The sequence below is a fragment of the Dipteris shenzhenensis genome, chromosome 19 (assembly GCF_047967505.1).
Source record: "Dipteris shenzhenensis isolate YYH24624 ecotype China chromosome 19, Dip_SZ_1.0, whole genome shotgun sequence".
NCBI lineage: Eukaryota > Viridiplantae > Streptophyta > Polypodiopsida > Gleicheniales > Dipteridaceae > Dipteris > Dipteris shenzhenensis.
Window position 1 is genome coordinate 46,484,311 of NC_141614.1, and position 72,089 is coordinate 46,556,399.

Here is a 72,089-nt window from a genome sequence, read left to right on the forward strand (position 1 = left end):
CCTTGGATTTTAGCTTCCCAATCCACGTCCTTGATTGCTTCAAATCTTGCTATTAGTTTTTTTTTTTTTTTGGGCAGATCTTGCTATTAGTTTCAATTCCTCTCAAAACACCTTGGCAATCTTCTAGTACTTGCTAAAGAAGTTTCCATCTTTATCCTGAATTATGTCCCCCATCTCTCACTTGTATTCCTTGGGTGGAAAAAAAAAATCTTGCTATTAGTTTCGATTCCTCTCAAAACATTATTAGTTTTGATTCCTCTCAATCACCTTGGCAATCTTCTAGTACTTGCTCAAAAGGTTTCCATCTTTATCTTGACTCATGTTGACCATACCTCTCTTCCCCTGAGAAAAAAAAAAGTGATGGGTGATTGCAATTAGTAAGCCAATTTCACTTGCTCCTTAACTTAGCCTCCTTTGCCTTTTCCACTTCCCAAATTTTCAAACTTTCCTCCACTTCCACAATCAATATACCCATACTAGAATCCTCATGATCTTCCTACAAACACATATAGAGACATTGCCATACAGATGGCAACCTAGCAATTTCCTTGCTTCTTTTATATCGAGATCCTCATCCCATTTAATTGAAAATCTGGCAATGGCATAGTTGTGCACGATCCACCAACCCTTCATAGGCCGCCCCACAAAGTAGCCTACCTTATCACACAACTTATGATCTTGCGGATATCTAGTATTGAATTATATATCTTTCGGATTCTCATCTTTGCCAAAGCTTCAACCCATAGGTGAGGGATCAAAATATGTAGAGGTAAAAAGTACCTATTTCACAAGGGCTATCATATGCCATCCTTCAACCAATGCATAAACTCAATAAGTGCTACTAGCCATAAATCCCTTCCCACCCCTTATTCCATTTCTTTTATTATTCCATGTAAATCCTTGTAGGGCTTTTAGATCAATACCCAAGCAATTAATGGGCTCTAAAGCATCCATCAATCAGGCCATTCCTCCATCCAACTAAACATTGATCCTTCCTTCCATATCCAGTATGCTCTTTTTGGGCAAAGATTTGTGAATTTGGTAGAATTTTGGCACCCTTTAGGATTTTTGGGCAAAATAATGGCTCTAAAATTTAAATATATTGCCACATATTTGACCAAACTGTGATTTTATACCTATTTTTTACAAAGTGTCACAAAAAATTGTGCTAGACTGCATTATACCAGGCATAAGCATATGGAAAATAGTTTGGAGAAAGCATCGGACACATGGGTATGCTGACTTTATAAAATGCCCAGTAAAAGGAAAAGGAGAATAGCAGTAGTAGATTTGAAACAAATAGAACCAATCAAAGGGGTTGTATGATTGCATTACAAGTGGATAGGGAAGCCTTGAAGTTCACTTTGATGACAACATATGCCTCTAACGCTAAGGCAGAAGGGGTTGCATTATGCTTCAAGATTAAGCAAAGGTCTACAAGAGACTTGGAACATGACTAGAAGTGTGGATGATAGGTCCCATGGAAGGAAGGACATGGACAATGCTTTTTTTTTTCAAGGCCCCCTTTTGGAAAAGAGTCAAACATTTAGTGACAACTCGTATATATTTTGGAGGAAGTATCATGATGGTTACCTCTCCAACTAACAATTCATCTGGCATTTGCTCCAACATCAATTTTATATACCCATTTTGGAAAAAATAGAAATAAAAAAAGACACATTTTTCTTTTCAGTGCTACAACTACTCATGATCCATGGAACTTTAAAAAATCAATCCACCCTTAGAAGAACTCTCCTCCTGAAAGAGTCTGCTACACCAAGGCTTCATAACAATATCTAATAAAGTGGGAATGATTATCTTTCACCATTGATCTACCATAGCTCCAAATTTATTGAGAGTCTGGTATACACTATGTTGGTATCACCATTGATTCGTCACATCACCTCCCTTGGTTCTTAGGCACATATTTCTCCTTTATCACTTTCCATGTCTTCTATCATCCTTTTCTTGTGGTTAGCTTCTAGCGATTATTCATCTTCCTCTAGCCTTCTAGACACATCGAATAGAGGAGCCCCCTCAACTTGGATTGAGTGCATACTCTTGTCCTTTTGGACTTTATCCAAGCCCACTGTCTCGTTCCTATTGGAGATGCTTCTATTTTGCATTTAAATCCACATCAAATAAGGCTTGCCCCTTCTTATCCACAAGGTTCTTCCTATCCTCAAGATTCTCTAGATAGATAGTTCGATTGCTGCTAGCAATCTGCTTGACTTGATAGAGTCCCTCTTAGATCCCTTACATTCATCAATATTTGGACCTTCTGCTTAACTGTTGTCCTTAGATTGATCTATCCTTGTTGATATTACCCTAACTCAAATTTTGCCTTCCAACTAGTTGTTGTCATTGGGCCTTTTCCTTAGGCTGATCTTCCCTTGCTTGCTCTTTTCACTTTCTAATCATGCATTGGGCCCTCATTTGACACCACCTTTAGATCAAGTTCCATCTTAGGCTTCAACAAATCTCGTGCCTTTATTTCCATAATTAAACTTTTGATCACCACCATCCGATACTTGCAGGCTCAGTGGACTTTTTAACAGATACGAGCCAAATGACCATTTTCTTTGCATATGTAATAGGTATCAAGAAATGGACCGAATCCTAATGGATTGGGTGTGCATCAAATGTTGGAAAGATTGATATCAACATCTCTTGGGCTCTATCCTAGGGGAACCATACTCGTTTGACCTTTTCAGGGACTCTTGCCTTCAAAAGTCTCCCCAACAAACAAGCAAAGGGCATCATCCAACCAAGAGGGAAAAGTTGGCAAATTGGGAAAGACCACCCATATTAGTAGGCACATTGAAGTTAGAAGGGAATACCAACACAGCCACCTTGTGAATATAAATGGCCTACTCACTAGCAATGTTATGAACAACCACCCAAAAATCCTTTACCTTGAATTATTGGCCCCCTATTCGTCAACAGTGAGATCACACTCAAGCCATGAGTCCTTTCCAAGAAGGCAACCTCCTTATGAAAATCAAATAAACCCCACTTTTGGCTAGCTTCTCAAGTTGGAGCTTGACTTTATTCATAGGCATTTTACGCACCATAGAGGGCTTCTTTCCTATTGAAGCTACCCTATGCTCATCAGTGACTTGGGTTTGAATAGCAATCTCTACCTACAACAATTAGAATGTTGAAAATCCCATTGCAAATAATTGAGAAACCTTATTAATATATGACACAAGCCACCTCCTCAAGCAAGTCCTCTCTTTCACCCTCTCCTTACCAACTTCTGGGATGCACCCTTGGTTCTCCTTCATCTCTGCCACCTAAACTCTTCTTCTTTCATTTTCTTCATCTCCTTGCTATGATTTTGATCTTCATCTACATGCTACAAACATATGTATGTACCTCTTACATGGGCACGTGTGCAGGCAATCACAATAGATAATGCTGACCCTTGATGCTTAGTCGAGTCCCATGAACAAAAGAAGAAAGTGATTAAGAATGAGGACTTGGAAATAAATTAATCTCTTTAATTAAACTCATTTCGTCTCATTCTCCATTTAGTTCATTTGACAAAAGTTAAAACTTGACATGGAGGGCACTTCAAAAAGTAATGAAAGGAATCAAGTGCTTGTACACGTTTTCCATGGCTTTGAAGCAATTGTTTTATATTTGTATTAAGATAGTCCAGGTCACATGCACAATAAAAATTGGACATGGCTTCATCATGACAAAAGGAAAAACTTATCTTCTAGAGTGACAACTAAAAATTCGTGTTGCACCCTGATCATGAGGAACTTTAAAGTTGCATGAACATACTTGACCTTGCAAGGACTATGCATCTCTAAATAAGGACTATGCATCATGGAATTGGGTTTCATACTAGAGTAAGGATGAATATAGGTATGCACTAAATAGTGGACATGTTAGGGTTTGGAGAATGGTAAACCTAGTGTGCTTGCAAAGGCCTATTGTTGTGATATGGTAGGTGATAGGTGATGTGAGCCAATTTCATAAGGTATTCAATGCTTGCTTGTTCTCAATTGTCATGCTCATTGGAGAGGGCATATTCAAGGATTAGATGCATTAAGGAGGTTGAGTATTTCTTGAACCCAACATTCGATGCTTGGTAATGATGATAAGCTATGTGTCCCATGACCTCATGGAACACTCATTAAACTCATGTAAGGTTGTAAGGCTAACCATAGGAGCATCCAAACCCTCCTAAGCATGAAGGTGGGCCTTGGATCTCCAACTGCTTAGGAAAGATCAACCCTATACATGACCATTTGAGCGATCCTCTCTCTTCATTGAATACTATCAACTTTCAACTTAGAAATTTGGCTCTTTTGCCCTTTCTTACCATGATCTACTCTCGTTCCGCCCATTGAATTGTAGCCATTGCTTAAGGGTTAGTAAGCAAAATCGGGGTGTTAAAAGCGGAGCAGGGGCAGCTCAGGCGGTTCAAAGCACTGCCCACCCTTGGGGAATCTGCCGTCGCAGTTGGCTATGTGTGTGTGTGTACCAACAAAAAAAAATAATACAAAAAAGAATACAGACACTCCATCGCTTTGAATACGGGGCTCCGATTTAAGCTCAGTCATCCGATCAAAGCATTTCTTGAGACAAAATGTGGGCAGCACTAACTGGAGATGACTTTCCCCTAGGGTTTAAATGGGCGGTGGTGAGCCATTTTCGACTATGTCCCACCATAGCCATCATAGTCGGTCATGAGTCATAACTGATAGATGTGGTTCTATCTTCTTCTTCTTCTTATATTTAAAATATAAATTGCAGAGCAACACAGATTACATTTGTTTCCATGAAGAAGCTTGCTCGAGCTCTGGCTATGGCGGACCTCCATTTCCTGCCCTAATCTCTGTCCTTCCTCTTCTCTTCCCACGATCCTGTCTCCCTCGTTCCTTTTTCATCGCTTCCCTTCAAAATTTCGGTCGCGGATCTCTTTGGCTTCATCGCCAGCCCCTGCATCGTTTGAATAAATGCGCTTTGGCGTCCCAGCACCTTCTTCGTCCAATCCAACTCTCAACTCAATCAGGTGCGGCATTCGTTCTTTTGCATTGCGACATGGCTATTTCAGGGACGCTGGCTTTTCAACCAGTCGAGCAGGAAGACCATGACTTTTTCGAGCAACTCGCAAACGACCTTGGGAATGGCGACGATGTCTCGGGACTGGGTTGCTTGGAGAGGATCAATCGCAATTATTTGCAGGAAGGGATAAATTCCGAGGACGTAACTGTTGGCGGCGGAGGATTGGTTCGTACTAATTCGACGATCATGGGAGGCAATGTGGACAACGATTTTGGTGCTGACGATTTCTGGCTAGGGGACGCTATAAGCGAATCCGCCGCTGCAGGGTTATTGGCAGGGACTAATGAGCGGAGGCCAGAGCAAAATTCAGGAGAGATGCTCAATGAGGATGCCCCATGTGTTGTATCTGGACGACTTGGTGATGATAATGCTGCAATGTCTGCACCCAAGGATTCTCATATCACGGAAAACCTTGATGGAAGGGAAAGGTCGACCGTGGCGGAAGTTCAGTTTTCGAACTCATTGTTTAATACTCCGCTGGCCTCTTTGGAGGCAAATTTCGAAGGAGCGCAAAACAAAGTCACACAGCAAGTTCTTAATTTGCCCCTTCGTGAAGGGAACTTTACTTCTGAAATTGATGAACTTGACTCCTGTAATAATGCTAGCCAAAATGTTGCTGCTGAAGCTCTCACCCAAAGCTCGGTTCGATTCGAAGCCTTGTCCTTGGATCCCGCAGAATTTACGGACTCTTCAAACGTTACTAAAGTACAGGAATCAGCAAACGTTAAGCAGTTGCAATGGAGCAGCCTCAATGACGTTTTCTCATATGAAGAACAAGAGGGCGCATTTGGATCTTACTCGGATCTTTCTGCTGGGACAGGGGCGATGCCTAATCCTGGATCCGAAGATGGATACGGGTATCAACTTGACTCGTCAAGTACTTTGGCCTCTTCCTGCAGTCCACAGCCCGAGTGGGCTGTTGAGACTGGTACACATGCAAATTCAGTCAGTCCTGCAAGCGTTGGCTATCAGATGGCCCAGGAGGTGGGTGTTGCTGCATATTCCGCTCAACAAGGGTTGCATGGTCAGGTGAATCGCAATCACACCAGTTCTGCAGAGACCGATGAGTGTGTATTGCAGCCCTCTGGTTCTGGGTCTCATATTTTTGTATCAAGAGGAGGTCAGCTCAATGAAGATTTTTCATCGACCAACGATGAAGCTCGACATCAGGTCGGCCTGCAGCAGCTTTGGGAGAACATGCACCCTGGTTGGTATTATTGTTATGCAAGCAATGAATGGAAGCGAATAGAGGGTTTTGATTCTGGGACAGGAGTTGCTGTAGTGGAGGACCAGGCGTCTCTGAGCAGAGTTGGCTTACGTCATTTTCCCTCTAGCAAGACTGAGGTCATATCTTTTCAGATGGAGCCAACGAACCAGAATAATCAGTTTCTTAGCAATGCTACAAGCTTTGCACACACATCGATCTTGCACGATGCAAAAGGACACGTTCCTCTATCCACAGAAGAAGCAGTAGGATCCATGAAAGAATCGGAAGCGTATAAGAGTGATGTGCGTATTTCAGGACCTCAACGCCAACTGTACTGGGAAGACCAGTATCCTGGCTGGTATTTTGACTATCAAGCTCAAGAATGGCGGCAGATCGATAACAATAGTCAGTCATTGCAGACTGTAGGCTCACAGGTTGCAGATTCTGGTGATTTGAGTCATGGCAATACTCCTCCCTTTTCTATGCCACTGAGTAGTTCGACAGAAAAAGGTCAGGCTGAATACAGCAATGAAATGGATCAGCATATCTATTCTTCAGAAATAACTCCTAGTTTGTGTACCCCTGGTGGTGATTTGACTACCTTATCTCGGGGCATGTCTTTCAATTATTGGGCAGGGTCTGATGTGGATCTTACTTCATCTCAGCAGTCTGGTAGTATTACTGAACATATGAAAGGGACTTTTGAGGGAAGGAACACTGGGCATGAGATTGGGAACAGGTTGCAATGCTTTGACAAGGGTGCTTATAACCACATTGAGCAACCTCAGGCACACTACATGCCTGTAGATAAAACAACAGTTGTTGAAAATGAGGCTTCATTCTACTTCCCTCATGTACAGCAATATCCTCAAGCACAAAATCCTGCTAGGACAGTCACAGAAGCTTTGCGGTCTTCTGCAGGACGCCCACCACATGCCTTGGTAGCTTTTGTATTTGGTGGGAAGCTTGCGACAATGAAGGTGAGAGACGTGCTCTGCCATAATTTGTATGATTCTCCTAGAACACTAATGCCTCCTATGGCTAAAGGGATCAGGAGCTCATTGGAAAAATTTTGGACAAACACTCGACTGGTAGAATTAAGAGAATGGAGGTGTTTTACTATTTTATAGATAGAATTGTGGTTTTATGGGCCTGAGTCCATGTTTGCTTGATGCAACCACCTCAGAAGGTAAGGATGTTGTGGCTTTACACCACATGTGCATTCATGCAAGCTTGCTTACGTAGCTATTTATCTTATGATTGCTAGCTGATGCAGGAAACATCTACTGTACAATGCGGAACACTTGTCTTATGATAGCTAGCTAATGCAGGAAACATCTACTGTACAATGCGGAACACTTGGACCAGTTGTTCTTGATGACCTGAATCAGCTAGTTGGAAGTGCCAACAGTGGCCGAAATGATGGAATTCTATATTTCTCTGCACTCAATCGTCAAGGACTAGCTGGTCCTCTGGTAGGAGGCAGTGTTACATCTAAAGAGCTGTCAAAGTGGATTGATGAGCGTGTTGAAAAATGCGAGCTGGAAGATCCATATTACCCAAATGCACAAGTGCTTCGCATACTTTGGAGCGTGCTGAAGATTGCTTGCCTGCACTATGGCAAGCTACGGTCTGTGGTTGGTTCTGGTAGCATTAAATCACAGGTAATCCACTTATTTTGCTAGGAAAAGATTCTTCTACTGAAAGAGTTCAGAGAGCAAATAAAAGTGAAATAAGGTGCTGAGTTTTCCAGAAGGCCATGCATGTTTGTACAATGAGTAGATGCGACTTCTGGCAACTGAGATACTAAGCTTAACTCTCTGCCCTTCACCTCTAGAGTGCCGACAGAAACTCAGTATGAAGACTTTGTATAAATGGATGCTCAAGTATGTGTGGGTGTGTGGATTTGTATGTGTGAGAGCATATGTTTACACTATGGTCTCCACCCACTGTTGGGCACTGATGATGTCAGTGGGGATGTCACAGTAGCTAGTCCCTACTATGCGTAATGGAGTTTATGGTTTTCAACCTTATGAGTGACTATCATGAGATTGAAACTGCACTATTTTGTGCTTTTAGAGGACAAGTTTGGTCATATTCCTGGATTCATCTAGATATTGTCATTCCACGGTGCTACCTTCACTGCTTCCTCAAAGGACGCAAAAATACCTTGGCTACCTTGTTGGAAAACAAACCTATACTGCTCTCCAGCATAGCACAACACAGCTAATATATATATATATATAAACCAATGTTCTTGCAATCACCAACTGAGAACATCAGACATCTAGTGCAGATAGAGAACTCAGATGTACAGGCCAAAAGATCTCATAAGTAGATGTAGAAATAAGTACAAAGGGAGCTCCAAAAGTTTACCAACACCTGCAGCAAACTCTGCTGAGGTAGCGTACTACCAAGTCTTGTTTGCTGCACCCTTTTCTCAGGATCTCCTCCAAACTGTCGTGTGCCACTTCTCAGGCTTCAGTACCTGCTCAAGGGCGCCATCCTGCTCACTATGCTCTTGGGCTTCACCTTGGTGGTCATGTGCACCCTAGAGAGCTCCACAATTGCCGGCTGAACTATTGAATTCCCCCCAAGGGGCCCCTTTTTAAACGAAGTCATTATAGTATAGAACATTGTCTAAGCATTTGCATAGATGCTCGTTTGAGAGAGATTAAACTGAGATCATATAGTCTTCACAAGTAGTTGTAGCTTGAATGAAGAGAATGTGGACTACTTTTTGATTAGCCTTCTCCTTTAGTGCTAGCCTTAGTCATGGCTGAGGTTGCTCTTTCAATTCCGGAGTGCTGACAGAAACTCAGTACGAAGACGTTTGTATAAATGGATGCCCAAGTATGTGTTGGTGTGTGGATTTGTATGTGTGAGAGTATATGTTATATAATCTACACCCACCGTTGGGTGCTGATGACGTCAATGGGGATGTCATAGTAGCTAGTCACTGTTAAGTGTGATGGAGTTTGGTTTTCAACCTTATGAGTGATTATCATGAGTTGAAACTGCACTATGCGATGTGTTTTTAGACGATTCATCTAGATATATATAGTATAGAAGATACTATCTAGAAGACTGTATTTCTGTGAAGTTTTCGTCCAAGTTGCGGCCTGCTGGTATTGCGATACTTCTTTCTATCTTAAATGGTGCGTTGCCCTATTAGCTAGATTTAGATTTAGATGCTCGTTTGGGAGAGACTAAAATGAAATCGTTTAGACTTCACAAGCAGTTGTAGCTTGAATGAAGAGATTTGGACTACTTTTTGATTAGCCTTCTCCTTTAGTGCTAGCCTTCGTCATGGCTGAGTTTGCCCTTCACCTCCGGAGTGCCGATAGAAACTCAGTACGAAGACTTTGTATAAATGGATGCTCAAGTATGTGTGGGTGTGTGGATTTGTATGTGTGAGAGCATACTTTTATAATATGGTCTACACCCACTATTGGGTGTTGATGACGTTAGTGGGGACGTCATAGTAGCTAGTCCTTGCTATGCGTGATGGAGTTTATGGCTTTCAATCTTATGAGTGACTATCGTGAGATTGAAACTGCACTATGTTGTGTTTTTAGAGATGAGTTTGGGAATGTTCCTGGATTCATCTAGGTATATGCTTCTACCGTATTAGCGGACATGCAAATTTCACCTTGTGAAGTTTTCGTCCAAGTTGCGGCCTGCTGGTATTGCGATAATTCTTTCTATCTTAAACGGTGCGTTGCCTTGCCCTATCAGCTAGATTTAGATTTAGATGCTCGTTTGGGAGAGACTAAAATGAAATCGTTTAGACTTCACAAGCAGTTGTAGCTTGAACGAAGAGATTTGGACTACTTTTTGATTAGCCTTCTCCTTTAGTGCTAGCCTTCGTCATGGCTGAGTTTGCCCTTCACCTCCGGAGTGCCGATAGAAACTCAGTACGAAGACTTTGTATAAATGGATGCTCAAGTATGTGTGGGTGTGTGGATTTGTATGTGTGAGAGCATACTTTTATACTATGGTCTACACCCACTGTTGGGCGCTGATGACGTCGGTGGGGATGTCATAGTAGCTAGTCCCTGCTATGCGTGATGGAGTTTATGGTTTCCAATCTTATGAGTTAGAACAACAAAAATTCTAAATTTGTATGATTGGACTTATTCTAGTCTTACAAAGGTATATATATATATATTCAATCTTATGAGTGACTATCATGAGATTGAAACTACACTATGTTGTGTTTTTAGAGGATGAGTTTGAGAATGTTCCTGGATTCATCTAGGTATATGCTTCTGCCGTATTAGCAGACATGCAAATTTCACCTTGTGAAGTTTTCGTCTAAGTTGCGGCCTGCTGGTATTGCGATAATTCTTTCTATCTTAAATGGTGCGTTGCCCTATTAGCTAGATTTAGATTTAGATGCTCGTTTGGGAGAGACTAAAATGAAATCATTTAGACTTCACAAGCAGTTGTAGCTTGAATGAAGAGATTTGGACTACTTTTTGATTAGCCTTCTCCTTTAGTGCTAGCCTTCGTCATGGCTGAGTTTGCCCTTCACCTCCGGAGTGCCGATAGAAACTCAGTACTAAGACTTTGTATAAATGGATGCTCAAGTATGTGTGGGTGTGTGGATTTGTATGTGTGAGAGCATACTTTTATACTATGGTCTACACCCACTGTTGGGTGCTGATGACGTCAGTGGGGATGTCATAGTAGCTAGTCCTTGCTATGCGTGATGGAGTTTATGGTTTTCAATCTTATGAGTGACTATCGTGAGATTGAAACTGCACTATGTTGTATTTTTAGAGGATGAGTTTGGGAATGTTCCTGGATTCATCTAGGTATATGTATTTCTGAAAGGAAGTTTTAATGGCCTGGAATGAATAAGGATGTGCGAGTCTAGTCATGGCTAGGTAGGTTGCTTGACAGAAGCCCTCAGTTTTGTTGTTCTTATAGTTTACCCAAGAGATTTGGAATCTTTTGAAACCCAAATGGCAGCTTATGTTTTGGGTACAAATGAGAACATAAGGATAGCTTTACTTACTAAGTTTCGTTTTCTATTTTACTTTGAAATGACATTTGTTTTCCACTTTTGTACTCTAATCTAAAGTGAAAGGATATGTCACTAACTGTTTCACCAATATTTAGGCGGACGATGGGCCTGAAGTTGCCCTAGGAAGATTGTTCACTGCTGCCAAAAGTTCAAGCCATGGTCAGGAAATTTTTACTTCTGCAGATGCCTTGCAATTAGTGCCCACAGAACATCAATTACAGGTGCTTTGCATATTGAACTCTCTGTTGCTCTAACTATAGCTTACCTGGACTGGACAGTTTTGTTACAATTCCACTAAAATGCATGTTTTTTTGTTAGGGAACAGCACTTGAAATGAAAAGAAGTCTGATTGTTGGGAATAGAAATGAAGCTCTCCAGCTTGCACTACAGCGGCAATTGTGGGGCCCTGCTTTGGTCCTTGCATCGCAGCTTGGTGAGAAGGTAACTGATAGTTGTGCCTTGGCTGTTATCTAAACTGAGCATGCAGAAGATATTGACCACTCAACTTGCTCTATTTTGTGTTGCAGGTTTATGCAGATACAGTGTCCCAAATGGCTCAACAACAGTTCCTTCCTGGTTCTCCATTGCGAACACTGTTTCTATTATTTGCTGGGCAGGCCACAGAGCTTTTTAGTACTCAGTATTTGCCAGTGTCAGGAGGAGCTCAAGGTCCATATTTAATGGGATCACAAGATATTGCAAAGGTATTGAACTTCACAACCAATAAATCGGGGAGAAAGCTCTCTCTCTCTCTCTCTCTCTCTTGCGTGCGCGTGCACACACGATATCACAAAGCTATTGAACTTGTTATCCAGAGGTATATCACAGCCAATAAACTGGGGAGAAATCTCTCTCTCTCTCTCTCTCTCTCTCTCTCTCTCTCTCTGCCCCCCCCCCTCTCTCTCCTGCAAGCACACATAACACACACACACTTTTTTTATAGTGGAAATACACAACACAACTCACACACACACACGCACACATTTTTTTTTTTGGGGGGGGGGTGAAATCCATGTATATTTATATTAGAAAGAACGGTCCCTAGAGGGGGAACATGTAATTATAGCATCAGAAAATCTCATTGTAAGACAAGTATGCAGGATAGTCTATCTGACAAGCAGACAGGGAATCATAAAATGATTGACCTGGTGACATCCGGAAGAAAGGAAACTTGGAGATGGTGGGATTGCTAAAGACCACGATTTCTATCTTTCCACAGAGTCCCCAAGAACGTGTTGGGCAGCCCCTTTGCCTTCAACATGCAGTGTCCCATCAATGACTGTTCGGTTCCAACGTTCTACAATAGTATTTTGTTGAGGTGTATGGGAACAGTAAGTTGCCATGCTAATTGCAATACTTGTTAAATTCCTTTGACATGAACTCTCCTTCTCGATCGGTGCGAAACTTTTTGACCTTCTTTTCTCTTTCATTTTCTACAAGCTTGTGCCACAATTTAAACTTTTCAAGAGCTTGAGCCTTATCCCGAAGCAATAGTAGACATCTTACCACAGAGATATGCATGTACCAGCTCTAGAGGGGCCTTTGCTCGATTTTTGGTCTCATGTGGAAATGGCTTCTTGGCTTTCTTGCCCATCAAACAAGCTTCACATGGCTCCCACTTATTTGTGAGCATAGGCAAATGTGCAACCATCTCTTTCTTATGCATTTCCTTTAGCACAACATAGCCTATGTGGCCAAACCGCTTATGTCAAAGCCTACCTGTCTCCAAATCTAAAGTGATTGAAAGTGTAGTGAGCTCGTACTAGTTGTTTTTTCTAGAACCTGTGCCCACAACATTGCCGTTTGCATCTAATATCTAGGCTTTAGATTTTCTGAAGCGAACTTCAAGATCTTGATCACTTATTTCAGCAACAGAAAGTAGAATTCTTTTGATTTGTGGAATAAAAAGTACATTATACAGCTTCTTAGACTTTGGGAATGATGCAAAATGTGCAGTCCAAGCGACCGGTACCATCTCACTTGCGGCAGCCAATAGCAAGTCTAAGAAGTTGTCTAATGTACTTTTTGTTCCACAAATCAAAAGAAATCTACTTTCTGTTGCTGAAATAACTGATGAAGATCTTGAAGTTCGCTTCAGAAAATCTAAAGCCTAGATATTAGATGCAAACGGCAATGTTGTGGGCACATGTTCTAGAAAAATGAGGATAAAGGCCAGTAGACTGTAGGGGGCTAGGGGATATCTGGAGCATGGGTTTGTGCAGCAGCCTGATCAGTTTTGGAGCAGTGGCTGCATATAGGGGAACACCCAGAACAGCCGTGATGGACAGGAGCTGTCTATATGGACAGCATGGATTGGCCAATGGCAGGGCCTATTTATAGCCCTGGCAGTAGGTGTGGCAGTCTGCAAAAAACAGGCGGGTTTCACAGACTGGGATTAGGACAGATCTGATCGGTGGAACAGACTGTTCCAGTCGGATATAGCAAGCAGGTCCAGTTGGCTGTTCCAGGGGAGTTTCCAGCCTATATAAAGCCCCTCAGTTCTCAACATTCAATAGAACATTCACTGAAGCCTTCTTGCTGGCAGCGTGGACTGGAGTTAGTGTGGAGTCATCTTTTGGAGAGTTCTCAGCACTGCGATCACTTGGATTGCTGTTTTCTGCCCAGCCCCTTTGCTGGAAGCCTTGTGCTGTTTTGTGAGCTGGTTTGCCACATTAGTGGATGAATAAAGTCCTGAGTTAACTCTTTTCTTCCCATCTATCTGTTGTCTATTTTCTGCAGTGAGAGTATAAAGAGTTGACCTCGTTTCTCAGCAAACCTTGGATATGAATCATACTCCCCTTCAGAAAAATAGCTACTGTTCCTCAAGCTGTTTTAAACGCCTCGTTTTCTAAAACTTAAGCACCTTTTCTTATATTTGATTTTTCCCTTTACTTTTATTCCTCCTCATTTTTCTGTATTCCCAAAGAAAATGGATGCCTTTCTTTCTAAAATTTAACCTTGTTTTCTCCTTTTCCTCCCTTGTGTTTGTCCTTTACTGCTATTCCTCCTGAGTCCTCATTTTCTGCATTTCCAACCCCTCACCTTCATAGTTCTCCATCTTGCCTTTCCTTTTGTCCATGTAACTGACGTTCCTCCCTTCCTTTTTGTTTCATTTTAAGCTTCCTTTACGCTGCTGGACATGAACCTGAATATTCTTCTGTAATCCTTATTTGGAGTTTCAGTTTTGTGATTCTTGCACTTGGCAGCATGATCTATCTTAAGATTGGTCTATGTATGTATGTATCTCCCTTCTAAAATTGAGGTGAAGCCTGTGTGGTCACTCTTGAACCTACTAATGTCCTGTGGTATAGAATATGATCTATGGACTGTTGATTCAGAAGCTCACCTGGTACTCGTATTGTAAGGACATGTAGAAACTCTCGTTCCATTCAGCTAAAAGGGATATTACTGTTCATAAGTATTAACATTATTAACATTACTAGATACTCTTGCATTGTGTAAGATGCATTTGTCTTCATGCCTGGCATCTCACATTTTTATGTGCATACCGATTTCATATTCACATCTGCAACAGATTGCTATCCAACAAAACACTACTGTCACCCTATGGTCCATATGTTTGCTAGCTAGATTTTCGCTTCAACTCTGGGATTCTGGAAACTTAGGATCTCTTGTGAGTTGTTTCAATTCAAGCAAGGCTTAAATCTTTGAGGTTAGAATGTGTATTGACTGTTGATGTGGTTTAAGCAGGATAGTGCTGGAGGTATGCTTGGAGACTGGCTTGAGAATCTCTCTATCATTGCTGCAAACCCAACCAAAGGTGATGAGCAAGTCATAACACACCTTGGGGACTCCTTATGGAAGGACCGAGGCGAGGTTTGATGCTAGACACTTTTTTGATAGCCCATTCATATCATTATCATATGAAAATAATGTACTTTTTATTGATGTACATTTAATGTCTCGGGCTGATGCTGATAATTGTTTGCAGGTTGCTGGAGCTCATACATGCTACCTAATTGCTGAGGCTAGCTTTGAGTTTTTTTCAGAAAATGCTAGATTGTGTCTTGTTGGTGCAGATCATTTCAAGCACCAGAGGACTTTTGCCACTCCTCAAGCAATACAGGTAAGGATCACATGTAGATTCTGTCTAAATCAATCTGGGTAAGGAGTAAACTTTGTGAACAGACTTCTTGACTATAACTACCATAAGGATTGCTTCCAAAGTTTGAGCCTTCTGTCATTTGATTTTTACTTCATGATGCTGAGTTAGATTCTCAGCAGGCAACCCAGGAAGAAAGTATACAGCCTTTTGTTTCGGCTGTAAAGATGCTAGCCCCTTTGCTGGAAAGGTAGCCCTCGTTGGGCAAGTTTTCCCACACCTGTGGACGTTAAAATACTCTGTATTTTGGCACTTCTTCTCTGCTCTAATTTCAAGATTTTAGGCTTCTTGTTCATTCAACATTCTGAGAGTTTACAGAAAACATGCAAAGGCAATTAATTTATATACACATACATATTACAATCAAAATAAAGAAACGCAAAAAATGATAAAAGTACCTCAATAAGGGATAGTGTATCAGAGTCATCTGATCCCAACGTTGAAAAATTTGTTGCTATCTACACCTCAAGCTTGGATCTCTCAATGGAATTTTCAAGAGGCTTGTAGTTTCATCACCTTGATGAGAAGCGTTCTACAATTTCATTCCAAGATCTTTATCGCTCGTCGCTCACTACAAATTTCAAGTGTAGGCATTTCTTGCCGAAATTCTATGCTCCGTATGTACCCTCATTCACCCACTCCACTCAGAGTTGACAAAGCGCCAAATAACAACTTTCCAATATCTCAACGTGATGGGAAGATTGCTGAACTGTGCCACGGCTCAGCCATGGATGAGGCAAGGCTGGTGTATGTCACAAGGACATATGCTAAATCCATTTTCTTTCAATGCAATGAGAGCTATAGTCTTGTGATTCGTTGTATAAGGGCAAAGACTGCGAACCAATGCAATGATCCAAAGCTCTAGAAATTGATCGCTTATAATAACGATTTACGGCAGACCTGTGGAATTGTGACTGCAAGAATTTTGTTTGCATAGACTGCGAATGAGGGCTGTAGCATTGGGTAGCAGACACGTGACTGAGGCCACTCAACAACACACATAAGGTGGTATGTGATTTGTAAAAGCTCTCGGTAGTTCATTTTTTTCAGCTAGAACAGAGGACTGTACTCCCATGAAAAATTCCCGCAATGAGCTCTTATTTGAGACCCCTTAAGTATCGTCCTCATTGCATTTGCTAATTCGATAACATTTCATGACCACTGGAACAGGAGGACTGTACTCCCATGAAAAATCTTTGCAATGAGCTCTTATTTGAGACCCCTTAAGTATCGTCCTCATTGCATTTGCTAATTTGATAACATTTCATGACCTGCTTGGAGGATTCATCAGACGAATACATAGAGATTGATCGCGATTCCTTGAGTTCTAAACCGCTTAAACTATCAGCTATTGTAGAACTCCAGCAAGGTAGCTAACGTAGCTCACCTATCTCACGCAATGCATTGACAAGACGAAACAAATATTTGTGGTTGGATCCACAGGGCCTGAAAGCCTTTGCTATTTGCCTGCATGCAACAAAGGGTGATGTCACCTATGATATGCAATTTTTATTCCTACGGTCCTTTAGATCATCAAAAGGAAAGGCTGAGCAAACCTTATGTGGCCAGATCTTGTGGCAAGCTCGAGAGGAGCTGTGACGATGTACTACTTGTTTTTGAGCTTGTTTGGTGTAAACAGTGTTGCTTCCAAGAGCTTGTAGTAACCTTGAAGACAGAGGATTGGAGAGAGCACATACGAGCTTTTTAACATTTTTTAAAGCGAAGTCAAAGCTTTTTTAGCCACCTTGTAATAAGAGCTGTTTTAGCCACTCATAATAAAAATAGCATGACACATGGCATGACACGTGGTTGAACTAGAGCTCAAATTTTCACTTGATGGCACAATGCTGCCTGCTTATAACATAGGGATGCAACTCAGAATGCAGATGTGGATGCCAGGAATTATGAGTAGTTCCATGAATATGCCACAGATGCAGGGAATGGGACCTAGAATGGTCAATCCAGCTATGGGAGTTGACAGTAATGCATAGAGGCTTGGCCAGATAATGCCACCCCCTTATTTGTAGCCACATATTTATGACAACATTGGACCCAAGGGCAAATTGAAAGACTACAAAGAGGGTGGGGCTGCTGTTAAATTTGAGACAATCAATGGGACACAGGACATGCTGAAAGCATTGACTTTTGTGCAACAATTTGATGCTGCCTATGCTAGTGGGAACTTCATGGAGTCATCAAAGGTCAGGAGGGCAACCACATTTCTCAAGGGCAAAGCATTTAAATGGTGGACCAATTTGCTCTTGCAGGATAAAGCCCCTACCACTTGGGTTGAGTTCAAGAAAGTCTTCTCATCTGCTTGGCTCACCACCACTTTTGAAGTAGTTGAAAGATATGTAGTGTGGCTGTAAATGACGTGGATGCTAAGTTAGTTACAGTTTACTGTCACTGAAGGCCGGTTTCAGGAGGTGCCCAGTGCAATAGCTTTTTGCCACCTCCTACAATGATTCAGTAGGGTATTCGAGGCTGATCCCCCAAACCAAGGTTTTAGTACCCGCTAACCTTAGGAGGGACCTCAAAGGGATCATCAAAGAGGTGTTAGGGAGGGTTATCTTACCTCCTGAGCTGGTTATAGAGGAGTTGAATATGGTGGCTTGCCACACCGGCATCTATGCGGGACTCATGGGACAGGCTAATGCACCTCACACTTGGGAAGCCTACCACTCTAAGTCCTGGAAGCACGTATTCGCAGTGGGGGGATGATATTCCAAAGCCCTTGCTAAAAACTTTACTTTATTCGGGTCTAAACGGAGCTAGCTTAATGAGGGAAGGTGCTCTACCGTCTAAACTTAAAGCCGTATGTGGCCAACTATCTGGATCTGCCTTTTAGGATTACATGAGTTGGGTGAAACAACACCCTATTTTGTGAGAGTTATCTCTTTTCTAGAGTGTGATGGGTAAGAGAGATAAGATATATGGGCCTACTCGAAAGAGCCCCTATTATGGCAAAGAGGAGGAGGCCTCCCTCTCGGGTAATCGAAGGAGTCGATACCTTGAGGGCCTGCTCACCTCTAGGGCGCTAGCCTCCCATGTGCTTGTCCTCCGCATGGCTATAGTTGAAAAGCTATTAATCAATCTATCTAGGATACTTCTTAGCCTAGAGAATGACGGGCTGCTTTTCCTCACCCTTGCGTCTACCAGGGAAGACACCCTGAGTAGCCTTAATTCCTTCTTGACCGCCCACCACAGCCAAGGGACTTCCTTGGGGTTGATATCTACCCCATCGGGCACATGGCCTCTCTCCCACTTAGGGGGGTGGGGTCTATGGGACTCGGACATCCGAGACCCTGTGCTGTACCATTTGGAACTGTAATTGTACCTTATGGTCAGAACCAGGGAACTTCTTGGAATCTTATATATGTCGTGACATAGTCTTCTATACAGAGACACATCAGAGTCCAGAGCGTCCTCTACCAGTGCCAACGGATATACTTGGGAGCTGGGCTGAAACCCCTAGCCAAGTTGGGGGGTTAGCTCAACAAGGGGTTGCAGGAGAAATGGCCAGTAAAGAATGGCCCAAACTCTCTTCCCCCTCCAGTCTCAAAAACTCCATCAACTACAATAGCTTCTTCCAGCAGGGCAAAATATGCCACTGTTGATCTCGAACACTCTCTCCTTCTTTATTACATTTGACTCGCAAGATTTAAGACTCAAGAACCTACGACAATCCTACAAGCTGAGGAACTAAGCTATGGATAGCTGAGCAACTTACAAGAGCTCAAATGAAGGATAAAGAAATGGAGTTAGCCAAAGTTAAGGCTGCCAGAAAGGATGGAAAATGGGCAGTGTACCGCAGAGGAATAGCACTCATTAAGGAATTCAAATCAAAACCAAAAGACTCTTAGTCTTCAAATGATGTACGACCAATTATATATAGGTTAGGATAGAATTTAGGTACTCTAAATAATCCTTGGAAGTTGCCATGTGCCCTCCCTAAGCTATTGTATTGGATGGTTTTTAATTGTCCCATAGACCTTTGGTCTTCCGTGGATGTTAATAGTCTCTCTCTCTCTCTCTCTCTCTCTCTCTCTCTCTCTCTCTCTCTCTTTCTGTGGATCCGAGTGTCCAAAGGTGGTGGTTGCCAAGTGTTTTGGCTGCCATGTGGCGTTTTTGCCACTCATCAAGGCTACCACGTGGTGGGTGGTTAATTCTACTTTGATTGTGATCCCATTTTCACCCAAGCACTTTGTGTCAAGTACTTTCATTGAAACTAATTTTGGTTGGCCTTTTACCATGTAGCTTTTATGGTCCTATGCAGTGTGTCATCTTGTCTTGTATCGTCATATCCCACATCCAAGATGCTGTAGTCGTTCTCTGTTAAGTAGTCGTCGGGTTGATTTGCTGTCTATGCATTTGGTTGGTTCTGTTTATGGTATCTTATGTGGGGTGTGGGTTTTTCCCAAGTGGCGTACTTTTTGTGACTTCTGGTACTTTATCTGAACAATAAGGAAATCTTTGCATACATATTTTGCAATCAAACTTAGTTTAGAGCACAAAACAAAAACAATTACAAGCAAGTTGATGCATGTTGAGAAGATGACATCCTCTATGATGAATCTCTTTTGGGACTGACAGAACTCCTTAACAATAGGAACTCCTCAAGGGAAAAAGAATGATTCCAAGCGATGGTGAGCATCATCATACCCGAAAACACAAGCCATTTTTAATACTGCTTGTTGAGTCTAGGTGCCATGCTTGGCATTCCTATAGGACTATGATGTAGTGTAGGTCAGTCCCGTACGTGGCAAACAGTATGACAATATGTGTGGAGTATACCAGCACCGCTGGAAACTTCCTGAACAGATTACTGGGTATGGCAGTCCAAAACAGTTGACTGCATGGTGTTGGAATGTCACATAACATCTCTATTGAGAATGTATGTCTCATGTACTTTTGAGTTATGAATATAATAGAGTAACTAGAATAGCTGGTCTAGTTTGATTGATAGCATTTTCCTGTGTCCACTCAAAATTAAAATGTCAATGCTGGGCGTGTCCTTAGAGCCTAGGTCAGAGAGAACAAGAGAGAATTAAGGAAGAGAGGGGGGTCGGAGTGGGGGCAGATCTACCCAAAGGCTTTTTGAAATGTTCCTAATAAACATCTGCTTGCAATTGCATTTGTGTATTTTTGGAATTATCCTGCATGTGTGAATTTTCTTGCAATTGCATTTGTTTATTTGTGGAATTACCCTGCATATGTGAAGGTGGTGAGACTTTCAGGGGTTTTACTGCCTTGACCTTTGGGATTCAAATTGACTCTCCGCACATATGCTAAGCCTTATGTTATTCTCTTCTTTTGATAACTTTTGTTTTCAAATTTAGTTTGTCTTATAAAATGCAATAATCTACAAATCGTTTTTTTCTTTCCAAAGCAGCACTCCATAGCTTTGTATTTTTGGAATTATCCTGCATGTGTGAATTTTCTTGCAAGTTGCAATTGCATTGTTTTACCCTGCATATGTGAAGGTGGTGAGACTTTCAGGGGTGTTACTGCCTTGACCTTTGGGATTCAAATTGACTCTCCGCACATATGCTGAGCCTTATGTTATTCTCGTTTTTTGATAACTTTTGTTTTCAAATTTAGTTTGTCTTATAAAATACAATAATCTACAAATCTTTTTTTTCTTTCCAAAGCAGCACTCCATAGCTTTGTATTTTTGGAATTATCCTGCATGTGTGAATTTTCTTGCAAGTTGCATTGCATTGTTTTACCCTGCATATGTGAAGGTGGTGAGACTTTCAGGGGTGTTACTGCCTTGACCTTTGTGATTCAAATTGACTCTCTGCACATATGCTGAGCCTTATGTTCTTTTGATAACTTATTTAGTTTGTTTTATAAAATACAATAATCTACAAATCTTTTTTTTCTTTCCAAAGCAGCACTCCATAGCTTTGTATATTCGTGCTTTGAAGTAATTTTGCTTCTGAACTCAATCAGAGGACAGAGCTATATGAGTATGCTAAAGTGCTGGGAAATCCACAGTACATACTTATGCCTTTCCAACCTTACAAACTTCTTTATGCGCATATGCTGGCGGAAGTTGGGAAGACAACTGAGGCTCGCAGGTTGGCGTTCTTATAAAAATCTTACATACAGCTCAAGGACTAAGTTTCATGAATCATGACTATTAATGTATCCTTTTCTCACTCGAACAGGTATTGCCAGGCAGTGACAAAGGCTTTGAAAAGTGCTGGTCGTGCCCCTGAAGTTGAAACATGCAGGCAGTCTGCTCTAGCATTAGAGGAACGTTTGCGCTTACACTCTCAGGTTTGTGTGGAAATGATATATATGCTCTTCATGGAGATATTTCAGGAGTTCTTTCTTTTCAAATTCTGGAAAGTCATTAAGCGAGCTACCATACATTAGTTTCTGTTTTGTTTTGGTGATGTGGGCTTTGTTTAACACTGTATTTAACCATAATGTGGGCCAGGGTGGATACAGTCTGAGTACTGCCACAGGAAAGCTTGTTGGAAAATTCTTGGGGACAATCGATAGTACTTTACACAAGATCATTGGTAGTCCCCCTCCGGCACATTTTTCTGCTGACTACTCACAAACTAGTGCCCCCTTAAGCAATCCTAGGGACTGGTATAGAAGTGATCAAGGAACTGGGAACACAACTATGGTGATAAAGGCAACTCCTTTGGTCCCCTCAGCATCCATAAACAGTTTGGTCATTGCTAATGATCAAGTACAGGTGCCGCCTCGAAGTATATCAGAACCAGACTTGGGCAAGAGCCCAACACAGGTGCCTTACTCTTCATATGGATTCATATTCTTGAAAACATAGTTTGCATTTACACACACACACACACACACACACACACACACACACACACACGCATGGGTGCGCGCGCACACACACACACATGTTTACTCAAGTAGTATATTGATTTACTTTATTGGTATGTATACATATATCATCATTAGAGCTGTGTGTGCATCTACTCAAGCTGTGTGCATTTATATACACATGATTCACTCAAGCAGTTTATTAATCTGCTTAAATGATATGTGTACATAAATCATCATGTAAGATTGTGAGAGTTCATGTGCTGGGCTATTTCTGAAACATGAACTTACATAAAGTGTAAGGAGGGAGTGCAATGTTGTGTATAGGTGTTTAATGCTACTTTCAGCAATATACATCTGGGAAAGTAATGAGAGGCAGGGCATTGACAGCCCCTGGACTAGCAGAATAGAGAATGCTTCTAACCCTGTGAGTTGACTTCGCTTGGCTTTTACAAGGTGTGTCCTGGATACATTCTTGATATGCTTAATGTATAAAAACTCTGGGAGTAAGTTTCCTCTGTAAGAACATTATAACTGGTCTTCATCTAGTGTCTTTAGAAAGGGAAATTCCCTCATGAAGATAGCTCTGTCTCCCATAAGTCAGCATGCCCTCCTATAAAATGCCATCTTTTCCTTTGGTTCCTGCAGAGCTTGCCTAGAGCTTTCTCTGTTATCTAATGGCCTGAAGAGGCAATATTCCATTCAGTCTGCCCTTGCTTTGTACCAGAACTCGTTTTTAATTGCCTCGTGAGGAAGCCTATTGGCATCCATCTTAACTATTGGCCTGAAGAGGCAATATTCCATTCAGTCTGCCCTTGCTTTGTACCAGAAATCGTTTTTAATTGCCTCGTGAGGAAGCCTATTGGCATCCATCTTAATTGGTTCTTCACTCTCAGGTTAGAATAGTTGGGTCTAATGTCTGGCAGCCTAAGCCCTGCAGTGGAAGACTTTGCAGACTTTACCAGTTGCAATGGGAAAAGGAGAAAGAGAGAAGGATACTGACAAAGACAAAGAAAAGCCCAAGAAGGAAGACAAACCTTAACAGGTGCAGCTCAAACTCAAAGATGTCAACAAGCGATTCAATCGGAGTGGGCTTGGAGTGGATAGCAGGGCGGTCCACAAGACATCTGATTCGACATCCGCATCGACGGGGGTTATTACAGCCACAGTTGCAGCGACAGCCGCAATGGCATCTACATCTTCATTGGTGGGGTCCACTTCAGCCCCAGCTCCAGCCACAATGACGGGGTCTACTTCAGCCACTGTTACACCTGCAGTTACACCTACAGCTACAGTTACATCCACATCCATGACAGATTCTTTATCCAACTCATCACTCAGGTCACTTTCGCTAGAGGCGATACACACATGCCCACATTACTCGACTTTCTCTCCCTTTCAGTCAGCCATCTCTCCCACATCCCACAGGGATTATCTCACCCATGCCTACTCATCTCTCCCATATCCTGCTGGGCTCTGCTCATCCATATCTCAGCCATCTGCTTTTCTTACTAGTTGGTGTTGGGGTAAAGGCACATTGCCACCCCTTTATTAAAGATAGGACACCTATGACTGTCTTAAGACAGTCATAGGGTAAAACCTAATCCTAATAAAACTAATGAGTTTGTGGTGTGGCTCATCACTTCACACCCGCACATTTGAGTCTCTCTCTCTCACACTCTCTTCCCCTTTACTCTTCTTCCTGTTTCCTTCCCTCTCAATTGGTATCAGAGCTTCTTCTCCCTCTACCCTTGCCTACCCACCCCCCTCGACCTCTACCTAGCCTCTGCAAGGGCCAACGGGCCAGCAGGCGACAACGCAGGCCATCAGGCGACAGCGCGGGCAGAGCGCAGGGCGCGGGCGCGGGCAGGAGCGCAGCTGCTAGCTGCAGCAGGGCGGCGCCGCGTCGCGCCAGCAGCTGCATAGCAGCTGCTAGCTGCTAGAGCCCTCGGGCCTGCGCCGCGTGCCTGTGCCGCGTCGCGCAGTTTCGAGCAGGTGTACGGCCGTACGGCCGTCCGTACCGTCGTACAGACTCTGTACGGGCGTCCGTACAGTACGGACGTCGCCGTACCTACAGGGAGCTGCATCAGGGAAGAACTTTCAAAAATTTTTTTTTCCTCTTCTGGGATTCCGTACCCTGCACAGGTACAGGAAGTACAGCAGGACTGCGTAGGTACAGGAAGTACAGCAGGCGCAGATTTTTTTTTGGAAGAAAGAGAAGGAGAAAGAGCACTCTGCTCTTCATTCAGGATCATCTTTCAGTTCTCAAAACTGTGTTTTCTTGAAAGTACAGCAAGTACCTTCATCTCCCTTGTGCTTGAGGTGAACAGAACCACAGTGTGTGGTTGATTGCACAGTTATCTGTTTTCGTGAAGGAAATGCCTTGATTTTGCAGAGGACTCTTATGCTTTTACTGGGTTTGAATCTCAGTTTACAGGTGAGCAGATCATAGGGCTTTTGCCCGGCAGTTGATGCTTTGTATGCCTTGAGGCAGTGTGGTGCCAGAGAGTGGTGCCAGAGAGCACACATTTGTCTCGATTTCCGCAGTGTCGAGGTGACATTTTCTTGCAGGTCACATTTCTTGTGCAACACTCAGAGAACCTCAGTTGAGCCACGCTTGGCCAGGGCGCATCGAGTTTACTCGGTCCCTAACTGTCCATCGTTGACAGTGCTCAAAAGGTTCCTCATTGAGTGTTTGTACGTTGGGATCTGTGTATGTCATTTCTACACAGGGCAGTATATGCATTACACTGTTGGTTGATTTTGTCAGAGAGATTTTCACATTGCATGCTACCTCAGTGTTGAGGTGTTCTTCACTTGGTTCAGGTGTCAGATCAAGGGGCTTTTGCCCAGATTTTATTTGATAGCACTTGGGTTACCGACAGAGATCTTCAGATGCATTTTATCCCCTTGGCAGAAGGGTGATTGCTTGGGATTTATCCCATTTTCTGTTGCAGGTTTTGTGACAGGCTGAAGTGTCATTTTTTTTTTGGTGTATGCCAAGTGGTTTATGCATATTATCTCAGTGCAATACCTCATCTGAGGTGGGAGAAGTGATCAATACAGCCAGTACAGCAGTGTTTACAGCAGTGTTTTGTGTTTTGTCAGCTGATGATGCACTGTTAAAGCACTTGTGGAACAGGTGCAGCATTCTGGATTTACTGTTTATGCCTATTTGAGCACGGTACAGTGTGTCAGAAGGTACAGTGATTGCAGGGACATTTACTGTTTTGCTGCAGATTTTCCTGACAGTAAAAAACAGCACTATTGTGAGTGCTCCTGGCTCTTGATAGAGCAGTTTTTTTTTTTCTGAGAAATCAGAATTTTTTATTCAGTCTTTTTTTACTTCCAGGGAGTCAGATACTTTCCTTATCTGATATGGCATCAGGGGGAAGTGAATCTTCAATTCTGAACATAAAGAAACTGGAAGGAGCACACAATTATGCATTATGGGCAGAACAGTGCTTGAATGTACTTCTGTTAAAGAAGATTTCTAAGCCCATAAGGCTGAAGGGTGTCAAGCCATCTGACATGGCAGCTGATGACTGGGAAGAGCTTGATTTGTCCGCAAGGGCAGCTATCATGCTCACTATTTCTGATACTCTTGTGTTCAATGTTCAGGCTGAAAAGACCTCTTATGGCCTATGGCAGAGGCTAGAAGAGTTGTATGCCCAAAAGAGCTCAGCCAGTAAGGTTTATTGGTTGAAGAAGTTGGTTGATCTTCGCATGAAGGAAGGTACAGCTATGACCTCACACTTGAGTGAGTTCAATGCCATCTTTACACAGCTTATAGCACAGGGATTGAACCTTGATGAGGAGTTCAAGGCTACTTTCTTGTTGTGTACCCTCCCTGAGAGTTGGGACACTTTCAAGACCACCCTGTCAAATTCGAATGTCACTCTTATGTATGCTGATGTAGAGAGCTCTCTCCTTATGGAGGAGATGAGCAGGAAGAATAATGCGAGCAGCAAGTCTTCAAATGCCTTGCAGGTACAGGATAGAGGCAGGACTCAGCAGAAGGGGAGATCTGCTAGTAAGTCCAAATCCCGCAGTCAGTCCTGTGGCAAAAAGGATATTGAATGCTTTTATTGTGGCAAGAAGGGACATGTGAAGTCTAAGTGCTTCAAGTTCATACGGGATCAGAAAGCCAAGAAGGCTGAAACAAAGGATGCAGGCAATGGAAGCAAAGGCAAAGGCAAGGCGAAGGCAGATGACTTGGATGCAGTGAATGTTGCAGCAGAGGACAGTGACAGTGACATACATGATGTTTTATGCTCTTCTGCTGTAATAGCACATGCTTTGGTTATTGATGGCCATGACATGCACACCTGGCTCTTGGACTCAGGTGCTTCTTTTCATGTTACTCCTCATAGGGAGTGGTTTACTTCCTACACAGGTACTTATGGAGTTGTTTATCTTGGGAACAACTATGCATGTCAGATTGCAGGGATTGGCAGTATACAGATAGTATTCCCTGATGGACGCATATTTATGCTTGATGGTGTCCGCCATGTGCCGCAAATCAAGAAAAATCTGATTAGCACTGGCTTATTGGATGACAGTGGTTACCACACCACATTTGGGGATTCCAAATGGGTGATTACTGATGGCCAGGCTGTAGTGGCTGAGGGTTTTAAGAGTGATACCTTGTACCCTCTTTATGGTTCCAGTGTGGGTAATCATGTTGTTGCCATAACCGAGCTGCCAAAGGTTTCATTGTGGCATAGCCGGTTGGGACACATGTCTGTTAAAGGAATGCAAGAACTGTCACGTTTGGGTTATCTGCCGTCTCTTTCTTTTTCAGATTTGCCTACTTGTGATCATTGCATATTTGGCAAGCATTCTGTGACTCCTCATAAGAGGAGAACTCCCCAGAATAGAGCACCGCTTGATCTAGTGCACACTGATTTGTGTGAGATGCCACAGTTATCACTAGGGGGTGCAAAATATTTTATTACTTTCATTGATGATGCCACACGCAAAGTGTGGGTCTATTTCTTGAAGCATAAGGGCGATGCCTTAGATGCTTTCAAGAGGTTTGTCGCTCAGGTTGAGAATCGGACAGGTCGTAGGCTGAAATGCCTCCGATCCGATAATGGGGGTGAGTATGTGTCACATGCTTTTGTGCAGTTTTGCGAAGCTAAGGGCATCAAACAGGAACTCACAGCCCCTCATAATGCATCTCAAAATGGTGCAAGTGAGCGGATGAATCGAACTATTCAGGAGAAGGTTCGATGTATGTCTTATGCTGCATTACCCCATGGCTTTTGGGCAGAAGCCGTGCAAACAGCAGTTCACATTATTAACAGGTCGCCAAACAAGGCTTTGGAGTTGAAAGTGCCAGAGGAGGTGTGGTCTAGCAAGCCACCTTGATATAAGCACTTACGTGTATTTGGCTGCGAGTGCTTTGCTCATGTACGCAAAGAACTGCGCACCAAATTGGATCCAAAGTCTATCAGATGCATCTTTATGGGTTATGGTGACGAAGGTGAAATGGGGTACAGGTTATGGGATCCCGTTAAACGGAAGATTATACGCAGCAATGATGTCATCTTTAAAGAGGATAGTGTACACAAGGAACCCGTGCAACCTGTGGAATACAGAAGGGTTATTTATGATGATGTTGGACAGCAAAGAATGCCCATTTATATGCAGCAGCAGGCTGCTGCAGATAACCCTGTTCAAGAGGGTATACAGGCTGAAAATCAGCCAGATAATTTTGCCAATGATGCACCACTGGATATGCCAGCAGATGGGGCTGTAGAACAGCCAGATATGGTGGTACAGCCACCCGTCATGCATGACGAACAGACTGGACAGCAGCCTAATCCGGAACATTTTGTTAATAGGAGCACCGGTGTACAACGGCCTCCTGCCAGGTTTGTTCCAGGAGCCAATAATATGGCTGATTTTATCATGCTGACAGATTGTGGTGAGCCTTCCAGCTTCAAGGAAGCTATGGGAAGAACAGAGAAAAAGAAGTGGGAGAAAGCCATGCAGTCAGAAATGGACTCCCTACTTCAAAATGATACATGGGACTTGGTGCAGCTACCTGCAGGCAGAAAGGTTTTGCCATGCAAGTGGGTTTACAAAGTCAAAGTGGATTCAAATGCTTTACCGAGGTATAAGGCCAGATTGATTGCCAAGGGATTTAAGCAGGAGAAGGGCATTGACTTTGATGAGATCTTTTCCCCTGTAGTCAAAATGACTACTTTGAGAGCAGTGTTAGCTCTTGTTGCTCATGACGACATGGATTTATGTCAGATGGATGTGAAGACAGCCTTTCTTCACGGAGATCTCCATGATGAGATCTATATGAATCAGCCAGAGGGATATGCTGTTAAAGGGAAAGAGCAGCTTGTGTGTAAGCTCAAGAGGAGCTTGTATGGACTCAAGCAGGCGCCAAGAGAATGGTACAAGAAGTTTGATGCCTTCATGCAGTCCCAAGGGTATCATAGGTGTGAGACCGATCATTGCTTGTACACCAAACGGGCAAAGGATGGCAGTTTGATGCTACTCATTCTATATGTGGATGACATGCTTATTGCCAGTAAATCTCAGCATGAGATTAGTGCTTTGAAGAAACAATTGCATAAGTCTTTTGACATGAAAGACTTGGGTGATGCAAATCATATTCTTGGCATGCGGATTACTCGTGACAGGTCCAAGGGACTTTTGTTTCTGTCACAAAAGGAGTACATTGACAAAGTACTACAGAGGTTTAAAATGGAGGGGGGGAAGTCTATTAGTACCCCGTTGCCTCCACATTTAAAACTCAGCCATAAGGACAGCCCCAGATCAGATGATGATAAGGCTGAGATGGCCAAGGTTCCGTATGCATCTGCAGTTGGTTCTTTGATGTATGCCATGGTTGCCACTCGTCCGGATATTGCTTTTGCGGTGGGAGTCATCAGTAGGTATATGGCAAATCCAGGCAAGCGACACTGGGAAGCAGTGAAAGGTGTCTTGAGGTATCTCAAGGGTACCAAAGACTTGTGCATATGCTATGGTAGGCAGGATGCATTGGTGCATGGTTTTACAGATTCAGACTATGCAGGGAATGCAGATAACCGGAAGTCTACTACCGGTTATATTTTCACATTTGCAGGAGGTGCTATATCATGGGTATCTCGGTTGCAAAAATGTGTTGCACTGTCAACTACTGAAGTTGAATATGTTGCAGCCACTGAGGCTTGCAAGGAAGCAATATGGCTTACTCGGCTGGTGGGAGACTTGGGCATTACAGGAGATATGCCAGTTTTGCATTGTGATAGTCAGAGTGCTATCATGTTGGCAAAGAATCCGGTCTTTCATAAGAAGACCAAGCACATAGATGTGAAATATCATTTCATCAGCAGGGAGGTACTGGAAGACAAGCAACTTGAGCTTGTGAAGGTGCATACTGATGATAATCCTGCAGATTTGCTCACTAAGAGCTTGCCTACAGAGCGGTTTGCACATTGCCGCCACATCATGGGATTAGGATGAGACCATTCTTATTTTATGGTCTTGTATACAGTAATTGTATATTGCTGTAATTTTTATTCTTTTCTCCCCTTTAGGCACATTGGCCTTTAGGTGGGAGGTTGTTGGGGTAAAGGCACATTGCCACCCCTTTATTAAAGATAGGACACCTATGACTGTCTTAAGACAGTCATAGGGTAAAACCTAATCCTAATAAAACTAATGAGTTTGTGGTGTGGCTCATCACTTCACACCCGCACATTTGAGTCTCTCTCTCTCACACTCTCTTCCCCTTTGCTCTTCTTCCTGTTTCCTTCCCTCTCAGTTGGCTCACTCACCTCCTACCATCCTGTCCCATCCTCCTACCTTTGTACCTCCGTCCTTTCAGTTTCAGCTAGGATAGGGACTAGCCGACCCTTCAGACACATGGGAGGCCTTACTCGTAGAGGTACGCAGTAAACGAGCACGAGAAGTGGAGCTGACTTGCTACGCGCAAGAGAAAGCCCGATACACCCAGGATTTGGCTCGTGTCGTATAGGAGCAGGCCCACTTTATTCAAGAGTTGGCTCACTCACCTCCTACCATCCTGTCCCATCCTCCTACCTTTTTACCTCCGTCCTTTCAGTTTCAGCTAGGATAGGGACTAGCCGACCCTTCAGACACATGGGAGGCCTTACTCGTAGAGGTACGCAGTAAACGAGCACGAGAAGTGGAGCTGACTTGCTATGCGCAAGAGAAAGCCCGATACACCCAGGATTTGGCTTGTGTCGTACAGGAGCAGGCCTGCTTTATTCAAGGGCAGGCTGGTCTTATCCAGGGGCTCAGACATGATATTTTGCAGCTGAGGGAGGAGTTCATGTCTACCCATACAGTTCCTGGGAGCACGCTAGTTGTAGAGGCACAGATTGCGAGTATGCAATTTGTCATTGAGGAGACATCGAGGTGGGTAGATGTGGCTAAAGAGGAACCAGTGAAGGCAACTGTTTCGGCCACTCTTTTGGAGCAGCAATAGAGAGCCAGTAAGGCTCTTAACATCAGGGTTCGTGGTATCCCGCGCACCGAGCACATTGATGAGTGATGCGGCTAGGTTTGTGGCCACCACTCTCGGGGTAGCAGAGCATGGGATCGAGAGGGCCTGGCGAGTGGGGAGAGTCCCCAATCGAGAGCAGCCCCTCATTATACACTTTCATGATGCACAGGCGCGACTAGCAACTTTACGACATAGATCCATCCTACGAGACCACCCATCGATCTCCATGGATGAGGATCTTACCCCCTTACAGGTAGAGGAGAGATGCACTGTGATACAACATAGAGATCAAGCCCAAAAGGATGGGAAGTGGGCGGTAGTTCGAGACGGACGGCTCTTTACAGGCCCCCGTCAGGCACAAGGCCCCTCTCCCACATAGGCGGTGGGGTCTATGGAACTAAGGTAACCGAGACCTTATCCTATACCATTTGGAACTGTAATGGTACCTTATGGTCAGAACCAAGGAACTTCTCGGAATCCTATATAGGTCGTGACATAGTCTTCTATACTGAGACACATCAGAGTCCAGAGCGCCCTCTACCCGTGGTTAGTAGCTACACTTGGGAGGCAGCTTACAGGGATGAGACGAGGGACACTAGAAGAGTACGAGGGTATGGTGGAGTAGCAGTTCTCTATAGGTCTTCTCTTTTGGGGGCCATTTCAATAGAGAAGATAGACTTACACTCTAGGTTCCTCTGGATCTGGATTCGACACATAGATAGCCAAGATTTGTTTGTTGTAGTATGCTACTTTCCCCCCGAGACCTCACACTTTGCCCGAGATGTTCAAGAGGAGGCTGAGATATCACCATTTGCGGCTCTCTATCAGGATATCATTGATTTCTCGAGTTGTGGGGAAGTCCTTCTGGTTGGGGACTTCAACGCGAGGATAGGACCACCCCAGATGTCACTTCTTGACTTCAGAGATGACTCTATCATGTTACCAGATTTTGACCTAGAGGATGTAGGTTTGTTGCGAGTCTCAGCAGACAGGCGAGCCCCAGTCACTTCTTATGGTCACGCATTGCTTGAGCTCGACAGGATGCATGATCTCATTATTTACAATGGTCTTGACAGATGGCCATCCTTGGGTGGTTTTACTTGCTTCCCTCATGGAGGGGGGGTCGAGCGTTGTTGACCACATCATGGGTCCCCTTCCTTTGCCTTCTGCATCACAGACTTTTCCGTCGCACCACTACCCCGTGAGGTTGACCACATCTATCTCTTCTTCCGTGTCTCTACACTGCATCTCGCTGTACATTCCACTCCTCCGATCACCCATGTCACTTATCAAGATATACATTTCGATCGTAGTCTTTCACCTAGGTACTTAGCACGCCTTTATACTCTACTCACCTATATTGACTTCATTCCTCTATCAGAGGATCGTGCTGCCCTGATCACCCGTTCACTCCATGAGGCTGCACGTCACGCCTTCCCTCACACTACTCGCTCTACTCACCCACCACTGTTGGGGACCGTTCCTTGCAATAGTTGGTACGATGACAAGTGTAAGGCTTTACGCCGCCAACTTAGACCCAGATTGGTTTGTAGGAAGAAAAGGAGTTTATATGTCAAAATGAGGAATTATTGGACACTTTGTTTAGTAATAACTCCCAAGAATTTTGGTGGAGATTTGTAGAGAGATGGTCCCCTTCACCCCTTACCGATACTAGAGTTTGGCATGACTACGCACGCACATTATATGAGATCCCAGGTCAGCGTGCCCTTGGCCTGTCACACATATCTCGCCCTACTTCATGTACACTCTTCACTAAGGGGGGTGTTAAGGATGCGGTGATGAAGCTTCATAACGGTCGAGCGAAAGATCATGAGGGTCTATGCATCGAGTTCATTGCATATGGGATTAACATCCTTGCCCCGATCCTAGCAAAGCTATTTAACCAAGCCGTTTGCCTTGGCTTTCCACGCACTTGGACTCTTAACACTATCTCACCTATCCACAAGGGTCATGATGCATCGGGAGAGATTTACTTTTGACGGATCACTGGTAGAGATTGTTTCATCATATACCTACCTAGGGGTTATCTTTTCGAGACCGATTTTCACCATGAGACCGGCAATGGAGGCTCACCTGAGTAGAGGGTATGCCTTGTTAGCCAGATTGGAGGGGCAGTGCTTCTGTTCACATTTTCAGGACCCTTGGACCAAATGTCTACTGTTTGACTCCTTGGTTCAACCGGCAGGGATGTATGGCAGCCCTTGTTGGAGACCGGATTTGTCAAATACGGAGTGGCCCCTGTGGAGCGACTAAAAGTTCTTATGCTATCACAGATGATTCTGATGGGATATCTCAAGGTGTATGCACCAGGCACACCTTGGGTTCTATGTGTGTGTGCTAGAGGCACAGTTAGGTGCCCATAAGCACTGTTAGGTGGTGGTAGATGCCACATAGGATGATTGAGAGATTCTAGGAGCTGATTGAGGAGATGATTGAGGAGATGATTGTGGACCTTGGTGGCTCATGTAGAGGTGCCTACATATGGACCTCACCTTTCTTCATTCCATAAGCAAGCAAGCATTCTCATTTCGTGTTCAGCTTCATGCTTTCCTTTCACTTCTTCAACATGGTATCAGAGCACTATGATCCTCCTTGAGCCCATTTATGCCATGTCATCATCATCTTCTTCTTCTTCTTCTTCACGTTCCTCTCCATTTTGCCCCTTTCTGTCCAACCACTTGGAGGGCTGAGTTCTCTACCTAGAAGCAACCGTTCCCAGAGTCCTTTTGGCTGGAGAGACCCTTCGTATGGGCGACCTTCCACGTCAGAGCAATTAGGCAATGGTGCCCACAGACCCGCGCAACAGCTGCCTTCTTCCTGACGCTATTTCGTGCAATACGACTTGCTGGAGCAGCCATTTCGAAATTCCTCTGAGCCACGCTTGCACAACAGCATGAGCTAGCCCCTGTCCAGATTTGAAGTGAAATGGTCCACCAGGGAGGGAGAAACAGACAAAAAACCAGTCGACATTTAAGCTCCTGGCTATGGCGACGTGACGCGGCATTTCACCTTTCTTCTTCAGTGGCTCTTCTCTGGTATACCAGCTTTATTTCTACCTAGAAAACCCTCTTTTCTTTGCTTTGAAGAGTGAGATACAAGCCCTCCAAGATCAGGCCTTTGTTTTGGACACTTTTGACAATGTTGTGAGTTTGGTGCTACATTAGATGCTACTTTAGCATTTCTGATGTTTTAAAGTGTTGAATAGCATCAGTACAATTGTGGCTACAACTTTCCTTTAGGTTGCTATACCTGGATTTGCTTGGAATACTTTCATTTAGCCACCTCTATGAAGCATGCAAGTTGAAGTATCATTTCCATTATGATTTTTATTATGGAATTTGGTTACAAGTCTTTGCTACACTAAATGCTTGTACTTTGAAGCTTTTCAACTCTTTCTAGCCTTGTAAGAGAGTAGACACTGCCCATTTTGGGTTAGACCCTCTCATGGCTACCTTCTTGAATATTGATAAGTTCAATGGTAAAGGCTTTTACACATGGCAGATGAAAGTTAAGTTTGCATTGATGAGGGAAAACCTCTGGGGGCTTGTCAAACCTGCTTCAACTTCTTCTTCAACAGCCTCTAATGCTGGAGAATCCTCAGCTTCTACACACCCGGCACGAGATCCTGCTAGAGAGGAGAAAGCCTATGGCATTATTGCTCTTGGCTTAGTTGATGACTATATTCATCACATTTCTGATTTGGAGTCTCCTTCTGAAGCTTGGCAAAAGCTTGATATTATTTTTGCTTCTACACACCCGGCACGAGATCCTGCTAGAGAGGAGAAAGCCTATGGCATTATTGCTCTTGGCTTAGTTGATGACTATATTCATCACATTTCTGATTTGGAGTCTCCTTCTGAAGCTTGGCAAAAGCTTGATATTATTTTTGGTGCTAGCTCTCACATCTTAAAATTGTCACTTAAGATTGCTTTCTTTGAATTGAAGATGGCTAGTGGCACTCCCTTGGCTGCCCATGTCAATCACATGCGGAGTCTCATGACTCAACTTGCTTCTATCAACTCTCTAATCACTACAGATGATGCAATGGTAGTATTGCTCAAAAGTATGCCTGAAGATTATGATCGTGTTGTTACCACATTGAAAAATCTTCCTAATCCTACTCTTGAAGGTCTTATTACTGCCCTTCAAGAAGACGAAAGGCACAAGGAACTCCGGAGAGGCAATGACACAGCCTATGCCATAAAAACTCAAATGGGCAAGTTTCAGCCTTGCAAACATTGTGGGAAGACTAATCACCTCTCAAAAGATTGCTTCAAGATCAATCCATGCAAATATTGTGGCAAAAACAATCACCATGAAAAGTTTTGTAAAGCAAAAAAGGAAGCAACTACAAAACCAGAAACTGCCAATTTACTTTCAGTTGATGTGCCTCTACAAGATGAGGCCTCCTATGATGATTATGCTTTTTGAACCATCTCCATATATGCTCCAGATCTCTCTTTTATGTTGAGTCAAGGTACTCTGCCTGGATAGTCCTCCAAAATGAATGGAATAAACTATTGTGTTCTTTGTAAATACCTCTGGTCACCATATGATGTAGGCCGTGTGTATGTGTTTTGCTCCATGGTACCTCCTGCAGACATTGTGTGCATGTACATGCAGGGGAGATAACCATTGGAAGGTCTTATATATCCCTTTGTTTACTTCACATCCTTGGGAACCCTTGCGAGCATGAGATTCTAGCCATGGATTTATCCTTGACCACCATGAGATGGCATGAGAAACTATGAGACTAGATGTATCCTTGACATAGCCTGAGGCATTCCCTTGAGGGGGGTTTGATGGGATATCTCAAGGTGTATGCCCCAGGCACACCTTGGGTTCTATGTGTGTGTGCTAGAGGCACAGTTAGGTGCCCATAAGCACTGTTAGGTGGTGGTAGATGCTACATAGGATGATTGAGAGATTCTAGGAGATAATTGAGGAGATGATTGTGGAGTTCAAAGAAAGCAATCTTAAGTGACAATTTTGAGATGTGAGAGCTAGCACCAAAAATAATATCAAGCTTCTGCCAAGCTTCAGAAGGAGACTCCAAATCAGAAATGTGATGAATATAGTCATCTCCTAAGCCAAGAGCAATAATGCCATAGGCTTTCTGCTCTCTAGCAGGATCTCGTGCCGGGTGTGTAGGAGCTGAGGATTCTCCAAGCATTAGAGGCTGTTGAAGAAGAAGTTGAAGCAGGTTTGACAAGCCCCCAGAGGTTTTCCCTCATCAATGCAAACTTAACTTTCATTTGCCATGTGTGAAAGCCTTTACCATTGAACTTATCAATATTCAAGAAGGTAGCCATGAGAGGGTCTAACCCAAAATGGGCAGTGTCTACTCTCTTACAAGGCTAGAAAAAGCTGAAAAGCTTCAAAGTACAAGAATTTGGTGTAGCAAAGACTTGTAACCAAATTCCATAATAAAAATCATAATGGAAATGATACTTCAACTTGCATGCTTCATAGAGGTGGCTAAATGAAAGTATTCCAAGTAAATCCAGGTATAGCAACCTAAAGGAAAGTTGTAGCCACAATTATACTGATGCTATTCAACACTTAAAAGTATCAGAAATGCCAAAGTAGCATCTAATGTAGCACCAAATTCACAACATTGTCAAAACTGTCCAAAATAGAGGCCTGATCTTGGAGGGCTTGTATGTCACTCTTGAAGGCAAAGAAAAGAGGGCTTTCTAGGTAGAAATAAAGTTGGTATGCCAGAGAAAAGCCACTGAAGAGGAAAGGTGAAATGCCGCGTCACGTCGCCATAGCCAGGAGCTTGTTTGTCGACTGGTTTTTCGTCTGTTTCTCCTCAAATGCTTAAACAAACGAGCTCAAACTTCATCAGCAGCTTGCTTGTAGTGTCGCCCAACTCGTGCTCAGAGGAATTGTCGAATCGTTGAGGCATTGGGCAGAATTGTGTGAAAGTTCGCTGAGCGAAGAAGCTATCAGCACGGGCGTATGCGGGAATATCTTTCTAATTGCTTGCCGCCAGGAGGTCGCCCATATTCAAGGATGCTTGGTTTGAAAGGGAAGAAGATGATGACATGGCATAAATGGGCTCAAGGAGGATCATAGTGTTCTGATACCATGTTGAATAAGTGAAAGGAAAGCATGAAGCTGAACACGAATGAGAGAATGCATTTAGAATGAAGAAGGGTGAGGTCCATATGTAGGCACCTCTACATGAGCCACCAAGCTCCACAATCATCTCCTCAATCAGCTCCTAGAATCTCTCAATCAGTCTCTGTGGCATCTATCACCACCTAACAGTGCTTATGGGCACCTAACTGTGCCTCTAGCACACACACACATAGAACCCAAGGTGTGCCTGGGGCATACACCTTGAGATATCCCAGCAATATGCAAGAGACGGCGACTGAGGATCGATTTGCATTTAGATGCCCGGTGTACTACGAGATCTGTGGGTGGCATCACTGTCTTTTTCAGTAGTGGTTTTAGCCCACTAAGAGAGTTTCTAGCACACCTTGATCAGTGACGTGTGGTTGTTTTCATTCTCGAGGCCTTGAGATAGAGAGATCAGCTCATACAAGCATAGAGGAGCGCGTAGGTGGGACTGTCAGAGTGTCAAAGTCTAGTTAGAGGACGAATACAAAGTTTTTATCCGGCAACCAGAGCCAGGGGTAGCAGGGATTTAACATAGTAGAGAGTTAAGAGTGCATGACTCAATAGACGGTCAAACCATGGGATTAACGGTGGCAATTGTCAAACGACGAGCTCCTCTCCAGAGAATATAGAGGAGAGAGGGACCCGAACGCACATGCTGATCAGCAGCAGTAAGCCATCACTGATTTTCTTCCTCAATGATGCCAATCCTCACCAGATGCCATTGTCCCTTAGCCGATCGATGGAGTTGATTCACAGACATCACACATAGTTCCAATCAACTTGAAAAGTAGGTTTCCTATACAAGTCATAATTGTGTGAGCTTGTGATTGAAGGTGCTATAACAATTTGTTCAAGTAGCATAAAGGCAAGCACAAAATAGAGGGGATGAAAAACACAAGCCACTTGGGCCAGAATGGAAGTATGCAATCAACGTATGTGACTACAGAAATGGATGTACTATGGAGAGAAAAAATTGGAGATGCACCTCCTATAAGGTGTCAATTTCTTGGTGACAAAGAAGAGAAAACAACTTTTCCATGCTCCAAGCCCCCCACCCGCTGCTGCTTGCGCTGCCCCCCCCCCCCCCCCCTTTTGGCGCTGCTGCCTATGCTGCCCCCCCCCGCTGCTGCTCCCGCGGCCCCCTCCTTCTCTCCTCCCCTCCCTCTCCTTCTCTCCTCCCCTCCCTCTCTCCTCTTCACTTCTCCCCCTTTCCTGCTGTCCCCTCCCTTGCTGCCCTCCCTCTTCCCCGTCCAGCTTCCCCTCCTTCAACCTCCCTCCTCCTTCAACCTAGACCTGCTCTCTCTCTTATCTCCCTCCTTCCCTCACCCCCCCCCCCCTTCAGGTGTACCCGCGTTTTTTTGGGGGTCTCCTGGGCATTAGGAAAGCGGACCGAGTTTCTTTTTGGCTGATGACACTGCTATTTTTATTGAGGCCTCTTCGCAGTCACTTGATTCTTTCCGGACAGCCTTGGATATCTTTTGCTCAGTTGCAGGGACACACATTAACTGGCATAACCTCAATCAAGATTATATATATGTTTCAGCTATTCAGATTGACAAATTTATCTTCAACAGCCTCCGAGCGATGAGGACACTCTAGGCTAGAGAGTTGACATTGGCTTTTTATGGATTCAGAGGGGTGTTCCTATTAGGTATTTGGGATGCCAGGTAGGATTGGGCATCTCTCCAGCACAATAGTTTACCCCAGTATTAGAGAGTATAAGGAAAAAGCTCATTTTTTGGAGCTCAGCGAAACTCAACCTTGCATCTAGAGTTGTGGTAGTAAACCAGGTTCTTTTGGCCACCGCGTGGTTTGTGTGTTCTTGCTGGTGCCAGTCTAGGGATTGCATCACTCAGCTCCTTAGACCAGTCATGAATTTTTTATGGAATGGACTTGATGGCACGACAGATGTTGTAGCGAGGGTGGCCTGGGAGACCATTATTCTCCTTACATGTGAGGGGGGCCTTAATATCATTGACCTGGACTTGCAGTGCAGGGCCTTGCTTTGTAAGGTGGTGGTGAGGGGACTCATGCTTGGAACCTTGGAAGGATTTCTTTTTTGGATGTGTTCAGGTTTGCACACCTACCTTGGGAGATGATTGGGTGGACAGTCCTCGTTGGATTTTTACTTAAGCACCCGTCAGATCTCCTGTCTCTCCTCTCATGATTGTCATCCTGAAAGCTTGGGGGAGCTTTAGGGACCACTGGGCACCTCCCATTACATACAGTGGTCTGGATGGGAGAGAGGCCCTGCCTACACAGTAGGCACTTGGAAGGCTTTATCAGGCTACTTGAGGATCAGAGAGTACAATCAGTGAGTCACCCTAGAGGAGTAGCACGTAGGATTCAGCAGATAGGTACAGCCATCCCGGTGGAATGGATAGTTGAGATGCCTATTACTTCCACCACTTGGATGGGAGCTTTTTCGAGGACAGCAGTTCCTTTACAGGTGATCTCTCTTCGAGGTCTCGAGGAAGATGCGTTGGTCTTTGATGTTGGGGATGGAGGTATACTCTCTAGATCCACGGATGATATCCTTCTAGAGGTTGCCTTTCAGCCTATCAGGATTGCTGACTACATAGTGCCATAGCCTTTTGATTGAGCTCCTTCAAATGAGGACTTCTTGTCTTGTAATGCCCTTGCATTTGCTTTATAATAAGCTAAGAATCTCCTCTTACTTCCAATTCTTTGACTTGATTTTGAAGACAACCCTCCAAACCAAGAATCAAAGCATTATACTCAACTGCATTGTTAGTTGTGATACTTGGAAGCTCTTGTCCTCTTGCCCACACCTCATGACCTTTAGAATTCATCAAGACTATCCCCTCGGCTCCTTGTTGGCATGAACGACTAAAAGCCCCATCAAAATACAAAACAAAAGTTGTTGGTGGTGTATCCCTTTCATATTTAATGTTCTCCTTACATTTCTTTTCTTCTCCTAGATCCTCCCGTCCTGTGAGCAAATCTACCATAGTGGACCGAGTGGTATTTTTAGTGACAAAAGAGAAAGAGAACTCTTGAAGCTCTGACAACCATTTTGCAAATCTTTTTGTGGACCATGGAGCGGGCTTGCAGTGATACTTAGACCCTGACCCTCTGCTCTTGGCTTTGGGATCCTGGAGGTTGTGGTTATATGGAGGTGCACCTATCAGGTGCTTGTAGTGGAACCCAGGCGAGTGGGAGTGGATAGATCATGGGCATCGAGGGAGGGGGATTCCCTTCTTTCGTTTCACGGTTGGTAATGCCAGGAGATTGCAGCTGAGCATTAGGGGTTTGATTCCCTCCAGAGTCCCCCATTGGGACAGCTTCTTCATCACCGCACATTTGCGTAGGAATTTCTGGAGAAGGCTTTGGAAATCCCTCAGAAATAGAAAGATCACTCTTTTCATTTGGCTTTCTATTCATGGAGGGATTGTAGTGAACCAGTGGAGATCACGATTTGGGGCTGATCCCACGTGCCCTCGCTGTCATTCTGCAGAGGAGTTAGTGTGACATTGCCTTTGGGACTGCAGTCAAGCGAGGACTGTTTGGAAAGGGGTTGCTTTGATACTCAGCATTTTTCATACTTCCGCTTTCTTCATGACTAGGGGCTCGGTCGCATGTTAATCCCTTTTTGGGCCCCAGGTGTTTTATGAGGGTGAGCCTTCTTCTTGGGCACTCTCGGTCCGCCGGCAGGTGATAGAGCCATGCTCTTTTCAGGATATACCACTTGCTCCCTTCAGAGCGTCCCATGCTTCAGTGGACACCTCTTGGGAGATTTTGGCTAGCATTTCCTCTTGGCACATTTGGAGAGCCAGATGTACAGAGGCATTGGATGGCACGCAGATACACCCATCACAGGTGTTCACGGGTATTTGGACTGACACGGTTCACACATTGATAGCCACTTGGGCTAGCATGCAAGGCCCTTCACGGGCAGCCTCTTCTAGGAGGACTGTTTTTCTTTGAGTTTGGAGGGGTTCTTCCTTTTTCTTGGAGGGTTCTACTGGATTGAGATGGCACTATCAGCCACAATCCTTGAGCTTTTCATGCATTGCATGGTGTATCCCGTATGGAGCTTGCTCTAACGGTTTTCCTTAATACTTAATAGAAGTCTCTTTTTGCAAAAAAAAAAAATGCATACAATTTTGTTATGGATGTTTGTTGGAATGATGCAAGGATGTGGACATTTAATGTCTTCTTGACTGTTTCTTTGTGTGACGTATGAGGCAAGGAATCTTATGGCCTTTACGTTTTGGGCTCTTGCTCAACAGTGCAATGTATTTGTTTTGTTGTTTCAGATACTAGCCTTGGGATATGGGTGCTTGTTTGTAATGGCCGCACCCCTTGCCTTTCATTGTATTTGTTTCTTTTCAGTCTCATAGACCCTTGAGTCTTTTGTGAATGTTAATAATCTCTCTCTCTCTCTCTCTCTCCCCCCCCCCCCCCTCCCTTCCCCTCTCCCCTCCCCTTCTCCTCCCCCTCCTTCCCCCCCTCCTCTCTCTCTCTCTCTCTCTCTCTCTCTCTCTCTCGCAGGTGATCTCTCTCTCTCGCAGGTGATCCGAGGAACATTTCAGGTGAACAAGGACTCACTATTATTGAAAATTTAATTAAACCCCCTAGGAAAGTGTCAACCTTATGAAACCAAAATCAGGGGGTAGAGGCAATGAAAGAGGCAATTTGATCCCTTTCCAGGGTGGAGCTAGATTAGGAAGAAGCTACACAAGAGGTGGACGTAATAATTCCTGGCCGTGGATCTACTTTTTCTCTTCAGGATATTGTGGAGGTGTCGACACCACTCTCTAATACTCCCAACAGTACAGTTTTAATAATTGTCGATAATACTATATTCTGTGGAGGAAAAGTAGATCCCTGGCCAGTATTATTACGTCCACCTCTTGTGTAGCTCCACCCCAGAAAGGGATTAAATTGCCCCTTCCATTGCCTCTACCCCCATATTTTGGTTTCATAAGGTTAGAAAGGGGGTTTAATTAAATTTTCAATAATAGTGAGTCCTTGTTCTTTAAAAAGATTGACTCAAAGGAGCATTTTATCTTCAGGTGTCCAGTATACTACGAGATCCGAGGTCGCTTTTATTGTCTCTTCAAAGATAGCTTTGGGTTACTTTCCCGCTTTCTCACCTTTCCAGACCAAAGATGTTTGTCCACCTTCATCTATGAGGCAGCTAGACATCGAGGAACCTACTCAGATCATGGAGATAGGGATGAGATGCACTGGCAGACTCTTCTAAGAGCATGATCACAGATTTTTTCTAGCCAGATAGCACAAGTTTTCACCACAACACTCTATCTTTGACTTTATGCTACCATATCTCATCGGGCACTCGGTGCTTCATGATCTCGCGTTGTATTCTCCGGTGTATTCTGATGATTTATGATGATAGTGGTGATGATGGGGGCCACACCGACATGGACATCATGCTTTGGTTTTGTATTGACGTTCTTGTAAGTATGTAGCATGTAGCATGTAGTATGGGTGTTAATACTCACTTCGTAACTCCACCTTTCCATCTTGTTGTATCTGGTTTCTCACAGTCTCATAGACCCATCGGTCTTTCCAAGACTTTCATAAACTGTGTGTGTGTGTGAACTTATAAATTAAAGCACAAAGGGGGGGCTTTAGTCTCTTCCAAAAAGGAAAAGTATAAAGGAATGAAAGAATAAACTGAGACGTGCCTTAACCTCTCCCCAAAAATGCTTAGAAACAAATAAAAAACATGTGCACAATGGGGGTAACGGTGCCCTTAGCGTTGGCATATAGAGAGGGGTGTTAGTCATGATTTTACTATGCTGTGTCCAAATTTTTGTTAACATGATTTTCATGCTTGTTATGGTTGTGATTGCTAACACCTGTGAATATCTGTGTCATACTGTGAGCTCAAAGCTTGGATCCGCTTCACCAAAGCATGGTAAAACTGAGCCATATACTGGTGGCTTTCTTGGACGTTTCGGAACTCAGTTCTTTGCCAAGGCTGTAGGATTTATAAAGCCTAATAATAAAGAGGTCAGTTGGTAGTCATAGTTGGAAGATTTGGGTGCTTGTGGATTGGCTTGCATCATGTATATGTATTGTCTATGGGCTGTGTTAGAATTGCTCTTTTCTTAGATGTTCTAATTTCCGCTGCATTTGTTCTCTTTCAGGCAAAGCTAGGAGACAGAAATAAGTTCTATTATGACGAGAAATCAAAGAGATGGGTTGAAGAGGGTGTAGAAAAAAATCATGAGGAAATTGAGCTCCCTCCCCCTCCAACCTCTTCAAATTTTAAGTCTAATTTTGGAAGCACCGCATCAGATGCAAATTCAGGTGTTTATATTGAGGGCCAAGGGTTGTCTGCTTTTGGTAGTCTCAGCTTTCCCTCAGGCATGCCACCTATGCCCCCTGGTGTCAATCAATTTTCAGCTCGTGGGCGTCTTCATGGTGTTCGATCAAGGTAATCCTCTCTTATGTGCAGTGTACTGTGGTTTTGGAATCAAGCACTGTTGTGGCACTTGGTATGTATACGAATCAAAATTTTTTAATTTAGTAGCTCATTCATTGATTAAGCACAACTACCCTGACAAATATTTTGTTCAGGGCTTCTCCTGCCCAAGAAATGAACTGATAACAAGTTGTACATCCACAGCTTGCCCTTGCTAGATTCTCTGGACATCTGTCTAGCTTTGCCATTATCTTTTGCCACCACCAAAATCTGTCAGGCACTAAAAGCATTCTTTTACCTGGTTGTATTTACTCTAGTACAGCCATTTTATACTTAGTAAAGTAATATTTGATGACCTTTCTGTGAGCCATTCTCAAGGGGAGAAACAGGCCAGGCTAGGGTGTTGCAGGATGGTGCATCATAGCTCTAGGCAGAGCTTCTAGAACCAAGCCATGACAACAGCAGAATGGAGGAAAAGATCAAGAGGCAGAATTCATCTTCAGCCTGGAGTCATGGACCTCCATTGTCAAGAGGAGTTCACATTTAGGTCCTCGGTGTTCTTTATTTCAGCATTGCAGTCCCCAGTCTGTGGCATTTGCAACATTCTCGGGACGTGAGAGACACTTGGACTGAGTACGGTGTTCTAAACGGTTACCCTTGCAGGTTCCTGTTTGGCTACATCGACCCATCTGGACATCTCCTCAATGGCAGATTGCATGCTCGCAATCTGTGCCTCTGCAAGTGGGGTGCTCGATGGGACTGTACGTACAGTAGTGACCTCGTGTCGGAGCTGTGAGATCTCCCGTGTGAGCCCTTGAATAAGATCAACCTGGACTTGGATAGCCTAAGACTGCTCTTATATGAGTCGTGCCTGCTCTTGGGTGAAGCGTGTCTGCTCCTGTGCGAAGCGTGACAGCTCCCTCTCATGCTCTCGGATGCTCTGGGCCTCCATCAGCAAATACTCCCAAGCCTCTGATGGGTTAGCTCGTCCGTGCTCTAACGGAAACTGATAGGAATGTGGCCTGAAAGTGTGAGGAAGAGACTGGAGGCTGGGTAAGATGGGTGCGGTATGGGGATGTTGAGGCAATCCCAGCAGGTGAGGGAGTGTGGGCTGACTGAGAGGCAGAGGGAAGAGAAAGGTCGAGTAGTGCGGAACAGTGTATGACCCATCCAAAGTAGGTGTCATAATCGGAGAGAGAACTGTAGCGGGAGAAGAAGGGAGAGATGGAAGAGATGGTGTCAGTGACAACCCCTCGATCCTAGGGGAGGATGGGGCAATCGATGTTATGGGTAGGGGTATATCAGAGCCAGTAGCTGTAACAGTAGAGGCTGTGGGCGGAAGTGGAGCTGAAAGTGAAAGTGAAAGAGAGAGAGAGAGAGAGAGAGAGAGAGAGAGAGAGAGAGAGAGATTAACGTCACATGGCATCTCAGCTCGAGGTTATTATAATCTGTCCGATAGCAATCTGCAATGCGTGTGAGACGCTCCTATCTTCGAGGTACTGAGGCTTGATGATGAGACCATGCTCCGATAGCCTGAGAAAGTGGTCATGATAGAATTGGGTCTTGGTGGGGAACTCCTGGTCTCCCCCCCAAGCCTGAGATGTATGGAGCTGAAGAAGGTCTAACCGTATGATGTGGTTAATCTCATCATGTGGAATGAGCTTAGGTGGTGCATCCATGCTGTACTGAAAGGGGGGGAGCCTATCCATCTGGATGCGGTGGGCCCATGGCTGTCAAACCATGTGGACACCCGCGCATACCATGCTGTATTAAAGCCTCTCTCTGCTAGTCTTCAGGATGACTCCAACGCTAGTCTCGTCTGTCTCCATTGGGGTAGGGCCCAAACTCTGTGTAGGAAAGTCACAATCTGGAAGAGGGCCTCCACCTGGAGAGGTGTCATGGCGAACTCTGCTTGTATAATCTGATGGGGAACTGAAGGCTTAATCTGAATCATCCTAGATCCGATCACCTGTAGCCTCTCAAATCCCTTCTAGTCAGTAGCTGAAAGGTCACTCCCCCAAAAGGGTGCTGCATATATGGCAGTCGGTCTCATTAGAGTATAAAAAAGCCAGCCCTTCGTCGGTGGATCCTTGAAATGCGCCTGGAAGCACCATCTCTCTAGTTGGGATAGGGCACCGTTTCCTCGTGTGAGTCGTGCTTTGGAGGCGTGGGTCATTGTGAAGATTGGTCCCTTGAATATTGCCCCCAGGTATGTGTAGGATTGCACTATCTCCACTGGCTCCCCTCCGGAAGTGAAGCTATGTTGATGAAACACTGCTCGGGAACTATTGAAGATCATAACCTTGGTTTTCCCAAGGTTAACTATCAGGTCCCTCTCTCTGGATAACACCGTTAAGTCCTCGAAGTGTTTCTGTAGTTTCTCAGCTGAGGATGAAACGAGGACTATGTCATCTGCATATAGCAGTATATGTACCATCAGATCAGCCAATAGGGAGCCCTCTCCTCCTACACGATCAACAAGGGATGTGATTGTCAAAGAGAGGGATCGAGCTCTCCTAGTCATGAGACAACATCCTAATGAAACATTAATCTAAGGAGGATGCAATCTAAGTGCAAACATGATGAAGAGAGTGCTCATGACATGTACCTCAAGTCAATTAGATTCCAAGATAGATTAGCTTGGACTCATAAACAGAATCTTGAGTGAGTGTCCATTTCTCTCTTGTAATGTGTGTTCTCAACAATACATGATAGGTCTCTTATAGAGAGTGCCCTTTGAATAGTCAACATATGTGGGATCCTCTCATCCACATCTCTCCTTGTGGATATCCTCAATTCACATCTCTACATCATGTAGTCCACATCCTAGGGTGGCTACTTTAATACATTCCTTATCACATATCTTTGCCTCTAATTCATGTGCACATGGCACCACAACTCTCAACACCTCCTCTTGGTACCATGATCCTTTGGCTACTGCAAGGTGGTCAGATGTGAGTTACAAATCCATCATCTCCCCTTAGTGCATACCTTGCTACATAAGGTGGTCAAGTGTGGTTTTTACAAGATCAAATCCTCTCCTGAGTGCTTTCATAGCTACTCTCAGGTGGTTAGGTTTGTTTTACAAACATATGGGCTGAAGGTGGAAAGGATGTTGCTTCTCAATACATGTTGTCGATGTCGTTGTCTTCGTCGCTTGATGTAGCTTGATGCTTTGTTCTTCCATGTGTCTTAATGCTTTATGTGTGGATGCCACGTTTCGGGCTATGGTCATCTCATACACTTGCGCTTTTGGCATGCTTATGACAGCGATGTGTGCATTCATGCTTTGATTTGTCATTTGTTGCAAAGGTCTTACCAATTGATTTCTTTGAATATTGGCAATGTCTAATTGCTAACAATGATTTTGATCTGATAGGCGCGTAGAGCTAGAAAAGACTATGACTTTTACTTTTTTGAGCATGTGCATATTTCTCCTGGATTGCAAGTTATGCCTTGTTGAAGTTTTTGTGAAAAAGAGGGTCTTTGATGATGTGGCAGAGGCTGTTCATATGCTGCACTCCAAACTGTGCTTGGCAAGGGCAATGTGCTTAGGTGGCACTGTGCCATGTGGCAGTCTTTTAACCCCAGTTGTATTAACCAAAGGTTTAACCAAACTTAACCATAGTAAATCTAATCTTGCCATGTGTGAATTTGTTGACCACTGAGCAAATGGTAACCCTTAGTCTAACCATAGTCCTAACCCAAGGTGAATCAAACTTAACTATGGGTCTAAATAACTGAACCTAACCACAGTTAGATAAACCCAACCTTATCTGCCACATGGTAGAGGGAGGTTTAGAGAGAGATAGAGCTCTCTGTGGGAGGCTTTGCCTGCGAGTCGGGTCGCTGGAGGAATTTGAAAGGAGAGGCGATTTCCTTCTTCCTTCTTCTTCTTCTTCTATCTGCTGTTCTTCCTCCTCCTCCTTCTTTGTCGTCTTCTGTTATCTGCTACTTCCTCCTCCGTCTGGATATGAAGATGCTTGTTGCAGTCGTCGTTGGTGGAAGAGGACTGCACTGAGTCGAGGGAGGTATACTACTTGGAGGTGCAGCTGTGGAGCGGTCGTCAACTGGAGAGTTCGGTCACGCTCCAACCCTAAACATAGAGGGAATATCCCCAAGTGTGATTTGTGCATCTGTCCTCTGTCGGGTGTGTGTGCGTCTCTGGCTCTAGATCACATCCGTGTCGGAGGCCCGCGGGAGGAGAGCCTAGGTGGTCCAGCTTGAAGAACTCAATGATCATCCTTTGAGAAGAGTCTGCTAGTGTGTCCCGTCCCTGTCTCTATGATCTAAGTAAGCGCTCTCATGCCTGCCGTCTCATGAATGTAAGCGGCTAGACATCTCTGGTCCGGAATTGTATCTGAAGAGACAGAAGTAGCGCCCTCAGATCTCGTAGTACATTGGGCATCTGAAAATGATATGCTCCTCCGACTCAATCTCCTTTAGATCACACAAGGTGCATATGCACCTCTCCTCGGGTACTCCCTTAAGTCGGCCACTCTCAATATGGAGTCGATGCGAAGATACTCGAAATTGCCCAATAGTAATCATGAGTGAATGGGGAAGATAAATACGAGTATATCATGGACAATCAATAAATCTCTCCTTCAAAATGCATAGGCAGTGATCTCTGTAGAAGCTAAGCTTCACTGGGAGTTCACTCGGTTTCAACCAAGTGTGGAATGTGTATAGCTACAAGAGATCCTCGCGTATGATGTGGTTAACCTCGTGATATCCAAGTAGGAGAAATGGCGCATCAATGCTATACTAGGAGGGAGGAAGTTTGTCCATGTGAAGCCCTAATCTCTCAAACCACCTGTTGGCACGTGCATACGGGCATCTCTGGTCACGTGTAGTTGCTAGGGCCATAGACGAGGATAGTGCTAGTCATGCTAATCTACCGCATCTTGAAGTGCAGTCTCCGTACCCTTTGACACTTCATAGATACGTGATAACTTGGAATGCGGCGTCAAGTTATAGCGGGGATGATCGAAACTTGGCTTGGATGATCTGATGGGGAACCGACGGCTTATTGCGAATCATTGGTGATAGCACAAGAATTTGTAGACTCTCCACTTGAGCCCACTCTGTATCTGAGAGACTCAGCCCTCAACAAGGGCTGCCATACATCCCGGCTGGTCTGACCAAGGAGTGAAATAGAAGAGACTTAGTCCAAGGGTCGTGGAAGTGTGAGTGGAAGCATTGTCTCTCCAACCTAGCCAGTGAGGCATATCCTCTGCTCAGACGGGCCTGCATTTCCGGTCTCATCGTGAAGATAGGGCCAAAAAAGAGAACCCCTAGGTATGTGTAGGATGAAACAATCTCAACCGGTGATCCATCAAAGGTGAACTGCTCTCTATGCATGGCTGCTCTGGATGTATGGAAGATCATAACCTTGGTCTTACCTAGATTGACCTTCAAATCATGTGAGTCGCAAAAAGACTGTAGTGCATCTAAATGTCTCTGGAGGCCCTCCGCAAAGGAAGCTAGTAGTAGTACCACATGATCTGCGTTGTATAGTAAAATCTGAATCAAAGCGCCAACAAAAGAGCATCCAGCCCCCCCTAGTGTCTGCATAAATGTCCCGAGATCATCTAGGTAGAGAAAGAAAGAAAGATATATTAACATCCACAGGAGGCCTCGCGGGCCTATGGGACAAAGTGACACCAAAAGGGGAAAACTTCTACATGCCACAAAGGGCTGAGGCAAAGGGTGCGCTAAGACCCTTTACTGAGTACTGTGCTGAAATAAAAAGAGCTCAATGACTCAAGCAAAATCAAGTACAAAAATATATATCATATCATATCATATCATGTGCTATTTGCTATTTGGAGCAGGCTAAGACCTGGAGCTAGAACTAGAAACTCAGAACCAAAACCCGGCACTGTGGTGGCTCGTCTATGAGCAGTGAAAATGTCTCGAGTCTTAGTTTGTTTGGCTATCTTGTATTGCGGTGTCAGAGGGGGGCGTCGTCTTCTCGATCTTTGAACCCGTTGAGCTATGTTCAAAGTGACCCCTCATCTCGGGTGGTCTCCTATAAGGAAAGCTGTGATAGGGCGGACTTCAATCGAGTGTGCTCTGGGCGCTCTCCGTGTCGTGGATGGCCTCTGCAATCCTCTCTCGGTAATCAAGACTGCCCGCATAGCAGCTAGCTCCTCTTTCTCCACCGCAATGCGTCTTGGAGCTGAATCGAATGTATAGAAATTTGTGATGTGCCGCTGTGTGTGGTCAGCCTTTGCATCCGATGGTGGGATCGCCTCTTGCTGCTCTCTGATCTGGCGTAGCAGGGTCTCCTTGTGTTGGTGCATGTCAAGCAGGTAGAGCCCAATGCACAGAGAGAGAGAGAGAGAGAGAGAGAGAGAGAGAGTACACACTCCACACACACTCACACACATGTCTGTCAGTATATCTATGTATCTTTAGAAGACCGTTTCTAGATTTTGGGTTGGCTGCCCATAGGATTGACTCAGGTAGGCTTCTAGAAACCGTTTCAATCTTTAGAAGTCCGTTTCTAGATTTTGGGTTGGCTGCCCATAGGAGTGCACACATCTCTATCTTTAGAAGACTGTTTCTAGATTTTGGGTTGGCTGCGCATAGGAGTGAGTCAGCTAGGCTTCTGTCTGTAAAAGGGAGAGGGGCTGTCCATCACGCCCTCAGGTCTGGTGGGAAATTCACTGAAGGCTTGGGTAGTTTGTAGGCAATCGATGCACATCATACAAGTCTTGTTGATATGTATCAGGAATGCAATGTCTAGGCACATGGTGGAGGTTATTCAATCTGTAAAGGTTGGATTCCTTGACTGTTTTCATCTTATTGGATGGGTTATTAAATAATGCTGTAAATTTTGGAAAAAAAAAACCTAACCAAATTGATTACCATGACACTATTTCAAAAGTTAATTTTCTTTTAGAAAAATTGTCTGTTGGTTTGTTTGGTTTTTCCCATTATGGGCTGCTTGTAGCTCTGAGGCATGTAATAGATACATAGTTCATCAAAGAGAACTGCGTAACATGTTTAACCGCTGTGTTCTATGTTTGCAGGTATGTAGACACGTTTAACAAAGGAGAAGCATCTTCTGCTGCAAAGTCTACACAGTCTCCTATTGTGCCCACTACAGGATGGGGGTTGTCTTCAACACCAGCCCAACTTTTTGTACCTGCGTCTATATCGGAAGGTGCAAATGATTTTAGCCAAATTTTAGACCATGGTAAGGTCAATGATGCTCACTCAGATCCCCCATCTTGTACAAGCATTAATGCTACCCTGGATGGTGTTTTACAGTCTGAAGCAAGTCTGTCTTCAAGCTTTGTAACACTTCCTTCAATTCAAAGGCATTCCAGTGCTAGCAAAGTACTGGCGTATCCAGAAAATGAATTAGCAGCTGGTATGAGTGTAGGCATATCTGAAAATGGGTCTGCCACTGTGGGGAACATGTTTAGCGCTGTCTCTTGGAGTGAGGATTCAGATGCTGTATCACATTCAGCCATGTATAATTACACACCAGGTCAGAGTAGGTCTGTGCTGCCAAATGGTGAAAGAACTGAGCCCAATCACATTCTATGGAGTATGACAAGAGAGGCATCAAGGAGCCCTGTTGCACAAGGACTTTCCAATACTTCTCTACCATCTCAACCAGCTATTGGGCCTCCGACATCCTACATTGGGGCTGAGAATAGCCTCCTGCAAGAAGCAAGGGGAAGGCACGCAGGACCTTGAGCTCCTAGCAGTGGACAAAGAGGCGGTTATGAAGATATGAAATTTAAAGGCGTCTTTAATGAAGAAGCAAACTGAAATGGATTGTGAAGCTTTTGCTCAGCTGTATGATTTCGACAATACCTTGCCCTTCTTATCTGAGGAATGTTGTATTCCTTTTGAGCTGCATAAGTATCTCCGGCAGGCAGATACAGGCAGTTCTAAGTGGGGAGGCGTTTTTAATTGAAGAAGCAAATTGAAAGGGATTGTGAAGCTTTTTCTCAGCTAATACTATTTCGACACCTTGGCCCTTCTTATCCGAGGATTGTTGTATTCCTTTTGAGCTGCATAAGTATCTCCGGCAGGAAGATACAGGCAGTGCTTGCAGTTCTAGGTGGGGAGGACATCAAATGAGCTGCTTGACTTCGGTGGTGTTGTACATTTGCAGACTGCAGTTTTGGAGGTAGAGGGAGCTGTACGTGTCGACAGTTGGTTGTATTCTTTAGGTTGCAAGAGCTTGGCATGGTAATGGGTAGACTATGCCCTGCAACCCCCAGGGGAGGTTGACCCTTCTAATATAAATGTATAATCTGGGCTTTCCTGTTGGGAACTAGATCAAATTGACTGAGGAGCACAACTATCAGGTACCTAGCTGTTTGTTTCTTTGTTGCAGCAAGTTTAGTTTCTGAAAATTATGTTTTTAATGATGACTGCTAGAGGGACCTTTGTGAAGGTAATTCTGGGGGACAATCGATTATCTGTTTTGTATTCATATAAAAAAAAGCATGCAAAATTCCTTATCCTAGGAGTCACAGCGGCTCTGGTCTTGCGTCGAGCCTCGTCTAGGAGACCGAGATGCACGGCACCCCTAGACGGGCGCCAGCGTCCCATCACCGGCTATGCACCAGCCAGGGCGACATGACATACGGAGGATTCCGCTCCGCTCCAGTCCTTGTCTTTTCATTGTTACGTCCAGATGTATTTGATTATGTATGATCAGACTTAGGATTCAGCACGGGTGATGATGCTCGTTTCAGTAGCTCCACCCTTACTGTGATTTGTATCAGGTTTTCTTTTAGTCTCATAGACCCATCGGTCTTCCAAAGACTCTAATAAAATTTCTTTCTTTCTTTCTTTCAGGGTGGCAATGATGAACTAGAATGTTAGAGAGGTAGGCTCTAACATGTTGTTGCACAGTATTATCACAAACAGTGACCTCTATTATACATGTCATATTCTAAGCTTTCCTCTCTTTTGTTTTTTGGACAGCCTACGGGTAGGGTTGTCCTTGCATTTGTGATTCTCACCTGCCAAAACCAAGACAAGTCGTAATTCAAAAGAAAGTTTCTGGACACAGCACACATTTGCCAAATTCCAGCTCCATGTGTGCAAAATTTATGGCATACGAGAACAATACATAGTTTTCCCCCCACATTCCCCATTCCACCACGAGGAGAATGTATCGACTAGACTAGACATCCCTACACTCAATTACAGTTAGGTCCAGCAATTGTACAACTCCCTGTTCTAGTACCGCTGACCCACTCTTTTAGTCCAGATGGTACAACCCTAGGCCATTGCTAACTATGTTCTCAAGTGACACATCTTGCTAGTCTTAGAATTCAAATTAGACCTTAGACACTATAATTGGGTCACCTCTCTAGGCTAACTCTTGCTGGCTAGGGTATGTAACCTACTTCCTTTAGACATCTTATTGGAAGAGGTAAAATCGGGAGTGGAACCTCTTAGTGCTCTCTTGAAAGGGGAGGAGAAAGATTGAATTGCTTAACATTACTTTACGTGAGAGATTGATCTGAACAGAAACTGAAATTTACAATCTTGCACCAACAGGAGGGAGCAGCACTGCGTGGAAAAGAGCTGCTGCAGGAGGAGCTGAGAGATGAGGAGGACTGCATAGGAGAGAGGCTGAACCAGCTCGAGGGGGTTGTACAAATGAGGGGGGTTTGCCCCTTCTTTTGTAGCTGAGTGCTGTAGTGAAAGTGACAAGATGGAGGTAGAGAAAGGGAACAGAATAGTGGAAAGAAGTGAGAGGAAGGGGAAAGATAGCAGAATAAAGGTATATCTGCTGAAGGTTTTGATGTGTTTGCATAGTGCTTTCCTTTCCAAAGGTAGCATGCAAGCGAGAGAGACAGAGAGAGAGAAGAAAGAAAGGGGGTGGGGGGTGGACATTTTTAAAATGAAATGAAGGGTACATGGCTTGTTGGATTGGCTTTCCTCTTTTGTTGTTCGCACAGGGGTCACAACTTGATGAAATGTATTATATTGCAAAGATTGCGGTTGTTGGCACCAGAGCTTTGTATATTGCATTTGTTTCGATATTGAGAGAACTGCCTCTTCATTCAATGGCTCAATTGCCATTAATAATCCAAGGTTGCCCCCCCCCCCCCCCCCCTCCCCCCCCTTTCAAATCCTTTTGTCAGTGCGGGCCGCTTCGTGCCCCCCACAATCCAAAAAATAAAGTAAAAGCCAGGCTTGATTATTGATGAAGTTTTCTGTGTAATAAAATTTTTAATGTGAAGTTTTAAAATGGTTTTCTTTCCAGTATTGGAAGTTGTGATTTTACCTTGGCTTCACCGTTTGGGTCCAAATGCAACCTAAGATGGTTCTTATAAATAGTTTCAAGTAGAATAAGGCTTTACAGTTAGTAATATCTGACCCTGATTTTTGGTGACGTTCCATTTAGTTTATTTTTTTAATTGCATACTCTGTTACTGTTATCTAGTGGCATTGGATAATTCTCTTGTTGAGGTAAATCATGGTTTGGATACTACAAGATCTCTGGATCCTAAGCTGTACTTGCTTGAAAATTAATTGTGTAGTGGGCCTGCAAAGAATGCTCAGCATAAGGGCTGCTTAACAGAGAAAAATCGAAGATGAATCGTGAATTGAGGTAGAGGAGAATCAGGGCTAGAAAGATGATGATAATGATGCTATTTATGTCAACTCGTATGGGACCAAAACGTACCATTAGAAAGGAAGCAAAAAAAGTGTAAGAAATGTGGAGCAGCAACCCCTATAGACTTCGACCAACATGGGTGCAAAGCCACGAGGGTTCTGAAGAAATTGTTGCTCCAAGACCACATCCAGTTAGATTGCTCATGAAATTGTTATGACTTGTTTTGAGAAAGAAATGCATAATAGTGTTGTGTGCTTGTGGAATGTGGTGAAATCTGTCCCATAGAGGGAAGTACACTGCACTTCTCTATATCATATCAAATACATAGTAAATGGGGATGTGCTGCTTAGTTTGAATTCTTGACCTAGTTGCACAGAAGATACAGTCACTCCTCCCGCGGCACTTGTTGTTGTCATGCTCTTTGTATTTTTTGGGAATTCATTTGAGCATATATGACTGATTGAAGCCCTCATTGGACCTAGTGCACCAAGCCTTGGAAGCCAGCAGCAAATAACAAAGATATGTAGGAATAAAGTCTTGCAATTAACATGGATAGAAGACACAAAACACTAGTTTCAAGGGCTCGTGGTAGTCTCTCCTTGAGACTGGACGTGTTATGGAAGCATGCTTGCAAGTTTTTACAGCCATCGTCGCAAAGAAGCGTGAGGGATTGAGTCCATAGACATGTTTGTATCTTGTGGGTAGCTGACCACTCTTTCCATCCTACTCACTTTCAACTAATATGATATTTTTTGGCACGTATGTCACCTTCTTGGCTAGCATGTAGTGATAGTGCTTTGAAAATGTAGCTTGCCAAGGCCAATGTAATCTACCCATTTAATTGTGTTGCTAAGTTTTGGGTTCCGTCTTTTCACTCTGTTGTACCTAGCTTACACACTAGAACAAGGGCTGTCATGGCTTTGCTTGCCAGATCAAACATAACACACCAAACCTACTTCTCCTTTACGTGATCTAGAAACTTTTCAAAATTATTGCTGCTTTTTTTCCCCACTTTATTCTTTTTATTTGTGAAGTGCCATCTTTGCAACTCAACCAAATGTAATAGAGTTGAGGTGACAATCACATCAAATAGGTTCTTCCTGAAGTGTAATCAAATCATACATTGCGCTTCTTTTGTTGTTGAAAGCATGATATTGGCCCTAGACTATCTCTATTCTCTTCTCTACACACTTGTTTCACGTATGATTTGAATGGATATTTTATTTTTTCAAGACCTTGAAAAGGAGCACCGAAGTGGCTATCCTACCGTCATCACCCTTGAGAAATGATTAGCCTAAAATGGCGATAGTGTTCTAAGCTTGGTGGAGAAAAGTTGCCATAACTTTATAAAATGCTTATTTGATGATGTAACTTTACTAAATGGTGCAAAAATATGATAATTATTCAAATCATGTCTTGCCATTTGATTTCACATGCTACATGACCAAATATTGGATTTGTCAATCAAAAGAGAGTTGGCATAGATTTTTCAAAGAAAAACTTTGAATACCATGGTTGCTCAGTTTTTTGTGCCAAATCCAAATGAGTGCCTACTTTTATAACGTTCGCTTTTAAGAAAAAAATCCGAAAGGGATCTCCATCTCAAGGCATTCAAATGTACATTGGTTGGGTGTTCTTGTGAGTCTTATTAAGCATGACCTTGTGCATGTCTTCATCATGAGATTATGGAAAAGTTTTGATAGGGTGTAGCAGTGTGATGGATCATTGGCCAATCGTGGGCTTAACGGATCCCTTGGTGGTGTGCATATTAATCACCATTTGGCTTCACTTGCCTATGCATAGGCCTAAAGGCAAGAGGGGGATGAACTATTGCCTTTAGTCACACCACACATCTTGTGTGATGTGTCTCTTTATTAGACCCTTTAGAAGCATGTAAGTCATTTTTTGCATGTGCTCTAAATTGCTTCTTGCACTATTCTTAGGCTTGCTTTGACAATCTTTGGCAATGTGACTTAGCTTGCCACAATTGTAGCATGTCACCTTGCTCCTAGTTGGTGATATATGAATTATTGCTTGTATTATCTGCTTGTTCCTTGTCCATTCTCTTCTTGCATGTGCATCTTTCAATTTTAGCTCTCTCTGTCTTCGTCTTTGTCCTTGTCTCTAAATGCCACACACATATATGTATATATGTATGTATGTATGGTAATATGTATGCGTGTGCGTGTCTTTGTGGGGGTGTGTTATTTATACATACAAGTGCATACGCATATGTATGCATACATACCTTGTAGTCTCCTATGCCCCTCATTACACTTGTGTATATATATATGTATGTATAGAAGTATGAAAGTACATGTGTGTATGCATGTATGTATGTATGTATGTACATAGGTACGAACATGTGTACATATACATACATGTATGTATGCATGAAGTACAAAAGTACATGTGCGCAAGCATCTGTGAATTCGTGTAATGGGGATTGCTCAGTTAGAAATTCAAATTAGGAATGAGTCATGATGATGATGGCAGATGTCGTGGCAATTGCAACAATTAGAGCCTTGTAATAAAGCTAAGTGTAAAGGAAAATGACAAATGCTTGATTATTCCCTACATCCTCTCAATTCTCTTATCTTATTAAGCTCTTCATCTATTTTTATGATTTAATAGTCATTATGTCAATTGTTGGATATACCACTTGTATTTCAACTTGTGTTATAGTTTCCAATAGTTACATGACAGTTTGCTTGTCTAAAATCTATAGAATAATCACGGATATAGAATATGTTGCAACATGAACGAATTTACAATCATCACAATTGCAATTTTAGATCACACAATATATAGATGTCATTGAGTTCACATTTCAAGAAGGGTCATGATATTTATACTAAACCAAAGCTAGATGGACTTCTATTTGTGGCTTAATTATTTCACAAATATATCAAAACAAATGATTAGATCCGTAAAATGTAGGAAAGACAAAACCTTTCCTTCAAGGTTTGTTAGCAACATGATATCATGAATTACATGAGAACACAAAGGTGCCTTCGCCTTATCAAAAGCTCTAATGAGTGCATTCTGTAACATGGACACTATAAAGAATGCATTTACACAATTATAATAATGAAACAATCCAATACTCAAATTGTTTCTCAATTTGGAATTAAGATACATTGATGTGATGCGTGTGGGCCTTCACTTGCTAGAGCACCTTAAATTCTCTACCTCATCTTCTTGTGGCCATGTTTGAGAGCAAAACAAAACACTGAATGAAGCATTATTAATTGCCTAATGAATTGTATTGAACTCAACAAAATATATAGCGACAAATTCCTATATTGCCATAATCCTTCCTACACTTGCAACAAGATTGACACCAATTGAAATTATATAAATAAAAGTCCTTTTTATAAAAAGTTCTCAAACAACTAGAAACACCCAAATCCATGATGAACAAGGTAGCCATGCTATTTCAATTGCAACTATTACAAGCATGATTAAATGTGTGTGACACGGATGTTTTTTCCACATAATTTTTGTTAATACGCAAAATATTTTATAAGGCTTGTGAATTTACATGCTCTTAAAAACAAATCAATCTTGCTTCTTTTTCTAGGATTTGAAACTATATTAAAATAGAAAGGTGATTTTAGCCTTAAACTTTATAAAATTATATATGAAATCCATGAAAACTCACCAAAGTTTGTATGTATGCATGCATGTACATACGTGTGCGTGTGTGAAATTTTGCTAGACGTATGCATTTAAGTTCCTCGTTCTACTCCTCTGTGTGAGCGCGCACGTGTGTGTGAGAGAGAGAGAGAGAGAGAGAATAATGTTCTTATGTTCACTTTGACTCATTATTGTGCCATGAGTTCACAATTGCATTAGAAGGGGTGGGTTTATCCTCATTTTTAACGCCCTAATTACATCATTTATGTGTCGATTCATCATTGCACTCCATTTCACTGAGATGCACATATTGCATTCAGCTCATCGACATCTTTATGCACTTGCATTGGTGGGTTTTGATCCAGGGTAGGCATGCTGAAGGGTTCTCGGTCCACATGAATAAGTTAGTATGGGCATTTGGCTCATATTATGATGATTTCTCAATTCCAATCTATTAGATGTGGATATTGTGTTGATAGAAGTGTCAGGCTCATCAAGGTGATCGGTTTCCATCTTTGGGTCACCTCAATGGAGACGTATATGGCTTGTTGCTAGATTTTCTATAGTGTCACCAATAGATTACAAGCCCTTGTGAGATGGAGGCTATGTGATGATGGAGGGTAGGTTTATTGAAGTTTAGGAGTGATAGAGGAGGAATGGAATTTGCTTAATCCCTCTCTCATTGTTCAAAATAAAGGGAAGGCTTGAGGATTAGATGGTGATTGGAGGAGGAGGAGGAGTTCTCTCTCCACAAGACATGTGGACTCACATCTTTCTCTCTATCTTGCTAATCTCTCTAACTACGGTCATTCGTCTTTGATGGCCAGAAGATGTAGTTTTCTCTAATCTTCCTTGAATAATCCTCCACGTTTTCCCCCTTCACACTACCCCCTCCGACCTTGTAGCCACCTTCTTTGCTAGCCGCAAAGGTTGGTGATAGTCTTGGCCCCCACCTTGTCATGTTTTCATTCCACCTCATACTAGTTTTCCCTCCTCTATCAATGGACGATGGTTAGTACCTCCACCATAGCTCCTTCACACAAGGAGGTTGATGGGTGCAAGTGTGGAGGATGGCAATGCCCTAAGAAGTCCCAGGTTGGAGTTGTTAATGCATGTCGGGGTCGACCAAGGTGCTGACACATGGCAATTGTATTTCTAATATTTATTGCTATGGACATTATTTTATTTTAGTCAAGTGTGACTATGACAATATTTTAGGCGGGGGTCCTTGTGGCTACTTTGTGTGGTTTAGTTGGGGACACCTAACTAGCTTGTGATTTGCCATGTTAGATGGTCGGTATTATGGGATGATTCCATGTTAATACTGCTGTCTCTAGTGTTGTTGTATGTTCGATTATTGTACTTTGAGCACAATAATGTTGGGATTGAGTGATTGATTTGGAGCTCCAAGTGCAGGTCAAAGAGGCTGTCAACATCCAGGAAGAGTCCCTCCACATCAAGGGCAAAGAGACCCTCCTCCAGTGAGGCGGTACAGATTCAAGCCAGGGACAGTGGCACTTTGGGAGATCAGAAAGTTTCAGAGGTCTATTGATCTACTCATCTTGATGGCCAGCTTTGCAATGGTGGTACGTGAGGTTGTGCAGGAGCTTAACCTTAGCCCAATGTCTCGGTTTTACAGGCACGGAGTTGTGGAGGATCCGTGGTGTATTTCTAGAGATGCCTTGCTTGACCTGTAGCATGCATCTGAGGCCTACCTAGTAGACCTCAAGAGAAGCATCATGTGCAACTAAATCCCCCCTCGAACCAAAGCAGTCCTAAAATGCAATAAACACCCAATTGGCTGCCATCCATAGGAAAAGGGTCATGGTAACTGCTACAGACATGCAATTTATTGTACGTCTTAGGAAGGCCAAGGGCACTTAGGAATTTGGTATGCTCCACCTTGTACTCTGCCTATGGGCATCTATCTTGTACTCTACCTACGGGAATCTATCTTGTACTCTACCTACGAGCATCAATATAATAAAATATCTTTTTAGAATTGTCTTTGCATGTGCAATCTTAAATTTATTTTCAATGTATTTGCAAAATCTATTAATTTACTTACATGCACTCTCAATGTATACAAAAGCAAAATGAAATAATAAACATCAAATCTTAATAGAACATGCAAAAGGAAATAAGACTCAATTTTACTTAACATAGAAAAGGAAACAATGTTCTATAAATGGGAAGAGAAAATAATTTGAAAATGGTATTCTTTATTTACATTGAATAGTATCACAAAGATCATCAAAGCTTGAATGCCTAAGCTACTGTAGTCTACGCTTCTTCCTACTTAGCTCAGATCCCTTTTTTGCTTTGCTGAAATAGAGAGGGCTCCACAATTTCATTCTCTATAGCCAAGGGATCTATAATGCTAGCTAGCGTTGCAATAGCTATAATACTATGAAGCAGACTAGATCATGTGTTCGAGAATAAAAATAAAGCTACATACGCCTAATCAGAGCAACACAATCGATAGTAGAATAGATGGGCCTCATCTTCACCATCCGACTGAGGACCCTAAACTTCATGATGTTCATCTTTCCATCTGGCAATAATTGTCGATGGAACACCAAAATGTGTTGAGCTGTTAATGTAGTGGCCAATTGACGCCATCCCCCCACCAGAAGACCCTCTGGTTCCACCCTTGCGTCTGGTATACTCATCAACCCATAAAATATCCTGCAACCAACATATTACATCAAAATCCAAAGATTATATAAATTAATAAAATATCAATTTTTAAGAATTAATAAGAATAAGGGTTTTTCCAAGTAAAAATCATATCTTTAAGAAATCTGATTTGGGAGGCCACTAGGACCCTAGCAACCATGCCCATCAATTTTATGCCAAAAAAACCCCTGCAAGCCCAAAATCCAACATCATGCAACTAGAGCCCAGTTTTTGCACATGATGTCAGATTTTGGGCTTGCAGGGGTTTTTTTGGCATAAAATTGATGGGCATGGTTGCTAGGGTCCCAGTGGCCTCCCAAATTAGATTTCTTAAAGATATAATTTTTATCTATTAAAAATCCATAACCCTAATTGTTTACACAAATGGAGTGGGAGGGGCAAGTGGCAGGGGCATATGTCACGGGCAAGTGGCAAGGCAAGTGACAGTGGCAAGATGTCCTGGGTTTAAAATCATAACATTTGGTTGGGTTTTGTACCCTAAACCCTCAATCTTATTTTTCATTCCCTAAATCGAATTTGGAAGGCCACTGACACCCTAGCAACCATGTGCATCATTTTCAAGCCAAAAACCCCCCTTGGCCTCCCAAATTTGATTAGAACTAATTTTTGTTTCCTAAATTACAAAACCATAACCCTAATTGTTTCCAAAAATTTAGGGGCAAGTGGCAGTGGCAAGATGTCTTGGGTTTAAAATCATAAAATTTGCTTGGGTTTTCTACTCTAAACCCTAAACCCTATTTTTTATTGCCTACCAGTTGAAGAAAAAGCAATGATTTTTGTTCCTAAAATGGAACCTAGAATTATACTGATGATTTTGAATCACACGATGAAGCTAGCAAAGCGACATACCTTTTTTGCCTCATTGTGGAGTGTGTCAGCTACAGTGTCCAACTGGACTCCCTTTTTTGGTTGGTCTTGAACTTCATGTTGGCTTGAGGTGCTAGCTTCTTCATCTCTATCCCCGAACAACAATTCCCTCTAAAAATTCATGAACTGCTCATCAGACATGTCATACTCTGGTGCGGCATCCTCGATTGCCTTTTGTGTTAGTTGGATTGCCTCAGATCGGTGAGGCTCTAGTCATCAAAGTGTGCAATCTCATCAATTGCTGGATTGAATGGAGCATCAAAGTGAATGACATCAACCAAAGTGTCATTTGAGAGCCAACATAGCACCTCGTCCTCTCGGAGACCGGTTTCTTCCATCACTTCCAATAGGGTAAGGTATTCCTCACTCTCAATCCTGGATCAACCAAAGCAAGGTGTGGCTTGGATGCTGCCTCATTTGGATTATAGGTAGAGGATGGATATGCACGAGTCGGATATGAAGATAAGATGACCTTGCTTTCAACTTGCTCCTCAGCTAGGCTAATAGTATGCTCCTCAGGATCCAAGTCTAGGTTTAGGTCATCTCCTCCACCACTTGTTGATGGACCTCCTCCACCACTTGTGGATGCAGGACCCTTGGGCTACTCACCAACATCCTCATCAAACTTGCTAGTCACAAGGAGAACAGTAAGGGCTGCATCTCTCTCGATCAAATGAATTGGGGAAGATGAATCCTCCCCAATGGGAATAGCATACTCACAGAGAGAGATAGGGACATTATCCATGGCCCTACCTAGTGTCTCTTGAAGTTAGCACTTTGGTCAAAAGAGCTCAAAATATCCAATGAAACTCATTAGTGAGGGGAGCTAGCAATCGCGATAGATTGCTCATGGATAAGTCTATCAAAAAATTGAAGAGAGGGATTATCAGCAGTAGAAAGGAGAGCTCTAACATGTGAGTCAAGATGGAATGCCTTGTAGAAGATAGGATAAACGTGATCTGCAGAGGCATGGGACTCAGTGGATGAAATCCACTGGTCAAAGGCCTCTCTAGGGGAAGCCATGAGTGTAGGAGGATGCTCAGGAAGATGAAAGAGGAGGCTATGGAATGCAAGGTTACTCAAGAGTGGGAAACTGAAAATGTGAAAATAACCTTAGAAGTGTACTTTATAAATGGGCATTGCCCTTAAAAATGCTCTTAATTACAATATTTTTATATTTATTATTTTTTCTTTGGAAAGTCTCTCTCTCTCTCTCTCTTTCTCTCTCTCCTCTCTCTCTCTCTCTCTCTCTCTCTCTAGCTATCTCCCTCTCCTTTCTCTCACTCTCCCCCCCCCCCCCTCTCTCTCTCTCTCTCTCTCTCTCTCTCTCTCTCTCTCTCTCTCTCTTTGTCTCTCTCTCTCTCTCTCTCTCTCTCTCTCTCTCTCTCTCTCTCTCTCTCTCTCTCTCTCTCATAGACCTATAAGGTCTTCTGAGGATGATAATATATCTTTCTTTCTTTCCCTTCCTTTGTGTCCCTCATTGCTCTCTCTCTCGCTCCCCTCCTCTCCCTTGCTCTCTCTCCGTCTCTCTATCTCTTTCCCTCCCTTTGTGTCCCTATTTGCTCTCTTTCTCTCTCTCTCTCTCTCTCTCTCTCTCTCTCTCTCTCTCTCTCTCTCTCTCTCTCTCTCTCTCTCTCTCAGACACTCGATGATCATCTTGTTGCCATGTTGCCCTTAGCTATCTATGTCATGGACATTCATTTTACATATACACTTTTTGTATTTTGTTACCGACTCCACCCTTTGGATCAGTTGTATCTGGGTTTTTTTCCAATCTCATAGTCTCTCAAAGACCTTAATTAACTTTCTTATTTTTCTCTTTCTCAACTTAGAGGTGCAAATGACTAAATGCAATCTTAACTCTCTCTTCCCATTCTCTACCTCTCTCTCTCTCTCTCTCTATCCCACTCTCCATCTCCCTCTTTTTGTCCTCGTCTCCATTGTCATGGACATTGATTTTATGTATACACTTTTTGTATTTTGTTAGCAGATCCACCCTTTGGATCAGTTGTATATGGGTTTTTTTCCAATCTCTCAGTCTCTCAAAGAACTTAGTTAACTTTTGTATTTTTCTCTTTCTCAACTTAGAGGTGCAAATGAATAAATGCAATCTTAACTCTCTCTGTCTCCCTTTGTATTCGCCCCCCTCCCTCTGTCTCTTTCCCTCCCTTTGTGTCCCTGACTGCTCTCTCTCTCTCTCTTTCTATTCATACATCTAACTCTGTCTCATGGGTGGCCAAGTGCATTATTTGTGTCGCTTATTGTACTCTCAACCTCTCTCTCTCTCTCTCTCTCTCTCTCTCTCTCTCTCAACTTCTCTCTCTCTCTCTCTCTCTCTCTCTCTCTCTCTCTCTCTCTCTCTCAGTCTCTCTTGCATGCTCTAATTGCTATCTATCTCTCTCACACACTCTCTGTCTTGCACAATACACATATACAAATATCCACACAAATTTAAAATTACAAATATTTATCGCTTTATCATTCATAGACCATAGAGAGCCATCAATCTAGAGATGCATACCTAATAAAAAAAATCTTAACAATAAATGAAACAGCACTTTGTATTATATATGATTTCTATTCATACATGTAACAATGCAGTGGATGATTTATAGGCCATTTCAATGCATTACAGTCCTTATTGGATGCGCTAATAGGCCCAAATTGCCTTATGGGATGCTATTTTTATGGACGCTTTGCACATGGATGCTATTTTATGCTGAGGGACAGCTTTGACACATTGCAGGTGATGCACTGATAGTGCTATGCTCTCTTGGATGAGATATTATTAATGCATATGCTAGTGGACGGTGTTTATGCTTGAGTCATTTGGCACTTATTGGCATTTTGGATTGCCATTGCAGTTGGCATTTTCTTTTGGGCCAGATTTGCTCATATGGATGCATAGTATATGCACATGAGTCAGATGCATCTTTTGATGCTTTGAGCTTTGAGTTTTGGTGATATTTCACTCCATTCTGGCATACACATTTGGGTGCACCTCGTATTTGGTGTGATTCTCTCTTGCAGGCACTAGCATTTGGGATTTTGTTTCATTTGCATCATGGCATCCTCTTCCATGTCTAAAAAGGAGTTTTTCAACATTAAAAAGTTTGATGGGACAAACTTTTCTTTGTGGAAAGAACAAATAAGGGATGTGCTTATTCAAAAGAAGTAGATTAAACCCTTGGCAGGGATTGAAGCTAAGCCTGCAAATATGTCTGGGGATGGTTGGAATGAGTTGGATGCATTAGCAAAGTCTACTATTAGACTTCATCTTGCAGAGTCAGTTTATTTCACAGTAGTAATGAGCAGACTACGGAAGATTTGTGGAAGAAACTGTGTGCCACTTATGAGAAGGAAACTGCCTCTAATAAAGTTTATCTCATGAAGAGGTTGTTTGAGCTGCAGATGAAGGGGTCTCCACTTCTCACTTGAATGAATTCAATATTATTTTCAGCCAGCTTCAAGCTCAGAAGATGAATTTTGATGTGGAGACTAAGGCAATATTTCTCTTATGTTCATTGCCATCCTCGTGGGATACCTTTCGTACAACTATCAGTAACTCTGCACCTGGTGGAGTACTAAAATTTGATGATGGTTGGCCGAGGAGATTAGATGGAAGTCTATGGATGGCAACAAGCAAAATGTAGCCTTAAATGTGCAAAGGGGCAGATGACAGTTCAGGGGGAAGTCCCAAGAAAGAGGGAAGTCACGTAGCAAATCCAAGGCACGGAACATTGAGTGTTCCATTGTGGCAAGAAGGGCCATATGAAAAAGGATTGCTACAAGCTGAAAAGAGAGCAAAAGGATAAGAAAAAGAATGCAAATTGGGGTGCAAATCAAAAGGAAGAGAGTCCAAGGGAGGACAAAGGAAAAGTGAAGATCGAGGAGATCAATGGAGTCACACATGATAGTGATAATGACGTTCTCTTCATGTCTAGTTTATCTGCAGAGTTTCTTACCACTTCAAATGATGCATATTCCCAGGATTGGATTTTGGATTCTGGTGCTTCATTCCATGTTACTCCCCATAGGGAATGGTTCTCCACTTATGAGAGTGGAAAGACAGGTTGTGTGCATCTTGGAAATGACTATGCATGTGACATAGTGGGAGCAGGTGACATAAAGTTTTCTTTTGCAAATGGGTCTGCATTTGTTTTGAAACATGTGAGACATGTGCCTAAGCTGACCAAGAGTCTTATTTCAGTGGGTCAGCTAGATGATGCTGGTTTTCACACCACTTTTGGCTTTCAGAGTTGGAAAATTCAGAAGGGCTCTATGCTTTTGGCCAGGGGTGCCAAGAGTGGGACTTTGTATCCCTTACATGTATCAGGGGTATTTGATCATGTTGTTGCAATAACCGAGCAGCCAAGCACTTCTTTGTGGCATTGCAGGTTGGGGCACATGAGCCAGAATGGAATGAAACTCTTATGCCGTTTGGGTTATGTACCGCATTTGAGTTTCTCTGATTTTGAATTTTGTGAGCATTGTCTCTATGGGAAGTAGACTAAATCAGCCCATAAAAGAAGGGGAAAGAAAGAGTTTGAAATGCTTGATTTGGTGCATTCAGACGTATGTGGTCCCATGCCTACACGGTCATTAGGCGGGGCTGAATACTATGTGACATTCATTGATGATGCAACTAGGAAAGTGTGGGCTTATGCTATAGCTCAGAAGAGTGATGTGTTCTAGGTATTTCAGAAATGGCTGGCCTTGGTTGAGAATCAGTCGGGTAGAACGCTTAAATGCCTATGGACTGACAATGGTGGAGAGTATCTCTCTCATGACTTTCAGCATTTCTGTGATACACGTGGGATTAAGAGGGAGCTCACATCATCTCGTACTCTAGAGAAAAATCCAGTTGCAAAAAAGATGAACCGTACCATTCAAGAAAGGTTGCAATGCATGCTTTCCAATGCAAGTCTTTCTGGTGGTTTTTGGGCTGAGGCAATGAAGACTGCAGTGCATGTGATCAATAGATCACCTAGTAAGAGTTTGGATGGTGGTATTCCTGAAGAGGCATGGAGTGGCAAGAAGCCCTCTTACTCTCATTTGCATATATTTGGGTGTGAGGCATATGCACATGTGCCAAAAGAGCTTCGAAAGAAGCTAGATCCTAAGTCTAGGAAATGCATCTTTCTGGGTTATGGTGAAAGTGGAGAGATGGGCTATCGTCTCTAGGATCCAGAAGCAAAGAAGATCATACGCAGCCATGATGTGGTCTTCAATGAGAAGAAGATGCATAAGGCACCCATGAGGGATGTGGAAATGAGGAGAATCACTTTCCAGGATGTGAATCCACCTGCATATGTTGATAGACAGCAAGCTGTCCATGCACCAAATGTGCAAGAAATGGTACCACCAAGTACTCCCACAGGTATACAATTAAGGGTAGATGATGGATCATCTATTGGTGGAAATGATGAGCCAAATGTGGCTGATATGCAGGTGGGACAAAAAGCTGAAATGCCCTTGATAAGATCATCTAGAGTGTCTAGACCGCCTGATAGGTTTGTCCCAGGGTTAGACTATGTGATGCTTACTGATTGCGGGGAGCCTTCTTGCTACAGAGAGGCTATGATGCGCGAGGATCAACGCAAGTGGGAGTATGCTATGAAATCAGAGATGAGTTAACTTATGAAGAATAAGACTTGGGACTTGGTTTCTTTGCCACATGGAAAGAAAGCATTGCCATGTAAATGGGTCTACAAAATGAAGGTCACAAGTGATGATGTGCCTAGGTACAAGGCCCGTTTGGTTGCTAAAGGGTTCAAGCAAGAGAAGGGTGTGGACTTTGATGAGATATTCTCTCCAGTTGTGAAGATGACCACACTTAGATGCATGCTTGGACTAGTGGCAGCAGAGGATATGGAGCTTATGCAGATGGATGTCAAGACAGCTTTCTTGCATGGGGATTTGCATGAGGAAATTTACATGGTGCAGCCGGAAGGCTTTCAAGAAAAGGGCAAAGAGCATTTAGTTTGCAAGCTAAAGAAGAGTCTCTATGGTCTTAAGCAAGCGCCTAGAGAATGGTATCAGAAGTTTGATGCTTTCATTCGGTCCCAGGGTTTTAGAAGGAGTGAAATTGATCACTACCTCTACACTAAAAGGGCTAAGGATAATAGCCTGATAATCTTGGCACTATATGTGGATGATATGCTATTGGCTAGCAAGAATACTTATGAGCTAGATGCATTAAAGGCCAAGTTGCATAAGGCCTTTGATATGAAGGATTTGGGACTTGCAGGTCATATTCTTGGTATGCGCATCACGTGTGATCGGAGTAGGAAACTCCTTTGGCTTTCACAAAAAGAGTATGTTACAAAAGTATTGCAGCATTTCAATATGGAGGGGGGGAAGGCAGTGAGTACTCCATTGCCTCTGTATGTGAAACTGAGTCATACAGATAGTCCCAAATCAGATGAGGAAAGGGCCATGATGGCCAAGGTTCCTTATGCATCAGCGGTTGGGAGTCTTATGTATGCTATGATAGCTACTAGACTAGACATTGCATTTGCAGTGGGAGTTGTTAGCCGGTATATGGCTAATCCAGGAAAGTGGCATTGGTTTAAGTGCATCATGAGGTACATGAAGGGTACCAAGGAGATGTGCATCTGCTTTGGTAAAGGAGACATGCATATACTTGGGTACACAGATTCAGACTATGCAGGGCATCTGGATAGTAGGAGATCCACTTCTGGTTATGTGTTCACCTTTGTAGGTGGTGCAGTGTCATGGATGTCTCGCACATAGAAGTGCATTGCTTTGTCTACCACAGAGGCTAAGTATGTTGTAGCCACAGAGGGTTGCAAGGAGGCTATATGGCTTGATCGGCTAGTGGGAGATTTGGGGATTCATACAGGTGTACCAACATTGCATAGTGATTCCATGAGCTATTCAGCTAGCACGAAATTTGGTCTTTCATGCAAAGACCAAACACATTGTTAGGTACCATTTCATCAGGAAGGTACTTGAGGACAAGTGCATAGAGCTTGTCAAGGTTCATACAAATGATAACCCTGCAGATATGCTGACGAAGAGTCTACCTAGTCAACGGTTTGAGTATTGCCATGTATTGATGGGCATTGGATAGTATGCTCACTGGTTGTTCTCCCTTAAAGGCACATTATCCTTTAAGTGGGAGGTTGTGGGGGTTGAAGGTCACTGTGCCTTTACCCCAGTTATGTACAATACTCAAACACATATATAAATGAATGAAAAAGAAGATTAGGGTGGTTCTGCACCCACCAAAACTTGTGTGGCTGTCTGTCTCTCTCTCTCTCCTTCTTCCGTTCTTGCTTCCGTTGAGAGCACTCTCACTATCTACCCCTCCTATACTAGTAAATAAGAAAATGACTATTTTCTATCTCTCTCCCTCACTCACCCCCTCAAACAGATGAAAAACACAGTAGTTTCAAATATAATCTCTCTCTCTCTCTCTCTCTCTCTCTCTCTCCCCCTTCCTATATCTATCCCTCCTATACTAATGAAGAAAAAAAAAACTATTTTATGTCTCTCTCTCTCACTCATCCCCTCAAATAGAAAACAACATAGCAGTTCGAAATAATCTCTCTCTCTCTCTCTCTCTCTCTCTCTCTCTCTCTCTCTCTCTCTCTCTCTCCCTTCCTCTATCTATCCCTCCTATACTAGTGAAGAAAAAAATGTCAAAAATAGTTTTGTAGTTTTATATATCATCTACCTCAATCTCTCCCTCTTCCTTGTCTCTTGTAACAAACATATAGACAAAGTGTGATACAAAAACGTATCTACTTAATACAAACAAAACTTTCAAGATGAAATCACTTCATTACCTGGAAAGTATGTGTTCCTTCTTTTGGAGTTGACTCTATATACTCCAAAAAGGTAGAGAAAGAGTGAAAATGATAGAACACCCGCTTTTCTCACTCCTTCCAAGAAAATATAGGTTGCAACTTCAGGAGGTGACTCTTTATACTCCAAAAAGGTGAGGAAAGAACCGAAAATAAGAGAACACCTATTTTTCTCACTCCTTCCAAGCAAATTTAGGTCGCAACTTTGGTTTCTAAGAGAGAGTGAAATAAGTAGAGAATGAATGGAAGATAAGAGGGATGAACAGAGCTTTGATAGAGGTTTCTCTGAGAGATTTTCGAATGTGGAAGAAAAACATGAGCAAAGAGGAGAGAGAATGACTAAGCAAGAGTGGAAAGAAGATATTTTGAAAGTAGCTGCTAGAAAGTGGTGGGAATGAATGTTTGAAATGTTTTGGAAGAGAGAGAATAGGGAGAGAGCTGGTTAGGAAGTCAAAGTTTGGGCCAAATGGTTGAACTAAATGGAAAACGTGAGCATAGTTTTAGCTAGGGGATAGTTTGCCCTGGGAGGAAAACAAGGAGGCCTGACATGGTCAAGGCAGGCTTGTCAAAGATAATTTTTTATTGTGAACCACCAATGACGTTTTTTGGGGTATTTTGAAAAAAAATTGAAATTTCTAGTAGATTTGGGGAGCCTCCGTTTCATGGATACCATATTCCCTTATCCAAGCCTCTAATATTTTAGTAATTCTTCAAAGGGCCCCTTTTTAAGTCCAAAATTTTTGTAATGTAATATCTCCTTGAGAGATTTCAAGTATATCCAATCAACCTCTCTATTCTTTTTTGTCCCCTTTCACATGCCCACATACCCACATACCAGTCCTATAATTAAAAATCATTTGTAAATGATAAAATTAAATATCATTTGCATTACTGATAAAAGAAATCACCATAATAGAAGTCAAACCAACCCCCTTAGTACATCTGTCCATATACGATGCCCTTACAAATGTTGCAAGGTCCTTTACGTTTCAAAACCAAATTACCATTAGTCTTTAGATAATTTCTCATTATCAAGTCTCAAAATTTATACAGAACACTAATATTATTGAATCTTTTGGTCTAACCATTGCTCTCATGATGATATGCACTATAACTAAAATTTAATTAAGATGGTATCAAGTAGCAATCTCAAAAAATTCAATACATGCCATGGAGAACTTGATTCAACCTTTTGGTTTAACCATTGAACTCTTTTTATTTTTAATTTTGGGTTCCATAAAATACTAATTTTCTATACAAGCTATAGTTTAACAATTTTCTTTATATATACATTGGCAATGTCTAGAGATGTTTCTAATGTCTTGATGAAAGGAATAATATGTCCCACCTTAATCAACATATCAACCATAACCAAGATAAAATCATGCCCTATCCTATGCCTATGAAACCATGATTGTAAAGTCCAATGAAGCACACTTCGACTTCATGTTAGGAATGTCATCTGGGTTTAGATTCCTAAGAGTCTTAAAATCCTCTACCTTTAGTTTTAGATTAGATTAGTAGTTTAGCCCTTAGGAATATCATCTAGGTTAAGATTTCGAGGAGTCTTAAAATCCGCTATCTTTACTTTTTACTTTAGCACATGAGACCTAATGTACTTCAACATCTGAGGCTAGTAGAAGTACTTCCTCATGTCTCAATAAGTGGCTAATAAGTCTTAATAAATACTAAATGTGCATTTATAGTTCTATCTTTCTCTTGATAGCTACTGTATTAATCCTTGGCACCTCTTCACTTATAAATATTGGACCAAAAATTGGTCTTCCTATAATTTCTATTTAAATTTGGTCAAAGGATATATATATATATGTTAGGGGCATCAACAATAACATCTTCTTGTCTCAACTTTTTATGAGTATCAAAGGTATATGCTTAGATTAAGCCATTCCACCTTGCTTGTCTTGGATTTAGGCTAGGTTGTGTAATTTTTTTTTTCTAGTATTTGGTGAACACATTACATTGGATTCACAACAAATAACGTCTCAAAATTTTAAGTGCATGTGCCTTTGCTAACGGTTATTATCTTCACTCACTCTCAAATTTCTGAATGATAAGTAATAGTATTTTACTTTGGACTAAGTGCTATTCCAATCGCAACCACACTAGCATTGTAATCATGAAGAAATACTTATCAAATTTAGATAGCTTGAGTACTACAACAAGTTGCTTTATCTTTTGGCAATTACTCTCCTTACATTTATTATTCTCATTGATAAGTGTTCCCTTTTTAATGTATTGTCATGGGAATGGAAATCTTTGCAAAATCTTTGGTGAACTTCTTGTAGATGCCAGCTTAACCTAAGAAACCCTTGATCTCTTTTGCCTTATGTGGTGTAGGCTAATTCCTTACATCTTTAATCTCGTAGTGTCCATTTGTTAACATCCACAAGTACAACCGCCAAATGCAAGGTAATCAATGAGTAAAGGTGACCAAGTAGAATGATCGATTTCAATAGGACAAGCTCAAGGGAGTTTGATACCCAGACATACCAAGGCCAATGATTACAAGCAATGTGCACATGGAAGGAGTATAGCTCAAACTCAGGGAGTTTGATCCCCAAATACCTCAAGGCCACCCAAAACTCCAAAGATTCCAGGCAACGTGCACAAGTTATACATTCCAGCTGCCCCCATCCAAAACATGGAGGTATTGGAATAAGGAGATGCACACTTCAACCTTGCACTGTTCAGCTCCACATCCACAAGAAATAGCAATGCCAATGAAAATAGCCATGAAAGTATAGCTCAAACTCAGGGAGTTTGATCCCCAAATATTCCGAAGAAAAGGCTTCCTAGCAACATTCAACTCAGGGAGTTTGTTCCCCAAATATCATCCCAGGACAAGGTTACCGCCGTTAAGTGTCCCGAGGAATCTGAGTCTTGCCACTCTTGGTTTGAGTCTCATGCACCATGCATGACACCAAATAGGTGAAGGTATGAGGACGCTTAGGGATTTTGAGCCCCAAATCACCTGAGCCTAGGAGTGGCGAGGCTAACACAAGCGCTATTTGGGAACCTGTTAGGATCACCTCCTAATACTAGGTTTATGGTTAACACAAGCGCTATTTTCGCTAGTAGGGAGAGTCGATAAGAAGAGCAATA

At 42.9% G+C, this 72,089-nt stretch overlaps 1 protein-coding gene across 1 annotated transcript; it reads left to right on the plus strand.

Moving 5' to 3' along the window:
- Positions 1-4,840: 4,840 nt before the first annotated feature.
- LOC147890541 (protein transport protein SEC16B homolog) lies at positions 4,841-52,064 on the plus strand. Its single transcript, XM_087390317.1, has 13 exons — positions 4,841-7,269; positions 7,621-7,953; positions 11,417-11,542; positions 11,640-11,762; positions 11,849-12,025; positions 15,033-15,158; positions 15,274-15,408; positions 21,400-21,527; positions 21,618-21,729; positions 21,893-22,210; positions 42,785-42,904; positions 43,042-43,331; positions 50,360-52,064. Exons 1-13 carry the CDS (start codon positions 5,059-5,061, stop codon positions 51,033-51,035), a joined length of 4,875 nt encoding a protein of 1,624 aa, XP_087246443.1. The 5' UTR covers positions 4,841-5,058; the 3' UTR covers positions 51,036-52,064.
- Positions 52,065-72,089: the final 20,025 nt, after the last annotated feature.

Excerpts from the sequence above, each read along its gene's own strand:
- LOC147890541 (XM_087390317.1), top strand. The coding sequence starts at position 5,059 with ATGGCTATTTCAGGGACGCTGGCTTTTCAACCAGTCGAGCAGGAAGAC. Across the intron at positions 11,763-11,848 it reads CATCGCAGCTTGGTGAGAAG|GTTTATGCAGATACAGTGTC; the intron begins GTAACTGATAGT and ends TTTGTGTTGCAG. Across the intron at positions 22,211-42,784 it reads TGGGCAAGAGCCCAACACAG|CTTGGATCCGCTTCACCAAA; the intron begins GTGCCTTACTCT and ends GTGAGCTCAAAG.